The 60,948-nt window shown below is 32.5% G+C and overlaps 6 protein-coding genes across 6 annotated transcripts in view; 4 read left to right on the top strand and 2 right to left on the bottom strand.

Moving 5' to 3' along the window:
* The first annotated feature begins 13,562 nt into the window (after window positions 1-13,562).
* On the top strand, window positions 13,563-19,413 carry LOC101257689 (ankyrin repeat-containing protein At5g02620-like). Its single transcript, XM_004245128.5, has 3 exons — window positions 13,563-14,682; window positions 17,612-18,033; window positions 18,259-19,413. Exons 1-3 carry the CDS (start codon window positions 14,223-14,225, stop codon window positions 19,198-19,200), a joined length of 1,824 nt encoding a protein of 607 aa, XP_004245176.1. The 5' UTR covers window positions 13,563-14,222; the 3' UTR covers window positions 19,201-19,413.
* LOC101251704 (ankyrin repeat-containing protein NPR4-like) lies at window positions 18,981-21,296 on the bottom strand. Its single transcript, XM_010326797.4, has 2 exons — window positions 20,693-21,296; window positions 18,981-20,474 (listed from the first exon to the last, which is right to left on the bottom strand). Exons 1-2 carry the CDS (start codon window positions 21,150-21,152, stop codon window positions 20,320-20,322), a joined length of 615 nt encoding a protein of 204 aa, XP_010325099.1. The 5' UTR covers window positions 21,153-21,296; the 3' UTR covers window positions 18,981-20,319.
* Window positions 21,297-39,735: 18,439 nt separating this feature from the next.
* LOC138338060 (uncharacterized) lies at window positions 39,736-40,305 on the top strand. The gene has a single exon (XM_069288528.1). It carries the CDS (start codon window positions 39,736-39,738, stop codon window positions 40,303-40,305), a length of 570 nt encoding a protein of 189 aa, XP_069144629.1.
* Window positions 40,306-52,358: 12,053 nt separating this feature from the next.
* LOC101257392 (molybdate-anion transporter) lies at window positions 52,359-56,488 on the top strand. Its single transcript, NM_001322316.1, has 8 exons — window positions 52,359-52,602; window positions 53,688-53,832; window positions 53,912-54,080; window positions 54,306-54,576; window positions 54,917-55,182; window positions 55,280-55,495; window positions 55,622-55,724; window positions 56,086-56,488. Exons 1-8 carry the CDS (start codon window positions 52,452-52,454, stop codon window positions 56,145-56,147), a joined length of 1,383 nt encoding a protein of 460 aa, NP_001309245.1. The 5' UTR covers window positions 52,359-52,451; the 3' UTR covers window positions 56,148-56,488.
* Window positions 56,489-58,614: 2,126 nt separating this feature from the next.
* On the top strand, window positions 58,615-59,549 carry LOC101257094 (early nodulin-like protein). The gene is made up of 2 exons (NM_001322318.1): window positions 58,615-58,874; window positions 58,993-59,549. The coding sequence occupies exons 1-2, from the start codon at window positions 58,673-58,675 to the stop codon at window positions 59,391-59,393; spliced, it is 603 nt and encodes a 200-aa protein (NP_001309247.1). The 5' UTR covers window positions 58,615-58,672; the 3' UTR covers window positions 59,394-59,549.
* An 861-nt stretch (window positions 59,550-60,410) lies between these two features.
* The window catches only part of LOC101256793 (N6-adenosine-methyltransferase MT-A70-like), an 8,156-nt gene continuing 7,618 nt past the window's right edge, over window positions 60,411-60,948 (bottom strand). The window contains exon 7 of the mRNA XM_004245125.4: window positions 60,411-60,948. This exon is cut by the window's right edge and continues 104 nt beyond it. Within this exon, the coding sequence (XP_004245173.1) occupies window positions 60,770-60,948 (179 nt within the window). The 3' untranslated portion in view covers window positions 60,411-60,769.

Genomic DNA, 60,948 nt, shown 5'->3' with positions numbered 1-60,948 from the left:
TCTTCATGTAGAGACTAATTTTCACCTCTTACTTTTTCTTTTTCTAAAACTTTATGTTCTACCACTTCTTTTTTTTTCATGGCCCGTCAAAAAATAAGTTAAAGGGTGTTCGAATTGACTTAAATGTTGATTAAATCTACTTTTAAGTAAGTTTTTGATTTCTAAAAGTGTTTGATAAATTTAAGAAATAATAACTTAAAATTAGTCGAAAGTGATTTAAATTAATTAGAAAGTATTTGACAATGTCAAAAGTGACTTAAAATAAATTAAAAACTAAAAGAATGCTTCCCCTAACTTTTTATTTTTAGATTGAAAAGCTATTTCAATTTGTTTTTTAATTTTTAACTTAAAAATATTTTTGTAAAGTCAATTCAACTGAGCTAGTCCAATGTGTTAAATTTTAAAATCTATATGGATTAACTAAAATAGATCAATTCAATCCATTTTGACAGTTGCCTAAAAAGTTTTAGTCCATATATATTCTCCGTGTACTTATTTGATTCTTTAATTTTTGGGGTGTCTTAACCCCACAAGCCGACATCGTGGAGCTTGAAAATAAAATAATATAAAAATAAGAAGTCTTATATAGTGACTAATTTTCATGTCTTCTTTTAGTTACTAATTTTCATGTCTTTTTTGTAGTAACTAATTTTCATGGTCAACTATGCACTTTTCTCTCAAAAAGTCACTCAACTTTTAATTTTTACTCAAAAGTCATTTAATTATGCACTTCTTTCTCGAAAAGTCACTCAACTTTGAATTTTAATTTAAAGTCAGTCAACTATTAACTCTTTCCTCAAAAAGTCACTCAATCTATTAAATTATTTTTTTAATTAAATTTTATTGATATTAATTTATTTAAATAACAAACCAAAATTTTTAAAAAATAAAAATACCATTTAAACCATTTAGTGATCCACCCACATAACCCGATCCATTAAAAAATATGATATGACCCATTTTATTTTGTCTTTAATCCTAATTCAAGGTTTAAAGAGAGGGAATAATTTAGGATTAAAGACAAAATAAAATGGGTCATATTATATTTTTTAATGGGTCGGGTTAGGTGGATGGATCACTAAATGGTTTAATTTATTTTTTAAAATTTTTGGTTTGTTGTATAAATAATTAATATCAACAATTTTTCATTAAAAAATAATTTAATAGATTGAGTGACTTTTTGAGAAAAGAATGGATAGTTGAGTGACTTTTGAGTTAAAATTCAAAGTTGAGTGACTTTCTGAGAAAGAAAGCAATAGTTGAGTGACTTTTGAGTGAAAATTGAAAATTGAGTGACTTTCTGAGAGAAGAGTGTATAGTTGAGTGACCATCTGAAGTATTAACTCCCAATTTTCATGTCTTTCTTGTAGTGTCTTAACTTTTATGTCTTCTTGTAGTGACTAATTTTCATATCTTCTTTTTTTTTCAAACTTTATTTTCTGCCTCTTCTTAACATGGCCCTTCAAAAATGATGAATTAGTCCAATCTAGTCTGTTAAATTCTAAATTTGTACTAAAAAGTATTAGTTATATCTCTATTAGTTAGGTTGAGATTTTTTTTTATTTAGTGTTTGACTTACATTTCGATAGGATCATTGTTACTCATTATTTTAATAACATGCATGACATAATTTCTAAAAAATATATTTATACCCTTCACAATATTTATGATGAGAATGATTTTTAGAAGTCATTGTGTCTTGAATTATGCTAATATATATATATAATAAAATCATTTGTATTACTAATATCATAAATTTCTATACATTTCGTCATACACATTAAAGTTTATACATAAATTTAAAAATATTAATTAAGATACGAATAATACATAAAGTTAATATAAAACAAAAAAATATGGTGCTTATGAAGGGGTTTGAACCGAGAACAACTTAATTCAAATGAATATTATCTTTTATCACAATATTAAAAGTATAACTCTTGTTAATATTGTTCAACTTTAAACATAGATCAACAATAATATACGTAGAGTTTCTCATCAATGATATCACCTTTTAAAATGAGAATCAGTATATATATCTTAAAATATTTACAACTCTTTTTTTGAGTTATATTGTAACGACCTGTTTAGTCGTTTTGAGCAACAGACTTCAATTCTGGAAAAACTGGTAGAAGCGACGGACCCCACGACGGACCGTCAAGGGCACGACGGACCGTCGCAGGGTCTCGTTTCCAAACACTTAGAAAATCTGAAATTGGGTACTGAAAATCGACTCTCTGAACTTTGTAACGAAATGGCAGGACGGACCGTCACAGGTGTGACGGACCGTCATAGGCCTTTGGTGGAAATTTGGGTCTCTGAACTTTGCGACGACCTGCAGGACGGACCATCGCAGGCGCGACGGCCCGTCACAGCTTGCGTAATCCCAGTTGGAGTCGGATTTCTTTGCACGTTTTAAGGGACGTTTTGGACTATTCCTACTTTAATTATAAAGTTAGAGGGTTAAGGTTAATAAGTCTAATTACTTGGGGGTTAAAAGAGGTAACCTTAAGTTAATTAGTGGGATATTATTGCCATTTTTTATTCTTAATTATATACTAATTAGGGTAAAAGAAAGAGGGTTTGAATATGAAAATAGAAAGAACAAGAAGGGAGAGAGAGAAACGATCGAGAGAAAAGGAAAGCACCAAGCTTTGAGGATTAACTTGCTTGATTTCAATTCTTCGGTGGAGGTAGGTTATGGTTTTCATGCTTTCATAGTAAACTCTTAATAGAGAATAATATATATTGGTAGTATTGTAAACCCTGCTATGTGCTTAATTGTATGCATGCATGAACGTGATTATATAATTGTGATTATGTTAAGCATGATGAAGTTATTGAATCCCAAATCTTGATAAAAACCTAATCTCTTTTTAATGATGATGCCTTGGTAAGGGAGAAGGCTTGATGAACTAAAGTAATGAGATTGATGATGCCTTGGCAAGAAAGAAGGCTTGATGAATTGATGGAAGGAGATTTAGGGGATCGGGTGTCACGAACCGACACGTAGATTTAGGGGATCGGGTGTCACGAACCGACACGTAAAATTAGGGGATCGGGTGTCACGAACCGACACGTAGATTTAGGGGATCGGAGTGTCACGTACCGACACAAGAGGATTAATGAATATGAGGGATCGGAGTGTCACGTACCGACACAAGAGGATTAATGAATATGAGGGAGCGGAGTGTCACGTACCGACACAAGAGAAATAAAGATAATGAATCTTGAAAGATGTTAATATACTCGATCTAATGAACATAATTCCCAAATGAGTATGGTATTGAGGCTTGAGTCCTCATGTGTGAACTTGACGGTAATTGTTAATAATATAGTACTTGTTGTTGCTACATGTTGAGTATCATGGTTGCTTTTATGATATTATTGGTATATATTGATTTCTATTTTGAGTTGGCCGATGATATCTACTCAGTACCCGTGTTTTGTACTGACCCCTACTGTTATGTTCTCTTCTTGTTTATTTGTGGAGTGCAGCAAACGTGCCATCGTCTTCAACTCAACAGTAATTCAAGCCAGTCTTACTACATCGGAAATTCAGGGTGAGCTAATGCTTCTAGCTTGGACTGGATCTTCTTCTTCAAGTCTTGATGCCTTGAACTTCCGGCATGGACTAGCTTCTTATGTATTTTTAGCTTTTAGGATACTCTTAGTTTAGTCGTTTGATCGTAGATGTTCTTGTGATGATGACTTCCAGATTTTGGGGAATAATAGATGTTGAATTTTAGAAGTTAATGAATTGGTCTTTATTTAATGAGTTTAAGTCTTCCGCATTACTTTCTGTTGATATTATATTGAAACGTTAAGGTTAGATTGGTTGGTTCGCTCACATAGGAGGGTAAGTGTGGGTGCTAGTCGTGGCCCGGATTTGGATCGTGACATATTTTTTTTTAATAAATCATTAAAAATAATAATTACTACTAATGTGAGAAAGAAGGAACAAAAAACACATAGGAATTGTATTAAAATGATTTTGAACACGTGATCTAAGTTGTTGCACTTATTAAAAAAAGCTTAAATAAATTAAGATTTATAGTTTGCTATAATTATCACACGCAACTAACATTATATATTAATTATGTGAGTTAACTTCAAGTTTATATAATTAGTCATGTTTGTATATGTATAATTCGACAGGATATACAAATAAATATGTATTTAGCCTATATGCATATACAATTCATCTCTCTCACACTCTCTGCCCTCTCTCGCTCACCTCTCTCCCGCTCTCTCAATCTCGCTCGCATCTCTCCTCCCTCTCCCAATCTCGCTCGCCTCTCTCCTCTCTCTCCCAATCTCGCTTGCCTTATATATATATATATATATATATATATATATATATATATATATATATATATATATATATATATATATATAACTAATAGAAGTTGTGAATATTAGACGCAACGGAATTGCTCCCTTATATTGACAAATTTATCACCCCTTTCAAAATAGGTAAAATTATATAACTAAACAAATAATACCATGTATAATACATAGCTATAGTTTTATTTAAAATATTGACTAACCGAGTATACTTGAGAGTGTTTTTTTTATGTCAAAATTCATAATTAATATGAAAATTATGATTTTAAATATATTAGATCTCTCAATCGTGTTTAATTCTTTCTACCTCTCTCTCCCTCTCCTTTTTTACATATAGTTACAAATATTTAAATCAATTCATTATGTGTAACTTTCTTCTTTTATCTCTCTCCTTTTTTTTTATATATTCCTGTAGAAGAGTGGGTGTAGGATGTGAGTATCAACATGTCAGCTATAAGTCATTTAAATTCATTTTAAGGGTCATTCAGTCATTTTCACCTTGTGTTTAACATGCACATTGTTGACTTAACCGTCTATATTTGACGTGTCAGAATTTTTTAGCTACTCAGTCCAGTATTATTTGTCGTGGTTATTATTTTTAGAGTCAAACTATAAAAAAATTTGACAAACATTTTGAGATGTATTTTTTCATCATATTAATATGTAAAAAAAATTGCAATTTATAGTACTTTTTATATAGTTTTAGAATATCTAATTTTTTTTTGTTTAAAATATTGAATTAATGTGATCTAATTTAACATTGAAAATTAGTCAAATTGACTTTCGAAAAACGTAACATAATAAACAATACCGGACGGAGAAAATATTATTATTAGGTGGCTTTAATTCCTAATGCCAACACATTTATAAAGTTCTTGCTGGATATTTTCTTCTGTTTGTTTATTTCTATAATTTGTTTATTTTGTTGTCAAAGAAGAATTTCCCCAGGGGATATATTTGATCGATCAAAAGTTCATACTCTAGTGCATTATTCATTTCAATAAAGTTAGAATGAAATCATTGGCTTTTGGAATGCTCATTATTTTTCCATCTCTTTTTATTATATTATTTCTCAGTTCTCTGTTTAATGGTTTGATTTAAAATTTTCTGATAAGTGTTTCACGTTTCAATACCTCACAATCCCTCATTCATAGGCATGGTTACAAAAATATTAATACAAAACTAATTTCAACCAATTCTGAAGAATCTGACTAAATGAATAAAGAAATACAAGAAAAAGAAAATTCTGTACAAATTTTAGAAACAGAAGAAGATCATCATGGTTATGCTCTAAAAACAACCTTTGATGGAAAAACTTTTAAGAAAATCCAAGGATTAAAACTAAATCTTAAAGTGGAAGATAATCTACTAAGCAGAATGCTGAGTATGGAGTTATGAAAGAAAAAATAAGCTTAAAAATTTTGAGATCTAAAATAAACATAGATATTTTTTTGTATAAAAGCATCTCATGAAAGGTAAAATGAATACAAAAATGTCTCATTTTAATGTTATAACTAAAAATGAAAGTGTGTTATATATATTCTATTTGTCCATATTATATCACTCTTTCCGCTTGAGTTATGTCGTATACACAGTGCATTCTTTTTGAGCTTGCTTTAAAGGTCAACTCGATTAATTTCTAGAGTAAACGATATTTTATTAAATTATTTGCAAATCTACTTAAATATAGATTTTAATTTGATATGAAATTTGGAAGTTTAAAAAATAAAAGTGTAAAAAAAATTAAATTTTTTTTGTAGTATTAAAATTAAAAAATGGTATTAGGTAGGATGTCCAATTTTTTAAATTAATCTTGCTGAGTTAAAAGATGTGACGTGTAAAGTTAATGTATTAAGATGTTATCTAATCTTATGATTCTAAATATGTGAAAAGTTAATGTATTAAAATGTTAGCTAATCTCGTGATTTTAAATATGTTAAAAAGTTGAAATCAATAGTGATATAATATGAAAAAAAAACCTTTTTGTAAATGGCCTTAAATGAAATAAAAAAAAAGAATATAAAGGGTTTATCTCCGCTATTATTCTTGGGATTTTCCGGTAAAAAAATCATATAAAGTATATAATGGATTAGGAATCAGCTCACCCAAAACAACGGATTGATAAAAATATTCAAATTACTTACATGCTTCAAAGTTCAAAGTAGTTTTTTTTATGTATTTGCTTATACTAATGTTTTTCAATTTAAAGTTAGCTCTAAATTGAATTTCTTAGATAATATTTGGCCTATCTTCACACAGAATGCATTGTACTTGTAATGACCCGGAAGGTCATTTTTAGAAATTTTCGTAAAATTAGCGTTTTATCCTCTTAATAGTTTCTTCGAGTAATTTTTTTGATTAGCCGATATATTTTATTTAAAAATTTTATATTACTTAATAACTACAATTATTTAACTAGTGGTAAGTTCTAAATAAATAACCTTTTAAGTTGTTAATGGGTCAAGTCTATCATTTGATACCCTATACCACTTGGCCCATATACTGAAGGTTATCATGTAAAAGAGAAAATATCATCAATTACTACTAATTAGAAGCAATTGGAAAACGAAAGTTACAAAGTATTTTTAATGCCTAAGCCGTCGAAACAAAATTCTCAACATAGTCCAGGTAAGATACTTCAATTAAATTTATTCCTAAAGTTATAAAAATATCAATTGGAGGACGAGTAGAAATCATGTGATGGTCATATACTAAAGTACTGTTTCTGTTGTTTTCTTGATTTGGCCGTATGAATTTGTATAACAATTTGGTCATGTATAATGACAATAATTATAATTAATTATTGTCCAATAATGATAGTGGGTGGATTCTGGATGATTAACCATGGAAGGAATATCTAAAACTTTAATATCCTATAACTAGATTTGTAAATATTATTTTGTAATTTGTTAATTGGGCAGAAATCAAAGGTCGAAAGATGATAATGATGTACGTGTTTGGAAGAAGGTTTTAAACTTTGAAACAAAAGGGAAATAAATCATATTACAAGAAGTTAATGTTTTGTTTATTCTTATTCTTTTCAAAAGAATTTGATAAACCTATTCTTAAATAATTAGCATAGCTTTGATACAATATTATCTATAATTAAATTAAGTGTATTATATTATCGAAAAACTATTTAAGATGGTAGTTTTTGGAGAAATTATGACTTAACTCTATATTTGAAATTAGAAAATATGAGATTTGACCTTTTGATTGGAATCAAGATTTAGGAAATTTATTATTCCTTTGAGTGAGTTTTGGATCTAAGTTTGACGTATGAGTGTTGTTAATGTCGAAATTTTATTATGATTATCTATTTGAATAGATTGCCTTGAGTTGGAATGTTCAATGAAAGGGGAAGGCTAAAGTCCCGAAGTGATGGTTCGACTATTTGAGGCAAGTGAATTTCTAAACTCTTGTTAAGTGTATGAAATGCGTGTATTTCCTTGTGGTATATGTTTGGGAGTAACGGGATTGGTGATGGGTTGACTTATCCACAATGATTAATTCTAATGATGAAAAAAAGGGATAACAAAAGGCAATGTGATCAATTGTTTATGTGTGATGTGTTGAGAAAGGTTTGATGGCTTGTTGAATCATTCTTGATGTGATTTCATGTTTGTGTGGTTGTGAACTGTGCAATGTTATGAAAATGATCATCTCTTCATTATTTGTGTGAACATGTCATTTGCATTATTCTGAGACATGGTTGTGAAAGTGTTATGTGCATTGAGAAAGAATGATAACTTAAAGAGGATGTACCATTTCAAGGTACGTATCGCGCGCCGCGATGGTTACTATTATCGAGGGTCGTGTCGTGCACCGCGACAGATACATGGACAGATATGTCCTCCATGGGTCCCGGACTGAGAGACAGCGGGTGTGTATCGCTAGGTCAGACATGCATCATTATACTTGACATTGCATTCCATTGCATTGCACATACTTATCATTAGTAAACTTGATATCGTATTTTGCTGATCTTCTGATTGCCTTTCTGCGGAACTTGCGATTGATTAATATTGAGCTTGTTATTGCGGATATGTAATTTGTTGAAGTGTTGTTGTTGAGGATATGTAATTTGTCTAAGTGTTGTTGTTGAGCTACGTGCTATGTAAACTGTGAGCTATTAGGTTGGGTTGATTTTAATGCAGGTTGTAGTTGTGGAGGTTTGGTTGGGGGTGGTAGGAGTATCCGTATTTTATTCCCTTAGCTTGTGTTTAGACGTTTTACTTGCTGGGTACCGTGTGGTTTGGTACTCAACCCTTGCTACTACAAATTTTTTTGTAGGTTACTAGCCCGGACTTGTGATATTTCCCTTCTCCTTGTCTGAGGTTTCTTGGAGATTTGTCAAGTAGCTGTTTCCATCGCAGCAGACTTTCTTCTCCTTAATTATGATTTTGTTCTATTCTAGAAACAAGTTCATTTGAGACTTGAGTTTTTCTTTTGAATCAATTGTAATACTTTAGAGGCTTGTACACGTGACTACCAGGTTTTGGGGTTTTTTGTTAAGTTACTTATATTTTATTTTCGCACTTTATTGTAACGGTTGAATTTTAGGCTGACTTGTCTTGGTGGGATAAGACGAGTGCTATCACGTCCAATTTTGAGTCGTAACAGTACTATTAGAGATCATTTGGTACAAGACTCAAATAACTAATTTCATGAGATCAATTATTTTATGATGGGTACAAAATAATTTATTTAATATTTATAGATAAATGATATATGAATTTATATAAGTATTATAAATATTCTGCATATCTTTATACCGTACGATTCACTAATCAAACACAAAATATTAATTGTTGATTTGTTGGATCCGTGCTTGCACGGGCACAACATCTAGTATATTAATACAAAATCCAATTAAGGTTATTTCATCTAAACCTGTGATTTTTAGCCTTTGCTATTTCAATATCTAGGTGGCTGCTAATTATTGATTCATTTATTTATTGAGTTAACACTAATATATTGAAACTAAAAGCTCTCATTCTGGGTTCATTTGTTGTTCAGACTCTTCTTCTCGTCTTCATGAACAATAATATATATATATATATATATATATATATATAAATGTCGTACGTTGTTGTTTGAATTTAGAGGATCTTGAATGCTTACCTAGGATGTAAATGAGTGGAAACCTATATAATTATTGCCAATAAATTATTATATCTTATTGACACGTATAATTTTTTTTGAAAAATCATAATTTATTAAAAAAGTCATAATTAATTTTTTTATATGAAAAAATGTCTGCTTATTAAATATTCAAATTACCCGGGTTAAAATATCAGAGGAACTTATTTATTGTAAAAAAAAAATAGTATAAATATGTATTTGTTGAACCTTATCAGGAACATCACAATCGTACACAAAAATTAAAATTCTTTGAAAAAGTTTAATTAATGAAAAAAATCATTACCCTACTGAAAAAAAACAAAATCTTCGATATAAAAGATATTTACTTTTAATATAATAAAAAAATAGATATATTTCTAATTTAAAAACTATAATAGTTTAAGATTCAGATTCATATTTTCGAGATAATACTATACAGACTATAAAATACACTTTAGTAGGCAACAAGTAAAGCTATGGCGGCGCCTATACTGGAAGAAAACTCAACTGCCTTCTCGAAGAAAAGAAGTGTTTTTTCCATAAGAAAAATAAGGTTTTAAAAAGTAGGATATATGCGAATATTATTATGAAGTAATAATGTAAACAATATAAATTTCAACAAAAAATATATAATATAAAATTAAAATAATAAGATCCTATTCAAAATTTTAAAAAATTATAGAATGATATTAAAATAGTGTTACGCCGAATTTGATAAGTCGATATAATAATATTAAAATAGTATTGATAAGTTATTGTGTTAAAGAAAACACCCTAAAAATAAATTTGTTCTTTTAAAAGCATGCAACAAGAGATTTTATATAATGTAGACCGTTTGAAAACTTTCATGATGAGAGATAAAAATTAGCGCAAAGAATATTTTTTTTAAAAAAAAGAAGTGAATAAAAGAATAATAATAATGTTGGCTCATGATAATTACAGAGTATAAAATGAGGCGACAAATAAATAGCCACATTAAAAATTTTGATACTATATAGGAAAAATTACGCGGATAAGCAAATCATACTATTTAACTACTCATCATAGCTGTAGTTTGATATAATTATCACTCGAGACTAACATTATACATTAATTACGTGGGCTGATTTCGAGTTTGTATAATTAGTCATGTTTGTATATGTATAATTCGCCAGGATATACAAATAAATATGTTTAATGTACAATTTTTTAGCCTATATACATATATAATTCACCTCTCTCCTACTCTTTTCCCTCTCTCACTCGCCTCTCTCCTCCCTCTTACAATCTCGCTCGCCTATCTCCTCCTTCTGCCAATCTCGCTTGTCATTTATACAAGTATATATGTATAATATACAGTTATATACAATTATATACATATACAATTCACCTCTCTCCCACCCTTTGTCCTCTTTCGCTCGCCTCTCTCATATCTCTCCTAGTCTCGGTCGCCTCTCTCCTCCCTCTCCCAATCTTTCTTGCCATATATACAATTGCATATATATAATATACAATTATCTAACCAATATACATATACAATTCACCTTTCTCCCACTCCTTTCCCCTCTCTCTCGCCTCTCTCCTCTCTCTCCAGTCTCGCTCGCCTCTCTCCTCTAAATAACATGTAACTATAAATTGTAATTATCAAACTATAGTTATGAAGAGTAATTAATTATTTTTAAATGACTATATGTGAAAGTTTCCCATATAATAAGCTAAACATTATTCAATTTTTCGATTATTAAGATGATTCTTATATTTAAATAAGGCAAAAGCTATCTTTTTAAATCTTTCTATGTATGATATTATTTTGTATTCATAATTTAACTCAAAAAGTGATGGATTCAAATCCTAATTCACACCATAGAATCTGCTTGTAAGAAATTATGTGTCGTTGTTTGGCGTCTCAAAGATTTGGGTGGAATAATACAAAACTAAAGCAAAGATTACTAATGAACAAATAATGTTGATGCAAGAGGTGAGGTCACATAGATTGATAATGATGTCTTCCTAGGTGAAATTATGAGGTATTTTCTAAGTAATATACTACAGATAATAGATACTAATGGGTTCGCATTTGTTTCCTAATAAGTATATAATTATTTAATCTTTTACTTCTAAAAAGAGATTAACTTATATTCATAGACGGTGAAGAGAAAGAATTACACCATCGACTTATTTTTAGAAATATTTATTTCTTTTAATTTAATTATCATATTTTCGTATTTAAAGTTTATTGATTCTTTTAGCTTCTCATTCTTTTTTTTAAACACTCTATAAATTTAAGATTATTTTGGAATAAAATTCAAATATTTATATACTATGAGTATTACTAAAATAAATTGGTTTGACTATTACTTAAAATAAATTGAAATGCATATGAAGATATATGGAACAAAGTGTATTTTCAATTAATTTTTGTATGATTGATAAGATGAACTAAGAAGAGAATCGAAAAAAAATAAGAAGAGAAAAGTTGAAACATCTATTAAAAAAATTTCATGAATACTTAATAAGTTATGAATAATATTTTTTATGAAATCAATTAGTCTAGATTTTTCTTTTTTAAAAAAAAGTTATTATTGATGATTGTCTCAAATTGCTTCAATGGTGTTGACGGGGAATGAGGTAAAAATAATGAAGACAAGTAAACATTGCAAAAAATTTGCTCATCTTTGACAACCAAGAAGAATCCTAAATAAACTCATATAATTAATTTAGAGTTCAAGTTATCATTTAATACTTTTTTTCTTATTATTATTTAAGTATTAATAATAAATAATATATTTATAAATAAATATTTCTAAAAATGAGCTGATGGTGTAATTTCTTTTGTCAGCTGTCAATGAATATAATTAATCTCCTTATAAAAATAGAAAAATTATTTTGATAGACTCTATCAGCTCAAGTAAATATATTTATAAGTAATTTGAAAAAGGAAATAGAAAGTGAAGAAGTTATAAAAGAAAAGAAAACATTTAAAAATGCATGACAAAGTTTATTGAAATGAATAATTACTGCAACAAAATAATTAGGTAACTGAAGTACCAAATGAAAACAACAAAAATTTAAAAACAAGTGCGTATGAGAGTACATATTACTACTGGTATGAAAAGAGAAGGCTGACAATATAATTATTTACTAGCCTTCTACTTTGAAATATGTTATTTATATTTTTGACAAATTAAAATTTAATCAGCTCTTCAAAACAAAAATTAATTGATTGCTTAAAATTATATTATTCCGTACTCATAAACAAAACAAAAGCCGAAATACTAATCATACCACTATAAAGAGTAGATCACTTGTCTTCTTGTCTTAATAGTTCGAACCATAACTACTTAATTAATTATTGAAATTTAACACTTGATTTTATAAAATATATATAAACTACAAAATCCCTAAATAATATACTTAATTTTGACTAAAAGGTGATTTTATCCTTCCAAATCAATACTCCCTCCATTTCATATTAGTTGAATTTTTGAGGTATTTTTCATTTTTCAAATTTACTTAATTCTTTTAAAATATTCTTTCAGTTTTACCCTTCATTTGAATTTTCAGTGTGATAACTTCAATAAATTTAATAATAACTAATAAGAATAAAAATAAAAAACTGTGTTCAATTTATATCTTAATCTATTTTTCTTAAAAACAGTAAACAAAAATTTATGGAATATTGGAGGGAGTAGTTAACTATGTGATTAAGTGTTGTAGAATAAGTGATACAGACAATCACAAATGCGTGATTGTCAACTCTTTTTAGAAGCATATGTTTTAATTTAATTACGTGCGTTGTTATAATTATCATTACTTCTTTATTTGATCGTTGACTCATGACCTGAGTGCTCAAACTAATAACGTTATTATAATTATTATTACTACTACATATATCACTATTTAACCAGTTATATTTATAATAAATTGATACGCTAAGGGACAATATAAGAAAAATAATCAGTTTAAATTGAGGCCGGTTCGTATAAAATTATAAATGAAGGCAGTAAATTTATATATATAACATAAATTTATTAGACTTTATTCATAATCCTAAATAATGAAATTAAATTCTTCACCATGATAAAAGGAAAGGGTCACGAAAATGTTTTTTCAAATTAAAATTATAATTTCGAACCTGAAATTTAAAATCTCTAAACTCGTAAATCTGACTCTCCCTCAAATATAAGCGAACTCTTTTATGTGTCAAAATAATTAATAAGCTTATGGGTTATCTAGCATTCTTTATGGATGGATCCAATCCAATAAAATATTTTACAACAAAAATAAAGTTATATTTGAGTAATCTCTTTTTTGAATTTGATAATTAATTGGTAGTAATTCTATACATTTCCGACCTACCCATACAAAACTATTCCAAGTAATGTCGACTTTCACAATTTTTGCTAGAAGCTGAGCCGCCCGCCATATATATTTTATTTATTTCTACGGAGTCTGACTAATTTAAATTTGTCTCATATGTAAAGTCCTTTTTGGGGATCAAGTGCTCCCTGGGGCCTAGGTATCAAGAACTTATTCATATTTATCACGAAGGCTCAGAGTTAAAATATCTGATTAAGTAAAGAGCAGTTTCATCCACCACACAAGATCTATTTTACGTGGTATATTATAAGAAAATGAAAGGAAAAAGAAGACGCTTTAGCTAGGAATCTTCTTGGCTGTGGAAAAAAATGACTTAAAAGCTTTGCATAAATAGTGAGTCCCCCATGATATGTAATTCTCCATCACACACTTTTAATTGATTAAGAAAAAAGATGGACAGGCGGCTGAATGACGCAGTTTTGAGGGGAGATTTTGAAGCCATTAAAAAACTCATTGAAGAAGATTCCAACATAGTAGAACAAACCCTTGAGGGTTCATTACAACACACCATACTGCATCTAGCAGCTAGACTTGGTCATGTTGAATTGGTGAGTGAGATTGTGAAGTTGTTCCCTGAGATGGTGTCGGCGGAGAATCGGGATCAGGAGACCCCTTTACATGAAGCATGTAGAGAAGGGAGAGTTGAAATTGTGAGAATTTTGCTTGAGAATGATCCATGGGTTGCTTACAAGACAAATTTGTGGGATAAGAGTGTGCTTTATGTAGCATGTGAGAGAGGGAGGGTTGAAGTGGTTAAACATTTCTTACATAATAATATGCACATGTTGTTGATGCTTGAAGTTGATATGTCCACTACTTCACTACATGCTGCTGCTTCATCAGGCCATACAGGTAAAATATTACTTGCGTTGTTTAATATTGATATTCACACAACTAATATATAAATTGTACAATAAGTCTTGAAATAGAAGGAAAAAGGGGACCTTGTTTTGGTTAAAAAAGTTGTTAAAGAGTATGTACATTTTTTGCAAAGTTATCAAATTAGACTCTAAGTGTAAAAAGAGTTCATCTCATAAGGGATGGCCTTTGCTTTTAAACTTACTAATTTAGGTATAATAAAAAGCATAGATAAAAGTTGTCCTCGAACCAAAATCAGTTTTTTTGTCATTACAACAAATAAAATAATCTATAGCAATTATTTTATGATAAATAATATAATTATCGTTATATTATATTTAATAACAGTAATATATATGAAATATATAATCTACAATTATATACAAATGTTATTCAAGATTTTAGTGAATTTGAATATAATAACATTAGTAACTTAATATTTTTACAGCTATAAAAAGTAATTGTTAAAAAAGGAAAAATTGATTACCATCTTTAATATGGTAGTGTAGGATTTGAGTATGTGGTCGTGATTAGTTAAAAGGGAACTGGACTCCTAATTAATGGTGTCGGTAGAAGCAAATTTCATAGAATAGACAAATGTGGTTGATATATTAAAGAAAGTAGATATTATTTTCATCAAAGTAGAAAAATACTGATAAAAAATGAGAACATAATTTTCAATATGCCAAAAGAACACGTAAACAATTGATTTTTTTGAACATATTTAATTCTTATTACTTCGTTATTCCTAACTTTATATATGACGTTGACTGCCGTGGACAAAAAATAAATTTCCAATTATTATTGCGATTAAGGTCATTCTAGGGATGACGAGATAATATATACATATTCTTAAAAGTTATTACTATTATTATATTTAATATAGAACTTTAAGAGTAAAGACATGTATATTTATCCACTTAAAATTATTTTCTTGTTCTTTTACGGTGTCACTAAAAATAGTGAAAAAAATAGTACGTAACTATTCAAATAATTTAAAATTATCTAAATTGTAATATAATTTCGATAAATATTTAGTTTTGTATCTTTTTTATTTCATTTTACTTGATTTTTATTGATATAACATTATTTTCCTTAACCTATTTTATTGAATTATTCATATTAATTAATTTTTTTAAATCTAAATAGTTACTTAATGATAAGAAAGAAAGAAAAACAATAAGTCTATTTTAACTTATTAATTATAATAAGTAAATAAAAATTATTTTTAATATAAAAATCAAATCAAATATGGTCTGTATTTTCAAATGTTCAGACGGCCAAAGTCTACGTCTGGGGCAAAGTCCTCATTAAGAAAAGAGTGTCCTGTCGCTATCCTTATTTAATTTAATTTGGGAAATTTGTGTTTTTATTCTATTAAAATATTGATAAATTTTAATTAGATTTCTTTTGATAATATTCAGTGACACGTATAACCTTCAATGATTAATAGAATTGTGCACTTCTGATCATTTTCTACGTGTGAATCTTCGTAAATTTAATAAATTATCAATTGTTGATCAAGTTATTTATCTATGGATTTTTTTTTGTGTTAAATTTGTGCAGTTACTCCTTATTTGATTTTATTAAGAACAAGCGCAGTAAATAGCACTGTAAATTTTATTAGTCTGGACCTAGATTTAGATTTTGAACGAATTGTATATTCAGAAAACTTTTCCTAAGTAAAATGAAAATTGTGAAACAAGTCCTTAAATTAATGCTAAAAAAACTCAAAATTCAATTTTTTATAAAATTTAGAGAAGTTAAAAGAAAACTTAAATATTCAAATATATTTTGTTTCTAAACGTAAATTTTACTTGTTCTGATAGTGATGTCTTTATTATAAGATCTTTCGATTACAAGTCTCTAGTCAATTATTTTTCTTTAAAAGAAAAACAAATCTGATTACTTTTTTGAGATAATTTTTTTTTCCACCTGAATACATTTTTAAATGAAATAGTTCTATACACATATTTTTACCTATTACGTACTTTATTAAAATTTCTATTTAGTTTTATATTATTTTTTGTTATATTGATTTATAAATATTATAAATTTATGATCCACGACCACGAAGCTGTATTAAGCGCCACGATGCTTATGCCTTGTTTTGTGACCGTGCCTTTTAAAACAATTGTTTGAGCCTTTGAGGATAATATGGTTTTAAAAAGGGGAAAAAAAATATATTCTTGAATTATGTAAATGGTATGTAGATATATTTTATTATATTTTTAGGATATTGGTGTTTTTTTCATTTTCATTCTAGTGGAAGATTAAATAGGGACACATGACATAATTTTATTTGTCTATTTAATATTTAATAAATATCGGGTTAGTAGATAAAATTATAACACGTGTTTGCCCTTAGTATAAAAAGTATATACCCTCTAGTTTTTAGAATTTAGAGGCATTAATATTTCAAAAAATATGACAGAGAACGTCTACGTATTATTTATAATAGTTTAAAAATATATTTGTCCTTTTTTCGATTTTGAAAATATCTAAAACTCCCTGTCTTTTTCAAAGTATCATGATTACTAAAATATATTTTTTTTCATTCCTCACTGAATATTAATTAATATTCTTTAAAAACTTAAAAGTAAATAACTTTAACTACATAACTAAAGGCATACATAAAGTGCATATTTATTAATATTTATTGAGATAATTTGTAAAATATTTTTTTAAATGACTTACGAAAGGGAAACACGACAACTGAAAGAAATATAAAGAATAATATCAAATAAGGTCATCCTATATAGTAACATTTTATGATAATAATGAAGTTTTCCTTGGAACTGATTTTTATGATATGTTTTTTTTTATCTCGTTATGACGGTAAAAAGTATTTGGACGTTTTCATTGGTACCAAACACACCCCTAGTGCTAGTGATGTTTATTTTGTCAAAACAATTGATTGCAGAAGTAGTGAAGGAATTGATTAAAGTTCGACCTGATTTTGCTTGGAAAAAGGATGAGTTTATGAATGGTTGCAGTCCTTTACACATAGCATGCAGTAAAGGTCACTTAGATATCACAAGAGAATTGTTAAAGCTAGATATGGATCTTTCTGGTTTACAAGATAATGAATGCAGAACTCCACTTCATTGGGCAGTCATCAAAGGAAGAGTGAATATTATAGCTGAGATACTCTCAGTGAGTCTTGAATCTGCTGAAATGACAACAAAACATGGTGAGACAATTCTTCATTTGGCTGTAAAGAACAATCACTTTGAAGTACTCAAGTTCTTGATGGAGTCTCTTGATGTTTCAAATCTCAAGAATTTTCAAGATGCTGATGGAAACACCATTCTACATTTGGCTACTGTTAGAAAACTCACCACTGTAAGTTTTCTTTTGCTCTAGCCGTTTCATTTTATGTGAAGGTGTTTGATTGAACGCACAGTTTGTTATGTTTTTTGTGGTTATATGTAATGTCTGAATTTGTGGTGAAAATTCAAAAACTTAAACATAGATGAGTCTTTTCTTAAAAAGTCGATGGCAAAATAGAGTTGCACCACTAAAGCTCAAAACTAATTATATATAAATGATGACTTGTTCTGTTTTCAGATGATTATTTATCTACTTAAGCTTGGTGTTGAAGTAAATGCTTTGAATCAAAAAGGATATACAACATTAGATGTAGTTGAAGCAGATGCAAGTAACTCTGGTGCTCTTGCAATCATTCCAGCATTACTAGAAGCCGGTGCAAAAAGATGTGACCAATTACCACCAAATTTTCAAGACATCCAACAGGTAATTGCATCACCAATTTTGGGATCGTCATGGCAAAGAAAAACTACTAGTTTTCACTCTTCGTCCTCATCATCTCAACATTCGTATTATAATCATCAAAGGAAGCACAACAACAATAGTAGGACAAAAAAAATCAATCTCCAAAGTGAAGGTCTAAGGAATGCAAGAAAAACAATAACAATTGTTGCAGTACTAATAGCAACTGTGACATTTGCTGCTGGTGTTAATCCTCCTGGTGGATTTAGTGAAAGAGATGGGAAAGCATTATTGGGTAAAACAACCGCATTTAAGGTGTTTTTGATATGTAACATTGTGGCACTTTTCCTTTCCCTTGGAATTGTTAATGTCCTTGTAAGTGTAATCCCATTCAAGAGAAGAACAATGATGAAATTAATGGTGGCAACACACAAAGTAATGTGGATTTCTACATTATTTATGGCATCAGCTTATATAGCTGCAATATGGTCAATATTGCCTCAAGGAAAAGGGGATCATTGGGTGCTAGTTGAAGTTGTGATCGTAGGAGGAGGGTGCACTATGGCTGTGTTTCTAAGTTTGGGGATTTTGTTAGTGAGACAATGGAAAAGGAAGAGTGAATGGAGAAAACAAAGAGAGGATCATAAGAAGATGAAAGAGGGAAGTCCAAAGAGCAATACAAGTACAGTTCAAGAAATGAAAGTGGTGAAGAAAGAAAGTCATGAAGGTAGTACCAACTCAGACGTGGATAGCTCAGATCATGGTTACCATTTGTTTTAGTTACCTGCATTCATAGATCTATTCTTGTAAGTCATTAAAGTAGAACATAATGTATTAGTTTCGGATACTGCATCTCTATCTCCACGAAGTAATGGTTAGGTCTGCTTACATTCTACCCTCTCCAGACCCTATATTTGGTGGGATTTCACTGGGAATGTTGTTGATATATACTTTTAAGTTTCTAATATGACAGATGCTATTAGTTTGGCTTTAGTGTTGTGTTCTCCTCTATTTGTGATTACCTTAAACCAATACAGTTTTATCTATAAATGTGGTTGGTGTTATGATTTTTTGGAGAGATACATGAAAGCAGAAAATATGAATGAAAAATGTTGTCACATAAATTTTAATAATCATAAACAAATTAGTAAACAACTGCTATTGTTTAAGTATTTGACTCTTACCAAAACTAAGAAATTGAATAATCTAACTAAAAGATTCCTTCTATAACTAAACAACTAGTTGTTTTAATTTTTACCCAATACAAATTAATACAAATGATAACATTGATCTGAGCTATCAACATCTGAGTTGCTACCATCTTCATGACTTTCTTTCTTCACCACTTTCATTTCTTGAACTGTACTTGTATTGCTCTTTGGAGTTTCCTCTTTTATCTTGTTATGATGTTCCTCTCTTTTTTTTCTCCAATCACTCTTCCTTTTCCATTGTCTCACTAACAAAATCCCCAAACTTAAAAACACAGCCATCCCCCTATGATCACAACCTCACTTAGCACCCAATGATCCCCCCTTCCCTTGGGGCAATATTGACCATATTGCAGCTATATAAGCTGATGTCATAAATAATGTAGAAATCCACATTACTTTGTGCGTTGCCACCATTAATTTCAGTGGTGAGTTTCCTAACAGTAACCAAATGTAGAATGGTGTTTCCATCAGCATCTTGAAAATTCTTGAGGTTTGAAACATCAAGAGACTCCATCAAGAACTTGAGTACTTCAAAGTGATTGTTCTTTACAGCCAAATGAAGAATTGTCTCACCATGTTTTGTTGTCATTTCAGCAGATTCAAGACTCACTGAGAGTATTTCAGCTATAATATTCACTCTTCCTTTGATGATTGCCCAATGAAGTGGAGTTCTGCCTTCATTATCTTGTCAACCAGAAAGATCCATATCAAGCTTTAACAATTCTCTTGTTATATCTAAGTGACCTTTACTGCATGCTATATGTAAAGGACTGCAACCATTCATAAACTCATCCTTTTTCCAAGCAAAATCAGGTCGAATTTTAACCAATTCCTTCACTACTTCTGCAATCAATTGTTTTGACAAAATAAACATTACTAGCACTAGGGGTGTGTTTGGTACCAATACTCATAAATTCAAAAGTCAAGTTAATTACGCCCTCAGATAGAAGGTAACAAGTATATGGTACTTATGATCAATAGCTAACTTGATCGAACACCATCATTATAGAGAGTATTACACGAATTTTGAACATTTAAAATGGTGAAATGTAATATTTTACCTGTATCGCCTGATGAAGCTGCAACATGTAGTGAAGTAGTAGACATATCAACTTCAAGCATCAACAACATGTGCATATTATTATGTAAGAAATGTTTAACCACTTCAATCCTCCCTCTCTCACATGCTACATGAAACACACTCTTATCCCACAAATTTGTCTTGTAAGCAACCAATGGATCATTCTCAAGCAAAATTCTCACAATTTCAACTCTCCCTTCTCTACATGCTTCAAGTAAATGGGTCTCCTGATCCCGATTCTCCGCGGACACCATCTCAGGGAACAACTTCACAATCTCACTCACCAATTCAACATGACCAAGTCTAGCTGCTAGATGCAATATAGTGTGTTGTAATGAACCCTCAAGGGTTTGTTCTACTATGTTGGAATCTTCTTCAATGAGTTTTTTAATGGTTTCAACATCTCCCCTGAAAACTGCTTCATTCAGCCGCCTGTCCATTTTTTTAAATCAATGTCAAGTGTATGGTGGAAAATTAAATGTAATAACTTTCAGGTTGCAGATATATATAGTGATTTGTTTGATTATCATGGTGGGCTCATCACTATTTATGCAAAAAAAAAAAAATCCACAACTGCAGCAACCAAGAATATTCCTAGCTAAGGGACTATTACATATAGCGTGTTCTTATTATACTGGTAAAAAAAAGTCTGAAAAATACTTCAATTTTGGCTGAAATTATTGTTACGATATCAAATTTTATGGAGGACTTTTTAACCCCTGAACTATATAATATTTTTTATTTTCGAACTATTTAATAGTGTATTTTAAAGATGTGGACACAGTACTATTTATAATTATGCAATATTTTTCGTGTGCACGTGGGCGCATATACCTTTAAACTACACCATTAAATAGTGTAGAGATAAAAGGTCTTTTCCAAATTTGGTATCATAACAATAATTTTGGTCAAAGTTCGGATATATTTCAGATCTTTTTCCCTATATATATATGTGCGTGCGCGTGTGTGGTGTAGTAGATGCGCCTGCTCCTCCCTTAAAAAAAGATTTCAAATTTACGTTTTGGGCATAAAAAAGTTCTTGAGAAGGAGACTTCGTTCGAATAAAATTCTATACAATGTGAATTCGAATTAGTTAAATTCCAACATAGCAAAATGGTAAAAGTCAAGATCGACTTGGAATAATTTTGTATGGGTGGATCGGGACTCAGGAGTGTATAAAGTTACTAGGCCAAGTCACCGGCTCCAGATTGACTTGACTTATTTATATTTAAACTCGACTCTATTCTATTAGATTCAGAAAATAGACTAATTGAGATTAACTTTGTTGGAAAATATTATTAAGTCGGATCCACCCATAAGGAATAGATGAATCATAAACCTAGTAATTTTTTTTTGCCACCCAAAACTTTAGAGCTAACCTATATAAACACCATTTTTGGAGAGTCCGTAGCTTAAAGAGTGAAAAGGATTAACAAAATTTTTAAAATGGTATATAAAATTATTTTTTAATTAAAACGGTAAAATAGCTGAGGAAGTAGCGATTTTGACCGCCGAAGTTTTGGAAAATAATTTGCATTTTTTTAAAAAAAATTAAAACAAATCGCTGCAAAAATTAGGGAAATCACTCCTTAAAAAAATATATTATGTAAATCGCTGCTTTATAGTAGCGTTTGCCAAAACTCCGGCGGACAAAATCTCTACTTACTTAGCGATTTTATCGTTTTGGTTTAAAAATATTTTCATGTCTTTTTGAAATTTTTTTAAATATTTTTCATCCTTTAGGCTCCGGACTCCCATTTTAAATACGTAGTTTAACTTGTGAGTTCAAATAAATATATTAGTGAAGTTCTTATGGAAACTTTAGATCTAATCGTTACTACTTTATTTGGGATTTAAAATGAAGTTTTAATAAATTTACAGCCTTCATTTATAACTTAAAACTAATAATTATTCGTCTCATATCGTATTTTCAAACTGTGTTTTCGTTTCTTATTATTGTCCCTTAAGGTAACAATTTAATATGAATATAACTTGTTAAAGAGCCGAGTTAAGTACTCAGGTCATGAGTCAACTATAAAATAAATGAGTAATAATAATTGGAAAAGGGATTAAAAATATTCCACAATTTTGCTTTATTGTTTGATTTTACTTTCACTGTTAAAGTGAAGTTAAATTTATCATTTTCTTTATTAATTTTATCAAATTTATGCCTCATTAGACAAAATTCCCCAAATTAACCTGAATCTTTTTTTAAAAAACCTATTTTCTATTTTAACCCATTAACCCAACCCCATTTAAAATAATTCGATATTTTATTCATTCTCTCAAATTTCCTTTACACATTTACCCATAAGAAGAGGCTCCACTAGAAAGAATTAAGTAAAATTCACATATGTCATTCCAAAATCACTCTTCCAAAAAACAAAATCTCTTCTAAGGGCATCTCTAATCCTATGCTCGATTTCACTCTTAAATGTAGAGTTATCTATTTTTTCAGAAAATCAACTTCAATTCAATTCTCTATTTTATTCTCTACAAAAATAATCTTTTTTCTCTCTTCTCAACATTATATTACTATTTTTATTTCATTCTTATTTTTCTATTTCATAATATAAACCATTTCTTCTTTTTAAATATAATCACTCTATAATTTTTATGTAATACAAATTATTATTTTTTAAATTCTTTAATTAATAAAAAATTATATTTTATTCTAAATTACATAAATTGCGATAAATATTATATATATATATACATACTTATTAACGAACATTCAAATAAATATGAAATCATTGATGAAATATAATTGTATTATAAATATTTTATTATCAAAAAAATTATTTTAAATCTTACATAAGTACTCAACTTTCAAGACTATTACATTACTCTCATGAATGTTTTATTAATGTATTACGGAGTTTAAAATTAGCATTTTTGTTCTTATTTTTTATGTATAGCTAAAAAATATTTAAATTAACAATTTCATCTTGTAATCAACTATTTCGTGTACTAATTTACTTTTCATATTCCATTTTGAACTATTGAATCAAATATTTTCATGATATTTTAAAAAGTGTTGATTAATAATTTATCACTATAACATAAAAAGTAGATTGTTTGAATTATCATGTAAATTTTGTGCATACTTAATAATGAAAAATAATTATAATCTAAATTAAATATGTAAAATGACCAAAAAAAATTAAAAATCAATAATATATTTTAGATGTTATATTACGTAGAAAATAATTACAAATATTAGAGACTTAATTAATAATCTTTTATAATATAATTAATATTAAAATAACTTTAAGTTACACATTCTAAGTGACAATTTTTTTAAAAAAATATAATAAAAATGATTAATTTGGCGAAAGTAGTATTAATTTGACGGAAGTAGTAACTTGTTAAATGTTATATTGCATTAGAAAATAATTACAAATGAGAAAAATTAAATTAGTAAATATAATGTAAAATAATATTCTAATAATTAAAAAGTAAAATAGAAAGGATTATTATATTCACCTCTCTATAATTGGAGAATTGAGAGTTAAATAGAGACTGATTGTACAACTTATTCTTTATTTTATTCTCCAAATATAGAAAATAGAGAGTAAAATAGAGATGGACGTGAATACCATTTTGGTGCTATGGACTAGTGGATTCCAACTTTCACTGGCAAGGGGAAGAAAATGACACTTTTATTGTGATTAATGGATTATCTTTTCATTTTTTTTATTTTTTTTGAAGTAGATATCAAACATGGTCTTACATCAAACATTTTTCTCATCCAATAAACAAAAAATCATCAACACCCAAACTCACAATAACCCTTCAATTCAATCTCCCTGTTCTTCAACTGGCGGTGAGATACATTTATTTAGACAAATTAACATTTTGTGTTTAATGCACACATGTTTTGAATATTTAAAATATTTAATACGTACAAATTTTAATTAAAATATTTAAATGAATTATGTGAATAACTTTAAAAAGTTGCATATGTTTTGGTCTTTTATTGTTTTATTCGTTTCTATCTTGTTCAGTTATAAAATTGTCACGACCCAAATCGAGCCGCGAGTGGCACCCACACTTACCCTCCTATGTGAGCGAACCAACCAATCCAAATCCCAACATTTTAACCATAATAGACAGAATACAATGCGGAAGACTTAAAACTCATTAATAAAAATAGATTAATAACTTCTAAAACTCAAACACTTGTTATTATCCCCAAAATCTGGAAGTCATTATCACAAGAACATCTATCCTTAAATTACTAAAGCTAAGAGTATCTAAGAAACTAAACATAAATAATGGCTAGTCTATGCCAGAACTTCAAGGCATCAAGACATGAAGAAGAAGATCCAGTCCAAGCTAGAAGCTTTAGCTCACCCTGAAATCTGGTGTGACGAAGACTGGCTAGAGTTGCGGTTGAGTTGAAGATGACGGTACGTTTGCTGCACTCCACAAATAACAAAGAAAAACAATTACAAGTAGGGGTCAGTACAACCACAAGTACTGAGTAGATATCATCGGCCAACTCAAAATAGAAAACAGTATATATCAGATAATAACATAAAATCAACCATATTCCTCAACAGGTGAAAGCAACAAGTTCACAAATCATGTGTAACCACATCAAACACACCTATGAGAATTCAAGTCTCCACACCATACTCATTTGGGATATAGGTTCTCTTCATTCGAATTTATTAACATAATTTCAAGATTCATTATCTTTATTCCTCTTGTGTCGGTACGTGACACTCCGCTCCCCTACTACTATGTGCCGGAACGTGACACTCCGATCCCCTAATTCTACGTGTCGGTTCGTGACACCCGATCCCCTAATTCTACGTGTCGGTTCGTGACACCCGATCCCCTAATCTCATTCTATTAATTCATCAAGCCTTCTTTTATATCAAGGCATCATCAATCTCATTACTTTAGTTCATCAAGCCTTCTCTCATACCAAGGCATCATCAATCTCATTACTTTAGTTCATCAAGCCTTCTCTTATACCAAGGCGTCATCATTAACAAGGTAAATTTAGGATTAGAGATTCAATAGACTCATCATGCTTATTCATCACAATTATATAATCACATCATGCAAGCACACAATTAAGCATATAGAAGACTTTACAAAATTACTCAATACATATCATTCGCTATTAAGATTTTCACTACGAAATAGCATAAAAATCATAACCTACCTCCACCGAAGATTCGTGATCAAGCAAGCAATTTCCCAAAGCTTTGTTTCCTCTTCGTTTCCCTCTTCTCTCGATCGTTCTCTTTCCCCCTCCTTGTTCTTTCTATTTTTTTTCTTATTTAAACCCTCTTTCTTTTACCCTAATTAACATATAATTAAGTATAAAAGATGATGAATTAACCCATTAATTAATTCAAGGTTATCTCCTTTAACCCTCAAGTAGTTAAATTATTAACATTAACCCACTAAATTTGTAATTATAGCAGGAATAGTCCAAAACGTCCCTTAAAACATTTAAATAAATCCGACTCAGCCTGGGATTACGCAGCCTGTGACGGTCCGTCGTGACTACGACGGTCCGTCCTGCTGCTTCCGTCACAGAGTTCAGAGACTCAATTTCTTGAAGAGTCTGTGACGGTCCAGCGTGCCCATGACGGTCCGTCCTGCCATGTCGTCACAAAGTTCAGAGAGTCAATTTCAGTACCCAAATTTCAGAATTCTAAGTGTTTTGGAACGAGACCCCCTCGACGGTCCGTCGTGCCCATGACGGTCCGTCGTGGGATCCGTCGACTAAGACAGTTTTTCCAGAAATAAAATCTGCTGCTCAAAACGACTAAACAGGTCGTTACAATAGATACCAATTTACCCATAGTTCGTCCTCGAACGATCATTAGAAGAAAAACAAGGGCGAAAAGGAGTACCTGAATCTGTAAACAGGTGTGGGTATCTTTCTTGCATATTTGCCTCCTTCTCCCAAGTGACTTCTTCAACTGGTCGATTCTTCCATTGAACTTTGATGGATGCAATCTCCCTTGACCTTAGCTTGCGTACTTCTCTATCTAAAATAGCAACAGGCTCCTCCTCATAAGACAAAATGTCATCAAGCAGAACTGAATCCCAACGAATAATGTAGTTTCCATCCCCATGGTATCTTTTAAACATAGACACATGAAATACCGGATGCACTCCTGACAGTCCTGGGGGCAAGGCTAATTCATAAGCCACCTCCCCTACTTGCTTAAGTACTTCGAATGGTCCAATATACCTTGGGCTTAGCTTACCTCTTTTCCCAAACCGCATCACCCCTTTCATGGGCGAAACCTTCAGCAAGACTTGCTCACCCTCCATGAACTCCAAGTCTCTAACCTTTCGATCTGCATATTCCTTTTGCCTGCTTTGAGCCGCTAAAAGCTTTTCTTGAATAGATTTCACCTTCTATAATGAATCCCTCAAAAGATCAGTGCCCCAAGGTCTAACCTCAAATGCATCAAACCAACCAATGGGAGACCTACATCTCCTCCCATACAATGCTTCGAAAGGGGCCATATCAATACTTGAGTGATAGCTATTATTGTATGAAAACTCCACTAAGGGTAAGAAGTTATCCCAATGACCCCCAAATTCTATCACACACGCACGAAGCATATCTTCCAACACCTGAATTGTTCGCTCAGACTGACCATCGGTCTGAGGGTGAAATGCAGTACTAAGGTCCAACCTAGTACCTAATTCAGCATGCAATGTTCTCCAAAACTTAGAAGTAAACTGCGTACCTCTATCTGATATGATGGAAAGTGGAACTCCATGCAATCGAACGATTTCTGAGATATAGATTTTGGCTAACTTCTCTGCATTGTAGGTCACCTTGACCGGAATGAAGTGAGCAGACTTAGTTAACCTATCAACGATTACCCAAATGGAGTCATACTTACTCATTGTCTTTGGAAGACCAACCACGAAGTCCATTGCAATTCTCTCCCACTTCCATTCAGGAATGGTCATTCTCTAAAGTGTTCCTCCAGGCCTCTGGTGTTCATACTTTACTTGCTGACAATTTGGACATTTGGCAATAAAATCAACAATGTCGCGCTTCATTCTACTCCACCAAAAGTGTTGCTTTAGGTCACGGTACATCTTGGTTGCACCAGGATGTATAGAATATCTGGAACTATGAGCCTCTGTAAGAATAGTGTGGATCAAATCATCAACACGGGGCACACATACCCTTCCCTTAATTCTCAAAACACCTTCCTCATCCATTATTGCTTCTTTAGCCTCTCCTCGCAACACCATATCCCGAATCCGGCTTAGTTTCTCATCATCAAACTGTTTTCCCTTGATCTTGTCAAGAAAAGAAGATCTCGTCTCCACACTGGCCAAAACTCCTCCCTTGTCATTTACTTCTAACCTCATAAAGTCGTTAGCCAGAGTCTGAACCTCTCTAGCCAATGGGCGTCTAGAAACTTGTAAGTGAGCTAGACTTCCCATGCTCCCTGCCTTTCTACTTAAGGCGTCTGCCACAACATTAGCCTTTCCTGGATGATACAAGATAGTGATATCGTAGTCCTTCAGTAGTTCCATCCATCTTTTCTGTCTCAAATTCAAATCTTTTTGAGTAAAGACATACTGTAGGCTACGATGATCCGTGTATACTTCACACTTAACTCCATATAGATAGTGTCTCCATTGCTTTAAGGCAAACACTACCGCAGCCAATTCCAAATCATGGATCGGATAATTACGTTCGTGCACCTTTAATTGCCTTGAAGCATAAGCAATTACGTTCTTCTCTTGCATTAGCACTGCACCCAAACCCGAATAGGATGCATCCTAATAGACAATGAAATTCTTACCTTCCACTGGCAGGGTAAGGATTGGTGCAGTAGTCAACAAGGTCTTGAGTTTCTAAAAGCTTTCCTCACATTCGTCCGACCATACAAATGGAACATTCTGCTTAGTCAAGTTCGTCAATTGGGAAGCAATGGAAGAGAATCCCTTGACAAATCGACGGTAATAGCTAGCTAAACCAACAAAGCTCCTTATTTCTGACACATTAGTAGGTCTTACCCAATTCTTCACTGTCTCAATCTTAGAAGGATCCACCATCACCCCATCCTTAGAAACCACATGCCCCAAGAAGGACACTGCATCTAGCCAAAACTCACACTTGGAGAATTTGGCATAAAGCTTTTTCTCCCTCAACATTTCCAATACAATTCTCAAGTGCTCCTCATGTTCCTTCTTGCTCTTTGAGTATACCAATATATCATCAATAAATACGATCACAAAGAGATCCAGATATGGCTTAAAAATCCCATTCATCAAGCTCATGAAAGCAGCAGGGGCATTCGTAAGCCCAAAAGACATTACTAAGAACTCATAATGCCCATACCTGGTCCGAAAAGCAGTCTTGGGCACATCTGCTGCCCGTATTTTCAATTGATGATAACCAGATCTCAAGTCAATTTTTGAGAAGGTACTTGTAACTGATCGAATAAATCATCAATGCGAGGAAGAGGATACTTGTTCTTAACCATTACCTTATTCAGTTGTCTGTAGTCTATGCACATCCGAAAGCTTCCATCCTTCTTCTTCACAAACAAAACAGGATCACCCCAAGGGGATGCACTTGGTCTAATGAAGTCTTTGCTCAACAACTCTTGAAGTTGGGCCTTTAACTCCCTTAACTTAGCGGGAGCCATTCTATAAGGGGGTATAGAAATGGGGCGAGTACCCGGTTCAAGATTGATGCAAAAGTCAATATCTCTATCCGGTGGCATACCAGGAAGGTCTGCAGGAAACACATCTAAAAACTCGCGGACTATCGAAACCGACTCAATTGAAGGTACTTGGGTAGTATCATCCCGGAGGTGTGCCAAGAAAGCTAAACAACCCATACTAACCATTCTCTTAGCACGAAGAAAGGAGACGATACGAACCGGATTGGAAGTGTAGTCACCCTCCCACACTAACGGATCTGTCCCAGGCTTGGCTAACGTCACAGTTTTAGCATTACAATCCAAGATTGCAAAATTTGGAGAGCCAAGTCATACCCAGAATTACATCGAAGTCAACCATTTCTAAGATAACCAAGTCTACATGAGTATTTCTCCCCACAAAGTCACGAGACTAGACCTATACACCTTTTCAACTATCACAGACTCACCCACCGGAGTAGAAACACGAATAGGCATGTCAAGCAATTCACAATGTAAATTAAGACCATTAGCAAATGAGGAAGATACATAAGAAAATGTAGAGCTAGGGTCAAATAATACAGAAGCCATACAATCACAAACCAAAAGATTACCTGTGATAACAACATCTGATGTCTCCGCTTCTGACCGCCCGGGGAAAGCGTAACAATGGGCCCTATCACCTGTCTGCCCATTGCCTCTACCATGTTGTGCTGTAGTGGCTCTAGTTTGCCCGTCACCCCGGCCGTTTTGGTGACCACCATTACCTCGGCCACCACATCCTCCAGAATAACGGCCTCTACCATGACCACCTCTACCTCAAGCTATTGGGGGTCTATAACTCTGTTTTGGACAATTCCTCCTAATATGTCCAGTCTCCCCACATCCATAAAACTCTCTAGAGTCAAGCATAGGTCTCTCAGAGAAGTGTTGACCGGTCTGAGGTGTACCCCCAACTACAGTCTGTAGTGAAGACTGAATTGGTCGGACTGAGTAACCTCCTGAACCCTGTAGTCAGACGAGGAAACGTGCCTATTTCCAATGAGGCATCCATGCGGAGAGCCACAGTAGTTGCATGTTGTACCTCCGGAACCTGAGGTGCTGGTGTAGAAAACACTGGAGGTGTCTGGCCCTGATCAGATAACCCGCTAAGATAAGCAAAAACCTGATTGATCATCTCTGGGGTAGGTTGGGGTGGCAATCCCTCATTCTGTACTTGTTCATTCTCCCCTTCCTCACCCTCTCTTACCACTTCCTCAGTCGGTGGAGGAGTCACCGCCCTAGTACTAGATGGGCTAGGTGTTTGTCCTCTTCCTCTAGAGGACGTCCTCCCACGACCTCTTCCACGGCCTTTTGCCACTACTCCTCTTCGAGCTACAGCCCCAGTGGCTGGCTCAGACGCTTCTTGTCTTGCCGGTGTTGGTGTTGGCGCAGTCGTTGCTCTAGTTCTAACCATCTGCGAAATAGAGTGAAGATGGTCAGATACCAATTTGTATCACCTAGATACCAATTGGACCCAAGTAATAGCACGAAAGAAAGAAAGAAAGAATGGAATTTTCCTAAAGTCTTATAGCCTCTCAAAGAAAAGTAAAGGCGTCCCCCTACCGTTTCTTAAGACTCTACTAGACTCGTTCTTGTGTGATGAGACCAACGAACCTAATGCTCTGATACCAAGTTTGTCACGACCCAAATCGAGCCGCGAGTGGCACCCACACTTACCCTCCTATGTGAGCGAACCAACCAATCCAAACCCCAACATTTTAACCATAATAGACAGAATACAATACGTAAGACTTAAAACTCATTAATAAAAATAGATTAATAACTTCTAAAACTCAAACACTTGTTATTATCCCCAAAATCTGGAAGTCATTATCACAAGAACATCTATCCTTAAATTACTAAAGCTAAGAGTATCTAAGAAACTAAACATAAATAATGGCTAGTCTATGCCAGAACTTCAAGGCATCAAGACATGAAGAAGAAGATCCAGTCCAAGCTAGAAGCTTTAGCTCACCCTGAAATCTGGTGTGACGAAGACTGGCTAGAGTTGCGGTTGAATTGAAGATGACGGTACGTTTGCTGCACTCCACAAATAACAAAGAAAAACAATTACAAGTAGGGGTCAGTACAACCACAAGTACTGAGTAGATATCATCGGCCAACTCAAAATAGAAAACAGTATTTATCAAATAATAACATAAAATCAACCATATTCCTCAACAGGTGAAAGCAACAAGTTCACAAATCATGTGTAACCACATCAAACACACCTATGAGAACTCAAGTCTCCACACCATACTCATTTGGGATATAGGTTCTCTTCATTCGAATTTATTAACATAATTTCAAGATTCATTATCTTTATTCCTCTTGTGTCGGTACGTGACACTCCGCTCCCCTACTACTATGTGCCAGAACGTGACACTCCGATCCCCTAATTCTACGTGTCAGTTCGTGACACCCGATCCCCTAATTCTACGTGTCGGTTCGTGACACCCGATCCCCTAATCTCATTCTATTAATTCATCAAGCCTTCTTTTATATCAAGGCATCATCAATCTCATTACTTTAGTTCATCAAGCCTTCTCTCATACCAAGGCATCATCAATCTCATTACTTTAGTTCATCAAGCCTTCTCTTATACCAAGGCGTCATCATTAACAAGGTAAATTTAGGATTAGAGATTCAATAGACTCATCATGCTTATTCATCACAATTATATAATCACATCATGCAAGCACACAATTAAGCATATAGAAGACTTTACAAAATTACCCAATACATATCATTCGCTATTAAGAGTTTCACTACGAAATAGCATAAAAACCATAACCTACCTCCACCGAAGATTCGTGATCAAGCAAGCAATTTCCCAAAGCTTTGTTTCCTCTTCGTTTCCATCTTCTCTCGATCGTTCTCTTTCCCCCTCCTTGTTCTTTCTATTTTTTTTATTCAAACCCTCTTTCTTTTACCCTAATTAACATATAATTAAGTATAAAAGATGATGAATTAACCCATTAATTAATTCAAGGTTATCTCCTTTAACCCTCAAGTAGTTAAATTATTAACATTAACCCACTAAATTTATAATTATAGCAGGAATAGTCCAAAACGTTCCTTAAAACATTTAAAGAAATCCGACTCAGCCTGGGATTACGCAGCCTGTGACGGTCCGTCGTGACTACGACGGTCCGTCCTGCTGCTTCCGTCACAGAGTTCAAAGACTCAATTCCTTGAAGAGTCTGTGACGGTCCGTCGTGCCCACGACGGTCCGTCCTGCCATGTCGTCACGAAGTTCAGAGAGTCGATTTCAGTACCCAAATTTCAGAATTCTAAGTGTTTTGGAACGAGACCCCCTCGACGGTCCGTCGTGCCCATGACGGTCCGTCGTGGGATCTGTCGACCAAGACAGTTTTTCTAGAAATAAAATCTGCTGCTCAAAACGACTAAACAGTTCGTTACAAAAATATAAGGTAATTATATTAACATGGTTAAGTATTGTTTTGGAAGGATAGTGGGTATATAATTGTCAGATGCAAGCACCTTTTAGTCAAAATTAAGTGATCTTCGTTTAAAAAGATTGATTTTTTTTATTTTTATCAATTTAAAAAAGAATGATTTTTTTTTTATAATATTTCTACTTAAATTTCTACGTGATATGTTTAAGACCACTAGATTAAATAACAATTTTGTATATTTGACATACCTTTAATTTAGAATCACAAGATTAAAAAAAATTACTTTTTTAAACTTCGTATCAAATCAAACCCAATAATTCTTTTTGAAACGGAAGGAATATATGTTTTAGAAATTTTGTAGGTTATTTCATAATCAAGTGTTAAATTTCCAAATTAATTAGATACATATCATCCAAATGATTAAGACCAGAGGACAAATAATCTGCTCTTTCTAGTAGCATGATTAAAGTTTCTGTTTTTGTTTTGTTTATGAGTAGGGAGTAATTATTTTTTTAAAGCGGAAGTAGTAATTTTAATTGGAAAGAGCTGATTTGATAGAAAATGTTTTAATTCTAATTATCAAAGATATCACTTTATATAAAAGGTCATGGAGGACATATAATAAAGTAAAAATGTTAGTAACTAGTTGTGTTTTCTAGCTTCTTATTTCATACTAGTAGTAGTATGTATGTATTATCGTAGACTTATTATTTGATTATTATTATTATTATTATTTATTATTATTATTTTCACATTTTGATTATATAATTATTTTATCGTATCTATTGTACATTATACTTTGTCCTGCTTTTCATTGATAATTTTTTTTGTCATGACTTTGTCACTTTCTATTTTTATTTTTTTTAATTGCTTTGAAATGTTTTTACTCGAGTAGAATAGAAAAAAACACTTTTACTTTCTAAAATTGTGGTTAAATCTTTGTATATGTTTTCTTTTTAAATTTCATTTATGAAAGTATACCAAATATGTTGATGGTTCGATTAACAAAGTTGAGTAGGAAATAAATGTGAATCTACTAGTATTTCTAATCTATTACATGCTTTATTTCGAATGTACTTTTCTTTTTAGTCAGTTTTAAAAATAATTGTTACATTTCTATATTAAGTACTCTCTCTGTTCGGACAAGTTTGTTATGATTTCTATTTTTAGAGTCAAACTATAAAAAATTTGACTAATATTTTAAGATGTAATTTTTTATCATATTAATATGTAAAAAATTGCAATTAATAGTACTTTTCTTATAGTTTTAGAATATCTATTTTTTTAAATATTGAATTAATGTGATCTAATTTAACTTTAAAAATTAGTCAAATTAACTTTCGAAAAATATAACATGACAAATAATTCCGAACGGAAGGAGTAATAATCTAACTTTGAAATGAAATGATCATTTTACTCTTAACTAAATGATTTATAGTCAGGATAATGCTAAATGATCAGAAATTTAAAAAGTCTATAATATTTTTTTATTTTAAAATAAATTAACTATTTTTAATTAATATATATTACAGTTAAAAGGATAAAAATGTTCAAAAATATAATATAACATAGTAAAAAATATGTTATGCCAAATTTTGTTGCCAAAAGGATTTTTCCTTATACCGATAGAAATATTTATCAACGAACAAAACATCATTATCAATCTATATGACCTCACAGCTTGCATCAATAATTGTTTACTCCAAAGTCGTCCATTACTAATGTTTACTTTTGGCGACTCCAAGGTCGACAATTGCTTGTGTTTTATAATTCCATGCAAGTTGCAAACCAAACAATCATACTAACACATAATTTCGCATGAACAAGTTCTATTTATTCTTTTTAGTTTGGTGTGAATAGGATTTGCATCCATGAATTTTGAGTTAAATTATGAATAAAATAAGATGAAGGGATGTTGTTTATACTATCTTCGTTTCTAATTATTATTATTTTTAATAATTATTCTTAGTAACTTCATTTCGACAAAGAAAGGATAATTTTTTTTTCTATTTTATCTTCAATTAAATGAGTAATTACTTTGAAAAATATAAAATTTTCCATCCACTTCATGATTAATAGAAGTAAAATGGTAAACTCACTACATTGTTAATTATTTTTTTAATAGATGTGTCATTCAAAAGTAGACAAATAAAAAAGGACCGAGAAATTTTTTTTTTCAAAAACAAATTATTAGGTATAGGCGTAGGAACTTTTGGTTATTAGGTAAAAACGGAAAACACTTCTATATTAGCTTTAACAAGTTGATTAGAAGGTAAATTCTGGTGTCATCATTATTATAATATTATCGTTTGGTATGAACACGAGTCATGATGGAATTAATTTATGATAGAATAAGTTGTGTTGAAATTAATTATGATGGATAAGCTAAATTATGTTGAGATTAATTATGATTGATAAACTAAGTTATGTTGAGTTTGTTTATTATCAAGTATTTGGCTTGTTAGAGCATCTCCAACCCTACACTCTATTTTACTCTCCAAATATAGAGTTCTCTATTTTTTCAAACGACCAATTACAACTCAATTCTCTATTTTACTCTCTAAAAAAGAGAATCTTTTGCGCTCTCTTCAATATTATATCGTTATTTATATTTCATTCTTATTTCTTATTTCATGATATAAATAATTTATTTTTTCCCAATAATTACTTTATATAATTCTCATGTGATACAAAAAATTATTTTTCAATTATATTTTATTCAAAAAAAATTAAATACCATAAATTGCACGAAAATATTATATAATATATAAATTAATGAACAAATTCAAATAAAATTGAAATATGATTACATAAACATTACATAATCGCCCAATTTTTGAAATTATTATGTTGCTCCCATAAATACTCTATTAATGCATTACGGAGTTCAAAATAATCATTTTTGTCTTTAATTTTATTATGTCTAACTAAAAATTTGTTCAAATTGGAGATTTTCATCTAACGTCATTTTTGTCGTTGTAGCCTCTACGACATCTTAAAATTGGTGCATTAAGATCACATTCATCCTCAATTATCACGTTCTGTAGTATAATATATGTTTCATTATATCATGTAGCACTTTTTTTCTCCGAAAATGTGACGGACTTGCAATAATTGCAAAACTCCGAATCCTTGTTCAACATTTTTTTAACATGATTCTTGATTATGTTATTATTGTATTTTATGTTGTATTTAAATTATTATGTTATGTATCGTATTGTTATCTTTGTATTTAAATTAAAATTTTCATCTTACCATTTTAATATTGTGTATTCTTTATAATGAAAATTAATAATAAAATAAAATTTTATTATTGATGAAAATTATTTAAAAAAATATATTAATTTAAAATTAAGTAGTATATATTAAATAATATATATTTTAAAATATTATATTACATTTAAAATGACTTATGAATATTAGATATTTAATTAATGAAACTATATGTAAATAATATGTTAATTGGAAAGTAATGGAAATAGTAATAGAATATTGACGAGGAAAGGATCAAAATAGTCCCTCTTCTTTGAGCTAAGGCTTAAAGTTATCCTTGAGTTTTCACATGGATCACTAATAGAGTAATAGTCCTTCTTGTTTGCAATATTTGTACATTTTTTGTCCTTCTTCCAAAATTTTACCTATTTTTTTGCATTGATTTTATTCATAACTTGTGTATGGGTTGTTCAATCGTCATTTTATATATTTAGTAGAAATAACAACTTCACATCAGAGTATGTGAGAAGAAAAATACTTTGTTTTGTTTAGTAGAAATCTTATTGCAGGTTAAGTCGAGAGGTTCGTCACGATAATTTCACGTGCAATAGTACAATTTTTTATTCTCCTCCAAAGTCATATGTTAAAATATTCTTAAGTTTAGTTGCAGTAATATTTCTAGTGAACAGAATAAGGTGTTTTTCTTATCATTTCTCTCAGATAAAGTTATTATTTCTATTAAATATATAAAAAGACGCTTGGACATTCCTTATATAAAATTTTGGACAAAATTAATGTTAAAAAATAGGCAAAATTTTAGGAGAGGACCAAAAGTGCACCAATATCGCAAACATGAGAAACTATTAGTGCTCTGTGTGAAAAAATTCAAAGATCACTTTGAGACTTAACCCAAAGATGAGAGACTATTTTGAGCCTTTCCTCGAATATTGAAAAAGTAAAATAGAGAGTGAATAATAGTTTTTCAAATTTGAAGAAGTACTATTTAACTCTCTAAATTTGAAGAACAGAGAGTGATTTAGAGGTGGGTTGGAGTGTCCATTCTCTATTTTACTCTCCAAATATAGAGAATGGAGAGTAAAATAGAGGTGGGTTGGAGTACATAAATTTTGTGAGTAAGTTATTTGTTTATAAAAATGTCCTTTATGTGAAAAGTAATGGATAAAAAGAGTTTAAAGAGATATCTTTGTCATTTACTTATTTTATCCCGGAACAAGTTATTTCGAAATTACTATATCATTCAAGGGAAGGTATAACTTATCCCGCTACTAATTACTTCCTCCGTCCCTAGTCCACTTTAAAAATGACACACATACTAAAAAAATAATTAATGACGTAATGTGTTTACTATTTTACCCCCATTAATTATGAAGTGGATAAAGAGTTTTACATTTTTCAATGTAATTAGTCATTTACTTGAAGGTATAATAGGTAAAAAAAAATGTCCTGATTTGTTACAAGTAAAACACTAAAAGAAAATATGAATTATGGAGAATTTTCTTAGAATTAGTATGAAAATTTGTAGGAAATAAGTTTTGTATGAATTTTCGTACTTAATCCCCAGAAAAATTCTCATATTACTCGTAATTTTTTTTATAGTGTGGCTATAACTATAATAGAAAAAGCGGACAAATAATTAAGAACGAAAGAAAAATAATAAAGATTAATTTTGAGATAATTAATATTGAAGTATTGTTATTCTAACAAAGGTATCAGATTTATCTAGGGAAGAAAAAATTATACACTACAAAATATTGTGAGAGAATTAAATTACAAGAATATATGACAATAATTTATTTATGACTTCGGAATAATTGTTTTTTTTTGTTTAAAAATTACTATTTACTTTTTCTATCCATATATATCAAGTTTTGATTTTTATTTTTCTCATTAAGAATAATGAATAAGTAGTTTGAGGAATTTAATTTTAATATTTTATGGCACTATTTTATTTTTAAAGGCTAAAATTCTCGTGATTATCTATAATCATTTTGAATATTAAAGTCTTCATGCTTCTACCCGTATAGAACAAACTAGTATATTTATTTTTTAAATTATAGTATCATTTATTTTCTTTTTCTACTTATAACATCAACTATCCAACATTAGCATTAGAAATCAAAGAAATTTATGGATAAAAAGATAGAGAAATAATAAGCAAATGTATTACTTAATTAATGATAATAAAATATGATGGAATTTTGAACAATTAAACCAAAAGTTTAAATTTATATCATAGGTATATTCACTATATTTTAGGCCGTACTTATTTAGCATGATTTTTTTGATGATGTAAACTTAAAAACATTCATAATTAATATATTTATAAATTATATAAATTTAGATATTATTTTATTATTTTATATAAGATAAAAGATGAAATATTAAAATAAAATAAGTAGTACATAAATGATTAAATTTACATGACTAATATTTACTTGAAATCACATAGTTAGTATATCAAAGTGTTCTTCTGTTTTTTCTGTACTTTACCTCAACATTAATCATTGATTTCAGATCTTCTCTTAAAATGTATAATTATATCAATTAATATAAATATTGAAATAAAATAGCCATATTAACAATTTAAAAGGCATATAAATTTGAAATGAACAAATGAAATAAATTGCAAATACTCACTGAGTCCACAACTGCAAAGTAAATGGACAATATTCAAGTGGTTTCGGTATCTTTTGCTATGTAAAACTATGTATTACTATATAAAAAATAGAACTGCGAGTAAATTTAAGTTGGCTCCAATATATTTTGTCATGTGAAAATACGAATACATATGTACTACTATGTTATTTGTAGTTTTGATGATTTGACAAACTTAGGGACCTCATACAGGTACCGGGTTTTCTACTTGAGTATTGCAGGTGTATTGTTCGAAGTATTGCAGATGAAACAAAACTCAGAGACCTAATAGAGGTACCAGGCTCTCATGATGATGAGCCAGTCAACTGCCAGCTGGAGATGGTGCAGAAAGTAGGTGCACACTTCTCGATGGCGTCAGAAAGTGTGACCCTTCTAACCAGTGACAAAGAAGTTTAGGAAAGTGACTTGCCCATATAAAAGTCCCTTTCCTAAACACTTTTCTTTAGTTTTTGCAACTTGATAAACACTTTTCAAGAACTCTTGCAAAGGCTAATACAAAGCAAAGGCAGAATCATTCCTAGGACAACAGCAACATCTGGAGCTTTTCGTCTAGTTGTTTAGGAATTTATTCTCTTGTTCTTAAATTGTAAACCACTCCTAAATCTATAAAGGAATTGGTGTGTTGTGTTCAAAGTCTAGGTTGTCCAGGTGGGATAGCTTAGTGGGTAGATTGTTTTTCTACTTTGGCTTGTTGAGCAATAGAGGTCTATTGCTTAACGGTAAGATTGATAACTCTTTCTTACGTTTGGTATAATCGTGTTTCGCTTTTGCTTTTGAAGATTAGTGAAAACGATTGAAAATCCTGTGAGACAGGTCGTGGTTTTACTCCCTTAAGCAAGGAGGTTTCCACGTAAAATCATTGTGTTGATTTTACTGCATTTAACTTTCTGGTAATTCTCTGAAGTAAAGTAAGGGACCTGGTCCATTACTCGTTAAGTGAAGGCATACATTCTATCAAGTGGTATCAGAGCCGGCACTACCTATTTGGTTAACACCAAGGAAGTGATTTTGTTCTAAGAATGACAGCTCCACTTAACCTCGAAGAAGGTCAGTCATCACACAGACCTCCTTGTTTCAATGGACACTTCTACAGTTGGTGGAAGGTTAGAATGCACGACTATCTCATGGCTGAAGATAGCGAGTTATGGGATATTATACTAGATGGACCCTTTGTTCCAATGATGGAAGTAAAGGATGGAGAAAGGACCATTACTGTTCCAAAGCCCAGGCAGAAATATGATGATGCTGACAGGAAAAAGATTGAAAAGGGTTTCAAAGCTAAAACTCTTCTGGTCTGTGGAATAGGACCTGATGAGTACAACAGAGTGTCAGCCTGTGAGTCTGCTAAAGAAATTTGGGATTGCTTGTTGACTGCACATGAAGGAACTGAACAAGTCAAAGAATCCAAGATTGATATGCTCACCTCACGATATGAGAACTTCAAAATGAAGGAAGGAGAAACTATACATGACATGTTCACCAAGTTTTCTTCTATTACAAATGAGCTGCGAAGTTTGGGTGAACCTATAAGCAATGACCAAACAAGTCAGGAAAGTGCTTCGAATTCTTCCAAAGTCTTGGGAGAGTAAAGTTGATGCCATTACTGAAGCTAAAGACTTGAAGGTGCTGACTATGGATGCCTTGATTGGCAATCTTAAAACACATGAGATGAATCGAAACTATGATTTGTCAAAAAGGGAAATCAAGAAGGACAAATCATTGATGTTGAAGTATAAATCAGATGAAGATTCAAGTGATGATGATGATATGACATATCTCATCAGTAGATTTCAAAAGATTGTGAGAAAGAACAAAATGTATAAAAGAGGAACAAATGGGACTCGAAATGCTGCTCAAGGAGATACTTGCTACAAGTGTGGAAAATTTGGACACTTCATCAGAGAGTGTCCTTTGCTCAAGACTGAAAACAAGGAACATCAAAAACACAGGGGTGACAAAGAAAACAAAGGGGACCTGGTACTTGGAAACAGAGATCGTAAAGCTGCTGCTGATATGGTTGTCAAAAGAGCTCTTGCTGCATGGGGGGATTTTTCAAGTGATTCAGAAGATCCTGATGAGCCATAGAGATGTGTCTATGGTTGCTGTGCATGAGGAGGAAATTGTCTTCAATGAAATGTTTGCTCTCATGGCACACACAGAAAATGAAGAAGAGGACAATCAGGTAACTCTTCTTGACATGAAAATTGACTTGGATAAATATTCTCTTAAGAAATTAAGAACCTTGGCAAAAGTCATGCTAGATTCTGTGATAGATTTAACATCTGAAAGAGATGCCATGAATGCTGAACTTGAAATTTTAACTGAAAACAAAGTTCAATTTGAAGAGACAATGACAAGAATGGTGTCTCTAGAGTTTAAAAATTCTGAACTTAAGCATCAGTTGTGTAAGTTTACTGAAGAAGCTGAAAAGCTCAATGGAAAGCCAAACAGTTTGCAAGCAGAAATTCAAGAAAAATTGAAAAACTCCGAGACAAATCTCAGATTGTCACTTGAAAAGAATAACAAATTAGAACAGGATGTTGTGAAACTTAAGGAGGAACTTGAAAAATCTCTTAAGTGGACCAAATCCTCAAAACTGCTGTCAAATGTGACAAATCAGAGTAATTTCAATAAGAAAGGACTAGGAAGTCTGAACATAAGTCCTCCTTATAATCCTCACAGTAAGTATGTGTTTGTGTTTGACAATTTGTTGTGTCTGCATTGTGGTAAGAATGGACATTTTGAAGAATGAGTGTGTTAGCTGGAAAAACTCATGTGAAAGATACTCTAATTATGCTGAAAGACAGAATGTACCAAATGAGAAACCTGGTCCTAAAGAACCTGTCTCAACTCACAGATTTTCAAAGAACAAATTTGTTCTTGCTCCTAGGTCCTTTGTTAGAAAGATTCAAAGTCTACCATATTGGACCAAGTACAATCTGATCACTCCTTTGCCTGCCTACTGGGAACTCAAGCTGAAATGGGTTCCCAAGCTTAACAAGTGATTTTTGGTGCAGGTGAGTGAGAGGGGCAGCAGTCAATGTTGGTATATAGATAGTGGCTGCTCTAAACATATGACTGGTGATGTAAAGAACTTCCTCTCACTCAAGACCCTCCAAGGTGGAGGTGTCTCATTTGGTGATGGCAAGAAGGGGTACATTTTGGGAGTTGGCAAAGTAGGAAGATCTCTTGAAGATTCAATTGACAATGTTTACCATGTGGATGGGTTGAAGTACAACTTGCTAATTGTGTCACAAATCTGTGACAAAAGAAATGAGGTCAAATTTACTTATGAAAAATGCACTGTGGTGAGTTTAACTACAAACAAGGTAATTCTCCCTGCACACAGAAGTAAAAATATGTATGCGGCAGACTTGGAAATCTCTCATGGAGATGACTTAACATGTCTCAGTGCTCAAAATGAAAATGCTGATCTCTGGCATCGTAGGCTGGGACATGTGAGTTCATCTTTATTAAATAAGTTGATTTCAAAGGACCTGGTCCAAGGGTTGCCCAAAATGAAGTTTGCTGAAAATAAAATATGTGAAGCTTGTGTTAAAGGAAAGCAAATCAGATCATCATTCAAGCCCAAGAATCAGGTAACATCATCAAGAATCTTAGAGCTGCTTCACATGGACCTTTGTGGACTCTTGAAGATTCAAAGCAGAAATGGCAAGAAGTACATCTTGGTGATTGTTGATGACTATTCAAGATACACCTGGACGAGATTTTTGAGATCAAAGGCAGATACAACTGATGAGCTGGTGGTGTTCTTTAAAATGATTCAAACCAAATTGAATCAAGTTGTTTGCAGCATTAGATCTGATCATGGCACAGAGTTTGAAAACTCAACATTGGATAGATTCTGTATGGAAAATGGTACAAATCACAACTTCTCTACTCCAAGAACTCCTCAACAAAATGGAGTGGTGGAGAGAAAGAACAGAACCTTGGTGAACATTGCCAGAACTATGATTATTGAATCAAATCTTCCTCAAAGTTTCTGGGCTGAAGCTGTTAACACAGCATGTCATGTTACCAACAGGTGTCTAATAAGAGCTTTGTTGAACAAGACTCCATATGAACTGCTCAACAACAGGAAGCCAATGCTGAACTATCTTAGAGCTTTTGGATGCAGATGTTTTGTGCTGAATAATGGGAAGGATGATCTGGGAAAATTTGATCCTAGAAGTGATGAAGGAGTATTTGTTGGATATTCTTCATCCAGCAAAGCCTACAGAATATTCAACAAACGAACACAATGCATTGAAGAGAGCATTCATGTTGTGTTTGATGAAAATGGAAGCTTGAAGAATGATGGATCAAATGATGATGATGATGTACTCAGAATGCTAACATCCAAGAAGATTGAAGGTGCTGAAACTGATGCAGATCAACAACTGAATAATGATTGTGATGATCAGAATCACAGTCCACCTGAAGAGGATGCTGAGGTTGAACAGGATGATAGGGTACCTGGTACTACTCAAAACTCCAGCCAGAGTACATTAGACTCCCCAGAAGATGATGTCACTCCTGATGAAGAAGATCATGATGATCTGCCAAATCAGTCTGCTGCAAGGTCAGGATGGAAGCATAGTTCATCACACCCTCTTGATAATCTCATTTCTCCCTTGAATTCTGAGATTCAAACTAGATCAAAAACAAGAAATCTAGTTGCATTCTCAGCATTCATATCATCCATTGAGCCTAAGAATGTCAAAGAAGCATTAAGTGATGCAGACTGGATTAATTCTATGCAAGAAGAACTTCATCAGTTTGAAAGAAGTAAGGTATGGTACCTGGTTCCTCGACCTGAAGGCAGAACAATAATAGGAACCAGGTGGGTATTCAGAAACAAACTTGATGAAAATGGAGTTATTACTAGAAATAAATCCAGGCTGGTTGTGCAAGGATACAATCAAGAAGAAGGAATTGACTATGATGAGACTTTTGCACCTGTTGCCAGAATTGAAGCTATTAGAATCTTAATAGCTTTTGCTGCTTTTATGGGGATCAAGCTGTATCAAATGGATGTGAAGAGTGCATTTCTGAATGGAGATCTCAAAGAGGAGGTGTATGTCAAGCAACCTCCTGGTTTCGAAGATGCAGAGCTACCAAATCATGTGTTCAGATTGAATAAGACATTATATGGTCTGAAACAAGCTCCAAGAGCTTGGTATGAAAGATTGTCAAAGTTTCTGCTGAAGAATGGTTTCAAAAGAGGCAAGATAGACAATACTTTGTTCTTACTAAAAAGAGAACAAGAATTGCTTATCATTCAAGTTTATGTGGATGACATAATTTTTGGAGCTACTTCAGAACATCTCTGTGAAGAATTCTCATCATTAATGGGAAGGGAGTTTGAAATGAGTATGATGGGTGAGTTGACATTCTTTCTGGGGCTGCAAATCAAGCAATCATCAAATGGAACTTCAATATGCCAGGAGAAGTACATCAAAGAGCTGTTGAAGAAATTCAATATGTTTGATTCCAAACCTATTGAAACTCATATGGGAACAAATTCCAAGATGATAGTAGAAGAATCTGATCCCCTTGTGAATCAGACAATGTACAGAGGAATCATTGGCTCCTTGCTATATCTGACTGCCAGTAGGCCTGATATTGTTTACAGTGTTGGAATGTGTGCCAGGTTTCAAGCATGTCCTCGTGATTCACATCTGAAGGCTGCAAAACGCATTCTCAGATACCTGAAGAAAATAGGGGACCTGGTTCTCTTTTATCCTGCAGGTGATACTTTTGATCTGGTTGGCTTTGCAGATGCTTATTTTGCAGGTTATCAAGTTGACAGGAAAAACACCTCTGGAATGGCTCATTTCCTTGGATCATCACTTGTCTCTTGGGGAAGCAGAACTCTGTAGCTCTCTCAACTGCTGAAGCTGAATACGTAGCTGCTGCAGCTTGTTGTTCTCAATTGCTGTGGATCAGGCAACACTTAGAAGATTTTGGGATCCACATCAAAGCAATTCCTCTAATGTGTGACAACAATAGTGCTGTGAGTATGGGAAAAAACCCAGTTCATCATAAGAGAACAAAGCACATTGATGTTAGACATCATTTTTTGAGAGATCATGTTGAGAAAGGTAATATTGTGCTTACATACTGCCCAACGGAGGAACAGATTGCAGACATCTTCACCAAGGCTCTGAGCAAGGATCAATTTGAGAAAAATAGATTAAAGTTGGGAATTTTGATCTCCAAGTGATGCTTTTAGCTTCCAACAGTAGAACTCCCTTGATGGTTAGAATTGCAGTGCAGGTATCCTTTGTGTGAATCTTAAATATTTGAACAAGATCAATCTTTGTATCTTTTGTAGGTATACTCTCAATAGGGACCTGCTCAGCAAAAGAAGAGGCTAGAACAATTAAGGAATGAAGTTAAACTCTATCATGGTACCTGGTGCCTGTCTAGGTTAGCATTTATACATTAAATTTAAACTAAAATTTTGACCGTTGAAAAAGCCACGTGTCAGTCATCGGTTACTCTGACCGATAAGTCCAATCGTTTCTCCCTCAAACGACGCATCTACTCAAGGACCTGGCACCTTTTCACTTCGTATTAAAAGGGGGTCTTTTCTTCTTGAAACTCTCATCCGTCTCTTAAACTTTATCTCTCTCCTCTATCACTAAACTTCTCACATTCAAAGGCAAATCTGTCTTCTTTTTCTTTTTGTTCCTTCAACAACCCCTTCTAGTATCACAAACATGTCTTCTTTTTCATCTTCTTCTAAGAAAATGTTGGATGCCCTTAGTGAGATTGAGCCTTTAGCATTCTACTCTCCAACAACTGCTCAAGCCAGACTTCCTCCCCCACCCAGTCCTCCTCAAAATACTCCGGATAACCCTTTCTTCTCCATCGACCTAAACACTGCTACAGTACCTGGTCCATGTGAAGACATGTTGCCTGACAACATGTTTGAGGGAGATCTACCAGAACACAGGGCTTCAGGGTCTAATATCCTGGCAGCGAGTGAGGAACTCGTGATTGAGAGCCTGGCAATGATGAGAGAAGAGGCCAGAGCAGAACATACTGACGCCCTGGATGAAGAAGAGGTAAGGCCTTCTCGACCCATCTTCGATAAAACCCCCGATTTAGGGCGGTACTCTTCTTCCTCTTCATCTGAATCTGCACGTGAGAAAGAACCATTAAAATGGAAGATGGAGAGTCGCAAAGGAAAGGAGAAGGTCGTGGAGGAGCCTCCTAAGAGACGACCTAATACAAGGTCTGCTGCACAAAAATTGATGGTTGATGCCTTGAAGGCAAGTGCACGATCTGCGGCTGCAGTCAGAAGTGCACGAACCTTCAAAGTATCAAATTTTAAGATACCTAAAGAAAAACTGGTTGAGTTGTCTGGAGAAGAGGTTGAAAAGAAAAATAACAAGAAGAAGTCAGATAAGAAAAGGGAAAGGGTTGCAAAGAAGGTTGAAAAGTCACAGTCAAAAGGGAAGAAATCTGAAAGGAAGAGGAAGCGGACACAGGAACCTGGTCCTCAAGCTAGGAAAGTTGAGAATGTCAACTTGCAGGAGGTAGTTGACAGTCTGAGGAAACAAGCAGTTCTCGCTGGAAGAGTGTTTGATATGGGGATTATTACTCTTCCGGGCATGGACTCTCTGCATGACATGGTGGAGATCCAGTCTTGGCTGCACCTGTTCAACAAAAAATCCCCCATCCTCCATGAAGAAGAGGTTCGTGAATTCTATTACAATGTTCAATTTCTGGAAGATGGGAGTCTCCTCACACGTGTGAACAATGTTGCTATTTCTTTGAATGAGGAGGTGTTGGGCAAAATCCTCAGAGTGCCTACAGAGGGGACCCGGTCTGTGCAGGGAAAAACTTACTCTTCAGAATTTGCATCTCTGATTTTTAAGACTCCCACAACCAAGGTTGCTGGGATCTATAAGAAAATTATGAAGAGTGACTATCAGCTGGTCTTCGAGTTTGTCAACAAAGTGATTCTCCCTCGCACTGAAAAAAGAACACTTGCTACTGCTGCTGACTTGTACGTCATGGAGATGCTGTGCAGCTTTGAGGCTCTGTGCCTTCCTAGTCTCATGATTGAACACATTCACAAAACAGTTATTGAGAGGAAAGGAGTACATGGAATGGGGTATGGATACTTTCTCACTAAAGTATTCAAGCACTTTCAGATTCCTCTTGGTGTTGGCAAGGTAGGGACAGTTAAACAAACTATCTCTGAGCATACCTTGTTTGAATGTGAATGTATTGAAGGCAGAGGCTTACCAAAAAGCAAGATGGCTCAACTTCTTGAGGACCTAGATCAGCTTAAACATGAGACTGAAGAACTCACTGTGCGGTTGAGTAGTAAAGAGGCTGAAATTGTTGTACTCAAAGCAGAGCTGTTTACTGCACAAAGTGAGGGACCTGGTTCTTCAGCTGTACAAGCACTGGAGAAAGAGAACAATGAGTTGAAGGCGACGATAACTGCCCTGCAAGAAAAGGCCATCAAGGATAATGATGCTGCCAATGCACGACTCACTCTTCTTATCCAGTCTCTATCCAAAACTCCCCCCTCTTCCTAAACTGTGAATCTATCCTTCCCTGTGTCTCTTTTGTTGTGTGGCTAATCATCGTGTTAATGAATTTTTAGTTTGTTTTTAATGTATTTATGTTATAATGGCATGTTGGTTACTGTATTCCTTTGCTGTTCTTCCTATGTTCTTTTGTGAATGCTTTTCCTCTACTGTTTGGTTGCTGATTCGCTCTGATCTTGTTCAGTATTTATGTTGACTCAATGGTTTACTGCATATCTTTTTTATGATGCCAAAAGGGGGAAGTAAACAGTAAGTAGCTAAATAAGGGGGAACATACTTTAAGGGGGAATATACAGTAAGGGGAATACACAGTCAGGGGGAACGATTTTGGTATCATTGTTTGTCATCATCAAAAAGGGGGGAAATGTTATTTGTAGTTTTGATGATTTGACAAACTTAGGGACCTCATACAGATACCGGGTTTTCTACTTGAGTATTGCAGGTGTATTGTTCGAAGTATTGCAGATGAAACAAAACTCAGAGACCTAATAGAGGTACCAGGCTCTCATGATGATGAGCCAGTCAACTGCCAGCTGGAGATGGTGCAGAAAGTAGGTGCACACTTCCTGATGGCGTCAGAAAGTGTGACCCTTCCAACCAATGGCAAAGAAGTTTAGGAAAGTGACTTGACCATATTAAAGGCACTTTCCTAAACACTTTTCTTTAGTTTTTGCAACTTGATAAACACTTTTCAAGAACTCTTGCAAAGGCTAATACAAAGCAAAGGCAGAATCATTACTAGGACAACAACAACATCTGGAGCTTTTCGTCTAGTTGTTTAGGAAGTTATTCTCTTGTTCTTAAATTGTAAACCACTCCTAAATCTATAAAGGAATTGGTGTGTTGTGTTCAAAGTCTAGGTTGTCCAGGTGGGATAGCTTAGTGGGTAGATTGTTTTTCTACTTTGGCTTGTTGAGCAATAGAGGTCTATTGCTTAACAGTAAGATTGATAACTCTTTCTTATGTTTGGTGTAATCGTGTTTCGCTTTTGCTTTTGAAGATTAGTGAAAACGATTGAAAATCCTGTGAGACAGGTCGTGGTTTTACTCCCTTAAGCAAGGAGGTTTCCACGTAAAATCATTGTGTTGATTTTACTGCATTTAACTTTCTGGTAATTCTCTGAAGTAAAGTAAGGGACCTGGTCCATTACTCGTTAAGTGAAAGCGTACATTCTATCAAGTACTATTATACCATATAAAAGCAAGAGATCGGTTTTATCTTTCATTAATTCAATATTATGTTTATATACAAAAATGGACTAACTAATTACCTAAACTAAGTTCATTGAAAGAAGAGTGCTAAACGTGCTAAACTACGTGATGAGATACAAGAGTGAATTAAGTTTTTTTTTAATTTTTAATTAAAGAAATTGATGACGTGACCGAATTATAGTTAACCACTTCATCAATTTTTTAAATAAAAAAAATCAAAATTCTGAATAAAAATTGAATTACTTTTTTTTTAATTTTTTAATTAAAAAAAATTATGACGTGACCGAATTATAATTGGTCATGTGTCAAAAATGGTTTTGCAAAACCATCGTTAAAAAATAATGGCATGAATGAACTTTTTCTTTAATGGTAGTAGCATAGATGAACCACTTTTAACTGATAACATAAATTAGCCTTTTCTGAAAGTTCAATGGCATATTTGAGCATTTCCCAATAAATTTAAATGGGCCACAATGTTTTTGCTATGTAAAAAGGGAAACTTACATCAATATACAATATTAAGAAATATTTACCACTTATAGCCATAATAATTTTTTTTTCACTTACTCACTTCTAATACATCTATGATACAACTTTAATTAATATTACATAAAACAGTTTATCAAACACATATAATACAAATTTAATACATATATATTGCATACATAATTCACTTTTAATATATGTTATAAATTTATCATAGTATTGTGATTTATTGTTATAAATGGTAATAAATGAAAAGTATCACTAAAATTAGTAATTATTTATTAAAATATATTCATTGAAGTAATTTTTCCATGTAAAAATATGTACTACTACTAGATATGAAAGGGCCCGTTAACGGGCCCAATATTACAATCTTAAATATATCATTTTGCGATCAAATATTAAAATGCATCTCCGTATAGCGGACTTGCTTTCAAATAATGTTTTCTTGATCATTTATCACGATTGACTATCGAAAACTCATTTAATCATTAGGATATCTTTCATACAAAAAATGATAACCTTGAATTCATAATTCAAATTCAAGATAAAGCTAAGAGTTAAGTCATGAGAGTTCTTTCGAGTCTTTTGAGAAAGTCCATTTGAGTCTTTTGAGGAGTCTTCTATAATTTCTAATAACTTGTTTCCAAACTCGAGTAAGTGGGTATGAGAATAATGAAAATGTATTAATGAATCTACACTATCATCGAGATCCTTCATATCATAAATCATAACTCTTGAATTCATAGTTCTAATTCAAGAAAGAGCTAACAGTAGAGTTCAAAAAAGTCTTTGGGTTCAATTGTGAATCCTTTGAGATTAACTATTGATTTGATCTAAGTTTTAAGGAAGTAAGTATGAGAGTGAAAAGAATCGTATACATGAATTCCATATTGTTATTTAGACACTCGAGACGAGTCGTTCATACCCATAAATTCCACATGAACTTCATAAGTTGAGTATATTTGAAAGCGACAATATCTTCAAGTTCTAAGTCTTAAGTATTGAGTTATTAAACATTTAGGGATTATATTCCTAATCATGGGGTTGCAACATGTTACCCATAAAGTCCTCGAGTTCAACAGTTTATGCCCATAATTCCGCATGAACCCTATGAGTTGAACAATCTTTAGATGAGTGGTATCATCGAGTCATTGAATTGAGTCACTTACGGCCATAATTCGGCATAACTCCTATTTTAAGAAGTCTTTTGCAAACTTTTTTTTTTTAAAGATCTGCGCATATGAGTTGAGGAAGAGTAGAACTGAGTTCATTTTCTTTATAATGATATATTAGAACTAAGTATTCCCAATAGTAAATATTCTTATATTTAAGATAGAAAAAACTAAGATTTCCAAAAGAGTTTTGAGTAGTTCGAGTATCATCTCTTTTAAGAGAAAGATTTTTGAGTAATAATGTCAAAATAGAGAAAGAGTTATATTTTTAGAGAAATAAAATAGAAATTTCACTTAAGTGTAGAGCATATTTCTTTTTTTGTGAAATTATACTATTTGTTTGCTTATTAATTGTAAATATTATATTAAATAACTAATAATTTATGTATTATTGTAATCTCTACAAAACTAGTACCACATAACTAAATTCTGCTTAAATAAATCTTGCATAACTAATGTCTGTATAATTTTAATCAATAACTAAACGGCCCCTAACTATATTATCAATTTTAAAATTTTATTACAAACTATTTATTCTTATAAAACTGACCCCATCTTTTTTAAAAAATGCATTCAAATAGTCAAATATTATTTGCAAAATCAATAGATTAGCACAAGTTCAACTTCAAAAAAAAGTTAAATAAAGTATTGTTTTTTGTAATAGTATGTGGTAGTTCTTATATGAGATCTGCTCTATGACATTATACAACTATCTATTTTGAGAGGTTATTTTATTTAGTGCACTTTGATTGTATGTCTCATGTAAATTAGTCAAGTAATTCTTAGAAACTAAGGAACATAAATCATATTTAAAAAAATATAATATATAAATATATCTTTTAACTTGACTTCGTTTGACATCTATGACATTCAACTTAGGGCGTGCACAAGTAAGCACTTAAAATTTTATAAAGTTGAAGAAGTAGATACACACGTCCTGTGAGAGATAACTGACATAGGAGCGACATAAAATGTCGCATATTACATGATTATACTGTCATGTAGGACGTCAAGTAGACAAGTATCAACTTGTTCAATTTTATATAAGATTATGTCTCTACTTGTAAACATCTAAAATTGAAGGACATAGATGTTAGATGAAATCAAATTAAATGACATATTTATGTATTATGTCTTTAGAAAAATTATATTTATATTCTAAATATTTTTTGCACAAACTTTAACGACTTCAACTATAAATTTTTTAAATAAAATAAAAAATATTTTTTCATGACCAAACCACACTTAAAAATGAAATGATTAAAAGCCCTTAAAATTTGAATTTTTGGTATAAAAAATCTCATTAAAATTATACATTCAAAAATAAGAAAGATTTTTTTTAAAAAAAAATGTATCAATTTGAATGTATAGTCTAATAATAAATCAATAAATGGGGTCCATGTAACTTTGCAATGATTTTTTTTCTCCTCCAAATGTATTGATACATGTGTAGCCATTAGAATCCACTATTATTGACTTAGTGGTGGATTCATTGAGAATTATATAATTTTTTGTTGGTTTTTATGGAAATTTGAATATTTTATTACAGAAGGTACAATTAAACTAATTTTGAAATTATTTTTGATTGACAAAAATATGCTTGATCGTCCTCCTCTTCATGCTTCTATATAATAATAATAATAATATACACAATTGCATGTAAATTTTTAACGAACCACAATATTTTTTGCTATGTAAATACTATATATACAATTGCTAATAAATAAGAGTGGATCTAATTTTGTTTGAAATATGAATAAGCAAGCAATCATGTTACCGGAGTGCTGCTTGCTTATTTACATTTCTTAATTATATAGTAAACTAGTCTTTCCTTTTCTTTTTTTACGATTACTTTTCTATTCTTTTTTATTTTTCATCACATGGCCTTTTATTCTCATTTGATTTATGGTACCTTCATTTTTACTTCATGGATAGTACCTTAATTATTTCATTCATGGTACTTTTCAATTAATTTAATTCTTTTCTCATTTCAAAGTCAATTTGTTTATCATATCATGTCAACTTTGTATTTAAGAAAATAAAAGCATTACATATTTGGCTATATATGTAATCTTGAAAAAAGTGGCTACCTGTGCAATACATCAAAGTTTGGGCGGCCCATAACCCGTCCGAAGTTTAGCCCGAAATCCGAATCTATAGGTAAGTGAGTAGTCATTTTCTGTTTTTATTTTTTCTTAGCTCTTTTTCTCTCTGAATAATTCTTCCTTGTTCATCCGTCAATAATCCAGATCCATTTCTCTTTGATCTGAGAAAAAAATAGTATAATAAAATGGAAGCTTTTTACTTTCTGGTGTTTGGAGCATTGTCAGCTGTAGTAGCTGCATTGGAGTTTAGCAAAACAAGCAAAGATCGGATTACTACCACACCCGCTTTCAATTCTTTCAAGAACAATTACATCCTTGTCTATTCACTCATGATGGGTATTTCTTTTTCTTTTTTTTAACCTTTCAAATCATAATGCATTAATCAGTTGTAAAAATTCCGCGCTTGATTTGATAATTTTCATTAAAGATTGCATTTTTTTGTTCTGATCCAACAATCCAATGTGATAATGTAGCTTGTTTTCCTGATTCTTGATTGGGATATGTTTATTGGGCTGAATTCAGAATGATGTTAGTGGTTTCAGAGAACATGTAATCTTGAATTGAAGTAGCAGTAGTTGGGGAAGAAGAAATGGATTGACATAGATGACAAAATAAGGTAAAAGCTTTAAGCTAGAGATCATAAAAGTAATTTTGCTTGGTTTTTCCGATGGCTAATTCAAGCTACCCTTTAGACATCTGATGGCACTAGTCTAGTAAATGATAGTAAAGTGAGAGTGCTTAGTGGAGGGAAATAAAGGGGCAGAAGCAACATGGACGAGGGAGAGAGTTAGTTTGGGCGGAGTGGGAGGTGGAAACGGATAATTAAGTGGATGAGAGGCATGAGTTGATGGTGTCAGTTGGGATGGAAGGATGGATTTCTTCTGTTTCTCTTTTTCTGAGAATGGCATTATGAAGAAAAAGATAATATAAATTATGCAAGTGAGAAATAGATGGAAAAAAGAGGAACTAATATGAATTTACTAAATGTGCCAATGCCAGCAAATTAAAGGTTTTCTTCTTATTTTTTGCGAAGATTTCATTGATAGTTGGGCTATAGAACGACTAAAGTTGGAGAATTGCATAGATCAAAGATAAAATTCTCGATTTATCGTCTGTAGTCTTGTGTTTGTTCTACTCTCTTTTGTCTCATGTCTCTTTGATAACATATGACAAGATTTTGTCATGTATGCTAGTTGTGTTTGGTAGTATAAGCAGTCTCTGTGTTAAGATTATACATTTAAGTGCGAAAATTCCACCGAATGGAGATGTACGTCTGAGTTATGTGTTCACTTAATTGCTTATCTTTATAGTAACTATTGTGCACATTACGCTGTACCGCAGATCATCCATCACTCTGATTTTTTTCATTTTACTGTCAAATTGGTTTTCAACTGATATCTGATATCATTTTCTCGCAATAGCTGGTGATTGGTTGCAGGGTCCTTATGTCTACTACCTATACACAACATATGGATATGGGAAGGGTGATATTGGCCATCTTTTTATTGCTGGCTTTGGATCTTCCATGCTGTTCGGGACAATTGTAGGATCCTTGGCAGACAAACAGTATGCCTGCTATATCTTAATGTTGATTGGTCTTCTTTTTATTTTGGATATGTTACAGTCACACTCAAACTTTTTTTAGGGGTCGAAAGCGGGCTTGTGTCACATACTGCATCACTTATATTTTGAGCTGTATTACCAAACATTCTCCTCAGTACAAAATCTTGATGGTGGGCCGTATATTAGGAGGAATTGCCACTTCTCTCCTATTCTCATCCTTTGAGTCTTGGCTTGTTGCAGAGCATAATAAGGTGCTTAAATTATTCTATTATGACTTCAAAGGTTCAAATTGCCTTGGTGTTCTATTGAGATCCTACGATATCGACAAATTCTTCTATTAATTATTACAGTACTATTTTGATGTTAGGGAGTTTTTAATAATAAAAAGCTTTATTTTCATTCTTGAGAAATAAATCAGCAATATGTTCTTCCTTAACTTTATTTTCTTCCTTGATTTTTTGTATCCTATCTTGCAGAGGGCCTTTGATCAACAATGGCTATCACTAACATTCTCAAAAGCAATATTTCTTGGCAATGGTCTTGTGGCTATTTTGGCTGGGCTTTTTGGAAATGTTCTTGTGGACACACTAAATCTGGGTCCCGTTTCTCCTTTTGATGCTGCTTCATGTTTCCTTGCTATTGGTATGGCCATTATACTGTCGTCTTGGACTGAGAATTATGGTGATACTTCAGAAAACAAAGACTTAATTACCCAATTCAAGGGTGCTGCTGTGGCAATTGCTTCTGGTAATTTTCGAAGCTTTACTCTTTGCTCCCTTCTTCTAACCTGTTCATCTATGCAGAGAAGTAGATCATGTTGTGTTCTAGTAAAAGAAAAAAAGAGATTATAATACAAAACGGAGAGACTTTTATGATTCCTCATGTGCATGTCCTTAGTACTGCAAAATTTCAATACAATGCAGCTTTTCAAAATTATCCGACCCATCTGCAGTTGGTTACAATCTTATTCAACTTTTCTGTGTTGTTTGAAGGTTTTCTAATAAACATATTACAAATTGAATAACTTTATTTTGCTTTGTAATGTATTTGTGAGGCTTCTCTAACAGTTCTTCTCATATGTAATCAGATGAGAAAATTGCATTGTTGGGTGCTATACAGTCACTATTTGAGGGTTCAATGTATACTTTTGTGTTTCTATGGACTCCTGCTCTGAGCCCTAATTCAGAGGAGATTCCTCATGGCTTCATCTTTGCGACTTTCATGTTATCTTCCATGTTGGGCAGCTCCCTTGCATCTCGATTACTAGCTCGCTCATCTCTCAAAGTCGAAAGCTATATGCAGATTGTTTTTGCAGTATCTGCTGTCTGTCTCTTTATCCCTGTCTTGACAAGTGTAAGGAAGATAGGGCTGATTTTATCAAATGTGTAACTGTGCAGGTGTTGTAATTCTATTGTTTCTCACTAAATCCACTTATTTTTACCTTAAACAGTTCTTGGTGACACCTTCTACTGAAAAAGGTGGAGGCATTACTTTCTCTGGCTGCATTCAGCTTCTTGGCTTTTGTGCATTTGAGGCTTGTGTCGGAATATTTTGGCCTTCTATAATGAAAATGAGGTCCCAATACATTCCTGAAGAGGCTAGAAGCACAATCATGAACTTTTTCCGCATTCCTCTCAATATCTTCGTGTGCGTTGTGTTGTACAATGTGAGTTATCTTTCCCAATTGTTACACCAACCAAAATAAAATTGGAGTATCAAATTTCACCAATGAACTGTGGGATCCAAGGAATTGTTCTTTTAATGTTTACTAATCAAATTTTCTCTTATTCAGGTCGACTCATTTCCAATTACTGTTATGTTCGGCATGTGCTCAATTTTCCTCTTTCTGGCATCAGTCTTGCAGAAACGCCTCTCTGCTGTTGTTGAAAAGTCAAGTAAGAATTGTTTCCCATTAATTTTTCAAGTTCTTACTCTGAGTTTGAGAGAAATGTTAGCCCAATGAATGATTCATCAGTGGAGATACGAGATCATGTGACAAATAGTTAACTCTGTTATGTTAATATAGTTTTGGAGCCCAATATTTTCTTCCGTGGAAAAGTCTCTTGCAGAACTGCAAGGTAAGGCTTTGTACAATAGAGCATTGTGGTCCTGCCTTTCCTTGGACCACCCGAGCATAGCAGGAGCTTAATGCACCATGCTGCCCCTTTAATATTTTCTTCAGTACAAGGCTCAACTGTGTCTTAGATTCATTCAGCTCACTGATATATGATTTTTCCTTGGTTGATGCATTTGCAGGACCTCAAGATTGGGCAACACACAAGGAGAGAGAAATGGAAACTGCACCTCTAAATGCCTGAGTTGATGAAGTTTCTGGGACGCGTTAATTCAGCGAGACCATGCAGCAGAAAACAACTATCAGTTTTCTATTCAAAGTATCAATAGGTAAATAGAGTGCTATTTATGAACTACAACACAACACACCTGTGGTTATTTCTCATCAGAAGGATATGAAGAAGTTACCTTCATTACAGCATGAAAATAGGGGTGGGTATCCTTCTATCAATATGTGAAAGCTGATGCAGAGTTGCAGCTACACTGCATATTTGCCAGTTTTTGGAATTTATTTTAATTCATTTATTAGTTTCTCTCTCATATGTTGAGGACAACGTTTTTGCAGTCATGTTATATTTACTATGAATAATACTCTTTTTTTTTTTTTAATCTTGGTATAGAAATACTCCTGGCTAAAATTTTAAGCAAGATAGCTATTTCATTTACAATAAGAACATACATAGTTCGTCTAATCCCTCCCACAAGAATAAACTATATCGGAGGGGAGCGGAAAATCACTTGACTGGGGTCATTTGGTGTGAGGTGTAAATAAATAATCTCGAGAGTGTCTTGTTTGGTTGTCATGTTTGGATAACTTATCCCACCTTTTATACCATAGTCATGGGATAAGTTATCTCATATATATGGTGGGATAAGTTATCCCTGGATAACTTGTTTCCAACCAAACGACCCCCGATAAAAGGTTGGCCACTTGTCCACCCTAGTCAAGTGAAAAAAATACAGTAGAATCTAGTGATGCACATTACTTTTGTGCATTCTGGCAGCAAGGAAAGAAAGAGGAGCGACAGGGTCTAGTTTAGATTTGACGGTTTGCAGCATGTAAGTAGGAAAAAAAAAACAATTTCGGCCTTCGCAACATATAGGTTAATTCATTTGGATCGGTTAGTTTCTGTCTTTAAGTTCGATGGGTGGATAATCAGATGGCTAGCTGACGTAGAAAGACACAGAAAATCAGATGGCCTTTTAGATCTCATTTGTTATTCCAAATGTGTTAGTAATCATTTATAATGGGTGATAAGCATGAGAGGATCTTGTGTTTAAGATTAATTGGCCGAGAAGGTTTGCAAAGTATGTGCTATGGTGAAGCGAAAGATCGTGATGAAGCAACTAACAGTAACATTAACCAAAGGTTTAGGTGAGTTTGTCGATTGAACGAGTCCACAATATAGGTCCCTAAAGGCAGACCAAACTTTGCAACTTAACAAAAAACAATCAATGTGCTTTATTTTAAGATCAAATATATGTTGACTTTCACCAATGTTTAATTAGAAGTGGCTCTTTGGGATCCCCAACATCCTATGCTTTTTCTTTTGGTTCTTGTGTTGACTGAGATAAGTTTAATCTTAACTAAGAAAATGAAATGAAATGAAATAAAATAAATAATTGCAAAGGGCACATGGTGACATGTTTTGTATAAAATAAACTAAACTAAAATGATATGTGCATACTGAAAAACCATATGGTGGTGTAGTCCTTTCTAATCCCATGTTAAGCTGCATCCAGTGCTTCTTTGTCCAACTGTCCATGTGACATTGTTGTTTATAACAACAATTGACCCTACACAAACACAACCTCAAACTTTCATTTGTTCTTTTCCTTCACATCCCCTTTTGACGGTGAACACCTTGATATGCAATTACATGTTATTATACAATTATATATACATTTATTGGTCCAATAAATCAATAATAGTATTATGTTCGTTTGAATAATTTTTTTACGTCGAGCATGGATATTTTTTTGTAAGATTCAAAATTATGGGTTTTTTTATTTATAAATATTCGAGTCAAATTTTATATTTAAAAAAGAAATTAAAATCACAATTTGGAATTTAAAATTTTACTTTGTCGAAGAATTTGAAGTCGAAATTTTACATAAAACTGATTTGAATCAGACTTTCTGTTATCCTTAGCCCTTTTTCCATAACATTCTCGGTTGCCTCCGGTTCAATAGATCGGTTTCCCTCTAGTCAGTGCCTAGTCAAGCTATGGAACTAGGTGTACACTGTCACGTCAAGACAGAAGTGAGATACCAACTTTCACAAGAGGAAAATATCACTTCATTATGCAGAGGAGCAGTGTTCATTCAGCTAGCAATTCCATACGAGTAAAAAATCGTAGCTTAAAATTGACATGAACCTTCGGTTAAATAATCTAATGAAAAAACATTGTTCACATTCCTGATTGCAATAAAAACTTTTTCCTTGTAATATACTAACTTCCGCATCTTCTCTTTCGTATTTATCTTTAGTAAAAGAAAAATAAGAGCAATCTATTAAATGATTGTTATAAAGAGCGATCGATGGAATGAGTATTATTTAGAAGTGGACCCTAATCCTATGTTCCAATGCCTATCAAGTAAGAGTATTATATTATGGAAAGGATAAAGGGCATTCTAGTAAATATACTCTTTGTGTTCCACTGTGTGAACCAAATCAGTATTATTAGCTACCATTTCTCTCTTCTAATATTTAGTGACTCAATTTTGACAAAAAAGAAGAAAAAAGAAAAGGCTAAAGAGAGGAGAAGCTATGGCTACTCTTAGAAATCCAAGAAAATACCAATCTTTGATCATTCTTTTTCAGTTCTTTCTGTTAATACAAATCCAATTAGTGTTCTGTTATCAATACAAAGTTGGAGATTTAAATGCTTGGAATATACCCTCTTCTGCAAATAAAGATGTCTATCTCAAATGGTCCAAGAATCACATCTTCAAGCTTGGAGATTCAATCTGTAAATCTACATTTCTTGCTCAGATCTTCAAGATTTTACCATTTTTTGATACCCTTTGTAAAAATATTCAACCCCATCAATCTACTTTATTGAATTAATTTGTTGTTCTTTTTTGCAGTGTTTTTGTACCCACCAAGTGAAGATTCAGTAATACAGGTAACAAAACAGAATTACAACAGTTGCAACCTTAAAAATCCAATCTTGTACATGAACAATGGGAATTCTCTGTTTAACATTACAAGACCTGGAGAGTTTTACTTCACAAGTGGAGCAGAAGGGCATTGTGAGAAGTTGCAGAAACTTCATATTTCAATTGGAGGAGGAAATGGAACAAGTTATGATGAAGCAGATTCACCTGCTTTTGCTCCATCACCTTCTTACACTAATGTTTTTGGTTCAATTCCTGTCCAATCTTCTAATTCAACCTCTGCTTCGTCTTCTGGGAAAGTTGAAATCTCTGTTTTTGCTGCTGTTGGATTGCTCTTTCTTACTCTGTTTATAGGAAGCACTATTCTTTAGAAAACGGGACAGGGCATTTTGGATTTTGGGTTTTGGAGATTCCACTCATATTTTTTTGTGTATTGAGGCGTTATTTATTTTTACTTTTCATGTTGTTAAATTTGTGAAAGAGTTCATTCATTATGATTATATAAGTTTCTTGATGGAGCTTCCCAATTTGCCTTTGAGCAAAATTACTGAATTTCTTGTATAATATTTTAGTAGCCATAGTGTCATCATAAAGGTTTAAAAAAGGTAAAGATATATTGTTAGGATTTAAACTTCAAACCTCAAAACAAATTTTAAACCTAAGTAACGATCTAATCTTGTGTTGGGTGGATTCAAAATCCCTATGTAAATGTAAAAAGTAGGGGGGGGAAATTACCTTGAGTAATTTTTTTTTACCGAAGAAGTTCAGATAAATAACCTGATAAAGGAGTTATTGTTCAATCAACATTCCACCAAATCAAAGTACAGTTCGGAAGATTGAGCAACAGCTCATAATTAAGGTAACATTTAATTCTCACTTTATCTTTTATTTTATTTTTTCCTTTATTCTCAACGAGTAACCCCCACAGAAACTAAAATAGAATAAAGTAAAACACTCAATTTTAAAAATTACTAATATATATCAATTTAAAACAAAGGGGAGGTATAGCACCAAAGGGGAAAAAAGGCCCACAATTTGAGGATTTCAAGACTTTCCTCTTTTGAATATTTTGAGAGAAAAGAAAAAGATAGCATTGGTTTAATAGTATAACTCAAATAGACAAGTAAACATTTGAGCCCACTATTAATATTATATGTAACATATGCATGCTAGCTGGAGCCAGCATTTCACCGACAACACTTGTGCTATTCCTCGTGAAAAAGGGCAGTTGATTTAATTATCTTCAATTAAAAAAATAATTCCCACACAGTCCACTTCCGACTAAAATTGAATCGCACCCGCAAAACCCATTCATGGGTGGTACTCCCAGTATCTTCATTAAACAGTGTGTGTTCTGATAAAAAACTAAGATACCAACACTAAATGCATGTTACTAAATAAAATTTTACTGACTCGTGTATGTTGAGCTATGATGGTAGATTACATTGCAACCAAAAACTTGGGTCATCCGTTCACTAAGTGGACTAAGAGATATATGTGTGCTTACAAGTTACATGTAAAACACCCACTACCTGTACTTCGAGGAAACAACAAAGAAAGGTAGCAGTACGTTTTATCAACTATTATACTTGAGGGGACTACTGTAAGGCTGCTTTTTGATGGTTAACAGTGACTTGTCCGGCCGCCTGAGAATCTTGATGGAAGTAGTACTCCACATCCACCTGCAAAATCTTGTGGACAGGTGGAAACAGTACAGGGATAAATAACTAGTTCTATGACAAAGTTCTTAGCTAGTCATCTCCACATCACGGTTTACTGGTTTTCCTTCAGTTGCATAGGCTGCTGCATCTGGAGGTGTAGCCTCAGTGACCTGTGTCCCTGCAGCCTTTAATTCACCCCCAGCAAATGTATTCCTTATTTGATTAGAACTTGAATCTACTTCCATTGCAGATGGCCTTGGAGGTG

This window comes from Solanum lycopersicum, chromosome 8 (assembly GCF_036512215.1).
Source record: "Solanum lycopersicum chromosome 8, SLM_r2.1".
NCBI lineage: Eukaryota > Viridiplantae > Streptophyta > Magnoliopsida > Solanales > Solanaceae > Solanum > Solanum lycopersicum.
This window is presented reverse-complemented; position numbering and strand designations above follow the sequence as displayed.

What these genes read in the sequence shown, in the direction of transcription:
- LOC101257689 (XM_004245128.5), top strand. Translation starts at nt 14,223, where the DNA reads ATGGACAGGCGGCTGAATGACGCAGTTTTGAGGGGAGATTTTGAAGCC. An exon ending in TGCTTCATCAGGCCATACAG is followed by an intron (nt 14,683 to 17,611) that starts GTAAAATATTAC and finishes AATTGATTGCAG; the next exon opens with AAGTAGTGAAGGAATTGATT. An exon ending in CTGTTAGAAAACTCACCACT is followed by an intron (nt 18,034 to 18,258) that starts GTAAGTTTTCTT and finishes TTCTGTTTTCAG; the next exon opens with ATGATTATTTATCTACTTAA.
- LOC101251704 (XM_010326797.4), bottom strand. Translation starts at nt 21,152, where the DNA reads ATGGACAGGCGGCTGAATGAAGCAGTTTTCAGGGGAGATGTTGAAACC. An exon ending in AGCTTCATCAGGCGATACAG is followed by an intron (nt 20,475 to 20,692) that starts GTAAAATATTAC and finishes AATTGATTGCAG; the next exon opens with AAGTAGTGAAGGAATTGGTT.
- LOC138338060 (XM_069288528.1), top strand. Translation starts at nt 39,736, where the DNA reads ATGACAGCTCCACTTAACCTCGAAGAAGGTCAGTCATCACACAGACCT.
- LOC101257392 (NM_001322316.1), top strand. Translation starts at nt 52,452, where the DNA reads ATGGAAGCTTTTTACTTTCTGGTGTTTGGAGCATTGTCAGCTGTAGTA. An exon ending in TTGTTGCAGAGCATAATAAG is followed by an intron (nt 54,081 to 54,305) that starts GTGCTTAAATTA and finishes CCTATCTTGCAG; the next exon opens with AGGGCCTTTGATCAACAATG. An exon ending in TTATCCCTGTCTTGACAAGT is followed by an intron (nt 55,183 to 55,279) that starts GTAAGGAAGATA and finishes TACCTTAAACAG; the next exon opens with TTCTTGGTGACACCTTCTAC.
- LOC101257094 (NM_001322318.1), top strand. Translation starts at nt 58,673, where the DNA reads ATGGCTACTCTTAGAAATCCAAGAAAATACCAATCTTTGATCATTCTT. An exon ending in CAAGCTTGGAGATTCAATCT is followed by an intron (nt 58,875 to 58,992) that starts GTAAATCTACAT and finishes TCTTTTTTGCAG; the next exon opens with TGTTTTTGTACCCACCAAGT.